The 72,089-nt window shown below is 44.6% G+C and overlaps 1 protein-coding gene and 1 pseudogene across 1 annotated transcript; one reads left to right on the top strand and one right to left on the bottom strand.

Moving 5' to 3' along the window:
• Positions 1 to 24,199: 24,199 nt before the first annotated feature.
• On the bottom strand, positions 24,200 to 26,547 carry LOC123444910. Its single transcript, XM_045121796.1, has one exon. It carries the CDS (start codon positions 26,063 to 26,065, stop codon positions 24,611 to 24,613), a length of 1,455 nt encoding a protein of 484 aa, XP_044977731.1. The 5' UTR covers positions 26,066 to 26,547; the 3' UTR covers positions 24,200 to 24,610.
• A 28,141-nt stretch (positions 26,548 to 54,688) lies between these two features.
• Positions 54,689 to 55,149, top strand: LOC123442007 (annotated as a pseudogene).
• The last annotated feature ends 16,940 nt before the right edge of the window (positions 55,150 to 72,089 follow it).

The raw sequence follows: 72,089 nt of genomic DNA, 5'->3' as shown, positions 1-72,089 counted from the left end.
TCACCAAAGCACCGGCACGATCTTCTTGTCACCGGCGCCACACCATGATCATCCATCAACGTGTTTCCATCGGGGTTGTCGTGCTACTTATGCTATTACTACTAAAGCTACATCCTAGCAAAATAGTAAACGCATCTGCAAGCACAAACGTTAGTATAAAGACAACCCTATGGCTCCTGCCGGTTGTCGTACCATCGACATGCAAGTCGATATTTCTATTACAACATGATCATCTCATACATCCAATATATCACATCACATCGTTGGCCATATCACATCACAATCATACCCTGCAAAAACAAGTTAGACGTCCTCTAATTTTGTTGTTGCATGTTTTACGTGGTGACCAAGGGTATCTAGTAGGATCGCATCTTACTTACGCAAACACCACAACGGAGATATATGAGTTGCTATTTAACCTCATCCAAGGACCTCCTCGGTCAAATCCGATTCAACTAAAGTTGGAGAAACCGTCACTTGCCAGTCATCTTTGAGCAAAGGGGGTTACTCGTAACGATGAAACCAGTCTCTCGTAAGCGTACGAGTAATGTCGGTCCAAGCCGCTTCAATCCAACAATACCGCGGAATCAAGAAAAGACTAAGGAGGGCAGCAAAACGCACATCACCGCCCACAAAAACTTTTGTGTTCTACTCGAGAAGACATCTACGCATGAACCTAGCTCATGATGCCACTGTTGGGGAACGTCGCATGGGAAACAAAAATTTTCCTACGCGCACGAAGACCTATCATGGTGATGTCCATCTACGAGAGGGGATGAGTGATCTACGTACCCTTGTAGATCGTACAGCAGAAGCGTTAGATAACGCGGTTGATGTAGTGGAACGTCCTCACGTCCCTCGATCCGCCCCGCGAACAATCCCGCGATCAGTCCCACGATCTAGTACCGAACGGACGGCACCTCCGCGTTCAGCACACGTACAGCTCGACGATGATCTCGGCCTTCTTGATCCAGCAAGAGAGACGGAGAGGTAGAAGAGTTCTCCGGCAGCGTGACGGCGCTCCGGAGGTTGGTGATGATCTTGTCTCAGCAGGGCTCCGCCCGAGCTCCGCAGAAACACGATCTAGAGGAAAAACTATGGAGGTATGTGGTCGGGCAGCCGTGAGAAAGTCGTCTCAAATCTGTCCTAAAAGCCCCATATATATAGGAGGAGGGAGGGGGACCTTGCCTTGGGGTCCAAGGGATCCCCAAGGGGTCGGCCGAGCCAGGGGGGAGGACTCTCCCCCCCCCCCCCCCAAACCGAGTCCTACTTGGTTTGGTGGGAGGGAGTCCTTCCCCCTTCCCACTTCTTCCTTTTTTTTTCTTTCCTTTGATTTTTTCTCTCTTGGCGCATAGGGGATTGGTGGGCTGTCCCACCAGCCCACTAAGGGCTGGTGTGACCCCCCCAAATGCCTATGGGCTTCCCCGGAGTGGGTTGCCCCCCTCCGGTGAACTCCCGGAACCCATTCGTCATTCCCGGTACATTCCCGGTAACTCCGAAAACCTTCCGGTAATCAAATGAGGTCATCCTATATATCAATCTTCGTTTCCGGACTATTCCGGAAACCCTCGTGACGTCCGTGATCTCATCCGGGACTCCGAACAACATTCGGTAACCAACCATATAACTCAAATACGCATAAAACAACGTCGAACCTTAAGTGTGCAGACCCTGCGGGTTCGAGAACTATGTAGACATGACCCGAGAGACTCCTCGGTCAATATCCAACAGAGGGACCTGGATGCCCATATTGGATCCTACATATTCTACGAAGATCTTATCGTTTGAACCTCAGTGCCAAGGATTCGTATAATCCCGTATGTCATTCCCTTTGTCCTTCGGTATGTTACTTGCCCGAGATTCGATCGTCAGTATCCGTATACCTATTTCAACCTCGTTTACCGGCAAGTCTCTTTACTCGTTCCGTAATACAAGATCCCGCAACTTACACTAAGTTACATTGCTTGCAAGGCTTGTGTGTGATGTTGTATTACCGAGTGGGCCCCGAGATACCTCTCCGTCACACGGAGTGACAAATCCCAGTCTTGATCCATACTAACTCAACTAATACCTTCGGAGATACCTGTAGAGCATCTTTATAGTCACCCAGTTACGTTGCGACGTTTGATACACACAAAGCATTCCTCCGGTGTCAGTGAGTTATATGATCTCATGGTCATAGGAATAAATACTTGACACGCAGAAAACAGTAGCAACAAAATGACACGATCAACATGCTACGTCTATTAGTTTGGGTCTAGTCCATCACGTGATTCTCCCAATGACGTGATCCAGTTATCAAGCAACAACACCTTGTTCATAATCAGAAGACACTGACTATCATCGATCAACTGGCTAGCCAACTAGAGGCATGCTAGGGACGGTGTTTTGTCTATGTATCCACACATGTAAATGAGTCTTCATTCAATACAATTATAGCATGGATAATAAACTATTATCTTGATACAGGAATTATAATAATAACTATACATTTATTATTGCCTCTAGGGCATAATTCCAACAGTCTCCCACTTGCACTAGAGTCAATAATCTAGCCCTCACATCACCATGTGAATTACATTGTAATAAATCTAACACCCATACAGTTCTGGTGTCGATCATGTTTTTGCCGTGGAAGAGGTTTAGTCAGCGGGTCTGCTACATTCAGATCCGTGTGCACCTTGCATATATTTACGTCCTCCTCCTCGACGTAGTCGCGGATGAGGTTGAAGCGTCGTTTGATGTGTCTGGTCTTCTTGTGAAACCTTGGTTCCTTTGCCAGGGCAATGGCACCAGTGTTGTCACAGAACAAGGTTATTGGATCCAGTGCACTTGGCACCACTCCAAGATCCGTCATGAACTGCTTCATCCAGACACCCTCCTTAGCCGCCTCCGAGGCAGCCATGTACTCCGCTTCACATGTAGAATCTGCTACGACGCTTTGCTTGGAACTGCACCAGCTTACTGCACCCCCATTAAGAATAAATACGTATCCGGTTTGCGACTTAGAGTCGTCCGGATCTGTGTCAAAGCTTGCATCGACGTAACCTTTTACGGCTAGCTCTTCGTCACCTCCATACACGAGAAACATCTCCTTAGTCCTTTTCAGGTACTTCAGGATATTCTTGACCGCTGTCTAGTGATCCACTCCTGGATTACTCTGGAACATGCCTGCCATACTTATGGCCAGGCTAACATCCGGTCTAGTGCACAGCATCGCATACATGATAGAACCTATGGCTGAAGCATAGGGGACGGAGCGCATATGCTCTCTATCTTCATCAGTTGCTGGGCACTAAGTCTTACTCAATCTCGTACCTTGTAACAGTGGCAAGAACCCTTTCTTGGACTGTTCCATTTTGAACCTCTTCAAAACTTTATCAAGGTATGTGCTTTGTGAAAGTCCTATCAGGCGTTTTGATCTATCCCTATAGATCTTAATGCCTAGAATGTAAGCAGCTTCTCCTAGGTCCTTCATAGAGAAACTTTTATTCAAGTAGCCTTTTATGCTCTCCAAAAGCTCTACGTTGTTTCCAATCAGTAATATGTCATCCACATATAATATTAGAAACGCCACAGAGCTCCCACTCACTTTCTTGTAAATACAAGATTCTCCAACCACTTGTATAAACCCAAATGCTTTGATCACCTCATCAAAGCGTTTGTTCCAACTCCGAGATGCTTGCACCAGTCTATAAATGGATCGCTGGAGCTTGCAGACCTTGTCAGCATTTTTAGGATCGACAAAACCTTCGGGTTGCATCATATACAACTCTTCCTTAAGGAAACCGTTAAGGAACGCCGTTTTGACATCCATCTGCCAGATTTCATAATCGAAAAATGCAGCTATTGCTAACATGATTCTGACGGACTTAAGCATCGCTACGGGAGAGAAAGTCTCATCATAGTCAATTCCTGGAACTTGTGAAAAACCCTTTGCCACAAGTCGAGCTTTATAAACGGTCACATTACCGGCAGCGATATTCTTTCTTCATATATAAGGTATGTATGCATATTCTTTCTTCATTTTGCAGGTGACAGAGAGAGCTATGTTTATGTAAAACAATGTTCATATCGAGGGTTTGATTAAACAAAACAGCAAGGTGTTAGTGCCCATAATCCTTCCTGCATTAGAATGAAATACAAAAGATCACTCCAATTAGACAGTTCAAAGCTTGAGCCTTAACATTCTCAAAAAATTATTGGACCATGTACTATTTGAGGTGTGCCTCAAGAAGTTTTAGGACAATGAATTTTAATAAGCTGCGATGCAATTAAAAACATGAGGCTACATGGAAGCACTTGGAGGAAATTGCCTTATCAAATCCACAAGTAGGGAGGCCAAAGGATCATCAGCAGAGTACTCCTACCAAACTTTCTGGATGACTTTTAAATGATCCTCTTTTTCTCAGGATTAAGCTAAATCACTGACATGAATATTTTAACATGTAGATACATCCTAGATATTAACCGTGAAGCTTTAGGGCTGCTCTTGTCCTCTGTTGGTTGGGAGATCATGAATTCAGTTTGAAGAAAATATAAGGTCTGTGTGCTCCAACATGTTAATATGCACAGAAAGTACATGAAACATACTTTTGTTGTTGTATCTAAATATAGTGTAATAAGTGCACACGTCTATCGCTGATCCTAGTCTCATATTTTATTCATGTGCTTGCCCAAACCTGGTTGAATTAGCATGCAAACATGGCATTTAGAACAGAGGTACACCACAAAGGATGCAAACTCCATGGTGCAAGCCTGTATTTTTCAGAGAAGTGTCTTATTTTATTTTATTTTTTTTGAGAAAAGAGAAGCGTCTTGTTCAGATAACATACAATCGAGCAAATTTCAAACCACACATAATAAGACTGATCCGGCTGCTTTCCTAGACTCCCGTCTGCAAGGATTTTGCAAACCGTGAAAAATAGGAAGCTTCAGTATCCTCCATTCCTCCAAATTGGATGGGAGCATGGAAGCTCAGTATCCTCCTAACTGGTCGATAACAGGTGACTCCCGCCTAATTCCCCTAGTTTTGTTCAAGGAAAGCCTAAGCTGTAGAAATTAATGGCTAGTGTGCATCACAATCTCACGACCTTGTTCCCGTAAAACATTCTTTTTACAAAATATATAGCTGTATTTTTTCTAAGGAAAGTACAAGGAGCAAAGGATACAAAATTGGGATATAACTTATCACATATACTAATTGAAGCTAGACTGCGTGGATGGAAAATGCAAATATAGATAATAAATACAAAAGGTAGTACTGAAGCCAACATATTTGTGCTACACTTCATCTAAGCTGAAGAAAGAAAGCATGAACCTAAAATGCCTGAGCTAACATAACAAGAGGGCAAGGATCCATCATCAGTTAATTTTTCGTACATAGCAAAATCCCTTATATTGGCATAGGTTACGCAAAAGTAACCCTAGCAAACCAATCAAATATTGTGTTAAAACACCACAAATCCTACTATTAGAAATTTCACATATTTTCCAGCATATAAATATTTTTGAACTCTCCATGAATATCCATGATACTGTGCAAATCATAATATTTGTATATGCAGGCACCCAGATGTTATGTACAAAGATGAATACATGTACATATAATATATGATGGATGACATCTGATGCATCACATATCAAGTAAAGAACTATCAAATCTGATTAAGATCTAAATATTGCCTAAACGATTCATGGTTTACCTCACTAAAGGCTGTTGGGTTTGGACAGTTCTGGTTTTCTGATAATTTTAACATACACTTAGCAGCTGTACGACCATCTCTGACAGCAACCGCCTTGAAGAATAGTTTTAAGTTATCACGGTCAGCTACTGAGAGCTCAGCAGTCATGCCAACATCTAGAAAAACAATATGGGGCTTAGATCTGAAAAACGTTTTCCCCTTATTCTTGCTCTCGTTTAAACGGAGAAGAATGTTTCTCGGGTGCATATCTGCATGAATAAAATTGTCCTCCTGTAGAAACAGGGAAGATGATAAAGAAGATTTCAGTGGTTGAATTATACTGGGTATATATCAGATAAACAATTAACAACAGATCATACTACTAAGGCTAACCATGATGCTATATGGCTATAGCAATCACTAGTAAATCACCAATCAGGGGAAAAGAGAAAAATAGTATAAACAAATAAAAGATGTGCATACCAGAAGCATCTTCAAGAATGCATATGTCCCAATGTGGGCAAGGTCCTTCTTCATCCGAGAATTTCCTTCAGTTTCATCCACAAAACGAGCAACACTTTCTCCATTCTCAGATGACTCGATGAGGACTGCTGGATGGACATGTGGGTACAATGGTTCTGGGAATGAAACATGTCTCCATCTACGAAAGTTGTGTCTGAAACGATGCAAATTAGAAGCTTCCCTAGAAAGGTCAACTTGAGACATCATGAAAACGACAAACTGGCGGACACTCTCATCCAGCTTTAGCCAGCTCAATCCAGGGACAACATTCGAAACTTCCGCCATAAAATTGATGAGTAAAAAGTCTTTCTTGATTGATTCCCCCACACGAGGATGCCTCACCTTCACTGCAACATGCTTTACAGTATATTGATCTCTTTTTTTTTGTCAAGTTCGAGTCAGGACGATCTTTTAATGTGGCCCGATGTATTTGTGCAATGCTTCCAGAAGCTACAAGATTCTCTTCAAAACTTTCAAATATTTTAGATAGCTTACGGGGTGGAGGCCCTGGGCGGGGGAAGCCTCTATCGAAGCAGCACCCAGTTGGGCCATCTCGGGACAAAGCAGAAGATGGGGAACGACATGACTGTGTAATACGAATTCGAGTCAGACACCGCCGCACCGGCCCCGGCTCCAGCGGCACCGTGCTGCCGCGCCCGAGCCCAGCGAGGGGCCTCCATCCTCCCAAGCGAGCACGCTCGCCGCCGCCAAGCCCTCGCGACCGCTGTCGCCCTGTCCAAGCCCCCGGCCATCGGTCGGCGTCCTCCTGCGCCTCCTCGACCCCGCCTCCTCACGCCCGCGCGCCGCCCCCTCGGCCTTGCGTCGCCAGCGACAAGGCCTCGCCTGGGCTCACCTCACCGGAGAGGGCCGCCTGGGGTGGAGGAGGCCGTCCATGCCGCCTCACCACTTCCTTGGCTCCTGCGGAGGCTCGCCGCCGGCAAGAGGCGCAGCAACGCCTGACCCATTCCTTGTTCCTGCGGCGTGGACGCCGACGGCAAGCGGCGGCACGACGGATGGCCGGAGACGGTTCCCGCGGTGGAGGATAGATGGATAAGACGCGGCGGTGAACTGGGGGTGGGTGGGGGTGTTTCTAAAACTGAAACGATTTTCTTCACTTAAATTAGAAGTGCGGATTGAATATATACAACGTCAGGTTTTTTTTTTGCAAAACATCCACGACGTACGTCAGAAGCGCTGCGCTCTTTATTATTACTATCAAAAGGCCCGTGTGTTGCAACAGAAGAAAAAATCATAATCTCCAATTGTGATAATCACATTATGTTCTTAAAATTTTAGAATATTTCTTGAAATGTACGAACATTATTTGAATTATGATGAAAATGGCAAAGTATTTTTTGTTAATTAATGATAGCATATGCATAAAAACATTATTTTTATCTTGCTGATATATGTGTTTGCATTTGTAATCTAAATGAAGTCTTAATTTGGTTGCAAACATATTAGACAGCTCCATCGAAAACAATCAATTTGTAAGTACATGCATACCAAATGTTTCAGGTTGCATATCAATATCGATATTCTTAAAAAAAATTTAGCAAAACAGTTTATATATATGAAAAATCAGAGCTCAGCCATTTGTTTACGTAAAGCTTGTATAAACAACATTGTATATTTTTTATACATTAGAAACTTTTTTTTGGTGTGACATCACAAACATTATTGAGTTTTGATGTCTAATTTCTTTAATACGCATTTTACATATTTTGTATGCATCATGAATATTTTCTATATACATGTTTTACATTATTTAAATACACGATTAACATTTTTGAAAAGTTCTATTTTTATGTCTACTTTGTTCCATGCACATTATATATTTTTGTATATGTTTTCTGATACACCGGAAACATTTTCCTATGCACGTTTAAAGATTTTTAAATACACAATCAATATTTTTCAAAATAAAAGAAAAATATATTATTTATTGTCCATATGGACTGTAATTTTTTTTGTATATATGGAAACTTATTTGTCTACAAATTTGACATTTATTTAGTCCATGATTAACATGTGTGTAAAGCTTGTTGAAATAAAGGCAAAAGAGAAAGAAATAGAAAAAGAAAAACAAAAAGGGTTGTAGTCCACGATGAGGATCGAACCTTGGTCTCCTCGATGGGACAGGGCGCACACAACCGATTGGGCTAGCATGTTCTTGTGATAAAATACGGAACCGCAGCCTTTAGAATCGGAAAGGAAGAGCCGAATCGAAGTCAAAAAACGAATCGTTTTTGTCACTTACGGATGTCATTGGTGGGTAATTTTAGCGAACTTTAGAGGTAAATTTAATAACGTGCCACAGAAGCAATATGTGCTTTATTAATAGGTAAAGATTTCTACAGGTTCCTTCCAAACTTTCTAAACATGCCCCCCCTCCCTCCCAATTTCAAGGGGTTGGGTCCATGCCTCTATTAATGACCAATTAGAAACCACCGTCACACCCTGTAATTTCTTCATTCCGTAACCTTCCTGTACATGTAGCATAGCTCTTGCGCCATCTCCATCTAAAAAGAGTGAATTCCAGGTTTTACTCCTTATTTTAACATTTTTGGCATACGATTGATCTCATTTATTTTTTCTTCTTACACATAACCGTATTTAGCAAATGTTTTGTGAGTAAGTGAGTTCTCTCGAAACAGGTTTGCGTCCTATTTTATAGATAAAGCATCGAATAAATATAAATGGCAGAATGATACATATTGGAGAGGTAGGCCTCTTACATAGCGGATCGTGAGATATCGGTACCATGCAGAACCTACTGTACCGAAGGAGAACAAGGGGAGATTAGAGTACAATCCCACGCCACGTCCTAGCACACCTAGACTCCACAACAGCATTCTTAGGAGGGAGAACGGCGTAAAGCGCCACCACTGCCGAGTCCGAAATGAACACAGGTTTTCACCCGGAGCACAAACACGAAGAAGATAACCACAACAACGTCTCCAGAAAGATAGCGGCTCACGGGGGCATTGTCGTCATTGAAGCCAAAGCGCGGAGCTTTCGCTCGGTAGCTCATCAGCGTCATACGGTAGACCGAGGACAGACATGACGAACTCCGACTCCCAGAATTGGAACCGACAAAGGCGTGCCTGACCCACCTGCCGCGAGACCTCTTGCCGCCCATACGACCAAGTGGAAAAGCCACCACCACCGCCATGTGGCCCATTGGAGAGCCAATCATGGGGACCATCACCCGGGGCCACCACCCGGCATCCCTGTCCCAAGACTCCGCCACACGGCACACCACCTGACAACTAGAGTAAAAGGTCGTCCGCCCACACCTAGCACGACATCAGTCCCCGGATCTGGGTCATCACCTCCATTGCAGGAGGCGCCGATGCATGCATCCCAGTCAGTCCCAATGGACGTGGGGATATGACCCTAGGATTGCCGACGGCCGTCGAGAAGCCGAGCTTGTACGACGCAAACTTCGAGACCACCGGTGCCGCACGGACCGACGAGTAGATGATGCCAGGACCACCACCAACAGCCCACCGCACCCGCAAGGACAACACTCACTAGCACATCTCGCGTGGAGCCCAAACATCACCTACCCGGAAAACACCCCGATCTGCCTCGGGCCGAGATCCGGCGCGCCCGAGCGCAAACCCTAGGTGAGGGGAGCCACTGTCATACGCGCAGCCGACCTGCCCCGCACGTCACCGGCTCCAACTCAAGAGAAGGAAGGCCGCCACGCCGCCGCCTCGCGCCACCAGCCAAACCACGACCGCTGTGTCGCTGAAGCCCGCACCAGCACGCACCTTCGTCCCCACCAACCGTTGCCACGAAGACTGCACTCAGCAGGAACCGCCGTCGCTGTCGCCAGCCAGTAGGACGACTACTGCCAGCACGTGCCGCCACCACCCGCCAGATCCACCATTGTTGTAACGTCGCTCCCACCACTGCTGAGGTAAGGGCGTCCGCGCGCATCCTAGGTCGTCCAGGACCCGTGCCGTCGGATGGGCAGACCGGAGCAGCCTTCGCCGTCTTCCACAAAGCGTGCACCTCCATGCGAGAGTCCATGTGCCAGATCCGGCCGAATCTGACCCAGACCCAACACGCCCGCCGTCCGGCGAAGTGGAGCCTCACGGAGCCGCCACGCGCCAAAAACCGACCGCCAGAGTGGATGCAACCCACCACGCTGATGCATCGACTGTTGCAGCGCCGCCACGCCCTACATAGCGACGCGCCTCTGCCTGTCGAGGTCGTCCACACGGAGGAGAGAGGAGGCACCATCGCCGCCCACGCCGGCAAGGGTTTGGCTGCCGGTGAGATTTGGCGGCGACGAGGGAGGAGGATCAGGAAGGGCGGGCCTGGGCCGCCGATGGCTAGGGTTGCCCCTCGTCGCACGCGAGGCGACGCGGGGGGTGGTCTCTCGCAACAATAATGAGCATGCCGGCGTTTTGTCAGTTTCTACTTCCTCCGTTTCAAAATAAGTGTCTCAAGCTTAGTACAGAGCTAGTACAAAGTTGAAACGGTTATTTTGAGACGGAGGGAGTACATTCTATCCCATTTAGACATCTAGCATATGCCGTCCCGGTGGTCACGTATGCGTAACTTGATTCATCCTAATTTTCCTCCTGGTGTTTTTCCCGCGCATCCTAACTGGTCAAATGGCTTAGTTGGACACCATTTCTTCTCAGGGTCGTCATGTATACGCTCTACTTGACCTTGATGGGTTTCATCTTCACGTCACACATATGGTTGTTTATTGCTTCCACCATATTTTTCTCCACCTGAGTTGCTCCGTGGCGCCGGATTGTACTAGACAAGGCTCCATCGGCGCCTTGTCCGGCAAAAGAACCACTAAAGAAGCTATCTGCAACCTAAAATACTTTACAAGTAGTAATAAAAAGGTAACACTTTTGATAAATGGGGTAATCTGGATGAAAATATGTTAACTCAGGTAATTAGCGCAGAAAAATATCGAAGTAGGGATATAAACTGAAATTCACTCTCTAAAAAGGAGTTGTGCCATCTTGTGTAGATAAGTTGCTTCCTGATGTTAATATCTGTTATCAAGTGGTTATCTTGATAAGCTATCAACAAAAATTGCAATCAATGTTAATATCTGTTATTAACTCTCTATGCATATCGATCTGTTACCAGGAGTAAACGGTTCGTATAGTCAGACAAGTATGTTCGAGCTGTTTTTTGTGTCAAATAACGAGGCTTGCTTGGATGCAACCCTTCACTATAAATGTATACATAGCAATATAGGCCTTTGACAAATATATCCATTTCCTTACAAACGATAGGTCTCGTCAGAATGTATACGCTGAGCGTCCACCAGCGAACGAGCACTCTAGCGCTAAAAAAAAGCATGCTACAACTAGTTCGACTAGAAAGAGTTCTTGGTGCGGAGCTCCTAATCGCCGCTCAATGCGGCAACCAGTCAGGGCTTCGCACAGGGCGACCCTGACTCGGCCGGCTCAGTAGGTGCACCACGACTGTAGTTTTTTCCTTTTCTGCACATTTGTTTTTTCTTTTTTTGGGTCGTTTTTCTTTTTGTTTTCACTTTTTTATCAAAACGTACAAACCTTGGATTTCTTAAAGTATTTTTCTAAAAAATGAACTATTTCTAAAATAGGGAACATTTTTTTGGATTATTTTTTCAAATTACAGAACATCTTTTTCAAATTACAAAACATTTTTAAAATTTCGGAACATCTTTCAAATTCTGAAACATATTTTCAAATTCTGGAATATTTTTTAAATACCGGAACATATTTTCAAAATCCGGAACATCTTTCAAATTCCGGAAGATATTTTCAAAATTACGGAGCATTTTTTCAAAATTCCATAGCATTTTTTCAAATTCCGGAGCATTTTTTCAAATTCTGGAACATTTTTACAAATTCCGAAACAGTTTTTCAAATTCTGGAAGATTTCTCAAATTCCGGAAGATTTTTTTTAATTTCCGGAACATTGTTTTAAATTAAGGAACATTTTTATAAATTACGGAACATTTTTTAAAAATCTTTAACATTTTTTCAAATTCCAAAACATTTTTCCAGATTCCAAAACATTTTTTCAAATTTCGGAACATTTTTTCAAATTATGGAACATTTTTAAAAATCCAGAACAAGTTTGAAACAGAAACAGAAAAAAAGAAACAAAAACAGAAAAAGAAAAAAAATAGAAAAATGGAAAAGAAAAAACGGTTCAGGGAACCTTCTAGAAGTTTCCCTAAACCGTAAAGACCGGTTAAAACCTCTAGAAGTTTTTCCAAAACCGGAAAAAAACGGTTGAAACCTCTAGAAGGTTCTCAAAACCGGGCACGGCACCCTCGTATCTAGGCCAACCCAATCCCCCGCCCGCTCTGTGCGAAGCCTCGACACCGCTTCGCATAGAGCGGCAAACAGGATTTTTCTTCTTGGTGTTCTCAAAAAAAAAGCAAGAGTTCTTGGTTTTACAACACCTTAAACCCTTAAGGGTAACACCGACGCAGATCCAAATATTTTTTAATACTTCAAACGCAAAACAACTTTTTTGAAAAAGTGAATATTTTATGAATCACAAACACTTTACAGATTTGTCAACAAATGTTATTTAAGCTGAAACCATGTTTGGAAAACAGGAACATTGGTTTGAAAACCATGAACAATTTTTGAAACATGATCTTTTCTCAAAACATGAATATTTTTGTAATTCTAAAAAAATTAGGTACATGATTATTTTTTGTTTATTTTTCAAATGTATAAATGTTTGGGTAAGTTCAAACAAGATTTAAAAAGACGAACAATTTGGTAAGTTTGCAACAATTGAAACCGGAACTTAATACGGACATTTTTTGAAATTTCTGTAAAAAAAACTGAAAATGGGAACATGATGTTAAACTGGTGAACCAAATTTGAAGACATGAACATTTTCTGCAATCACGAATATATTTTGAATAGTTGTAAAAAATTTGAATAAAGATATTGTGGATAATTTTCAAAAACACTATCAGTTTATGAAATTCCCAAACAAAATTTTTAAAATGCATATTTTCTAAAATTTGAGAACCCAAACATTTTTCAAAAAAGCAATCATTTTTTAAAAGATAAACTTGGAAAGTAAAAAGAATCTAAAAACGAAAAAGGATAGAAAAGATAACAATAAAAATATTCCTTTTTCAAAAACATTTGTTTTCATTTTTGTAAGTTAGCAGGAGAGCAGCTAAAATTACATTACAAAAAAAAAAGTCAATGGGTGAAACTGCTCAGTTTATAAGAAAACAGACGAAAACATGTACAAAGGACACACCACACCTTGCTAAACTAGGTCTAAAACACTACATGTCATACAAAAGCGCCAAGAAACCAAACAAACAGAAGAAACATCGGCGATACAAACAACATCATCGTACATCACCAACCGCGCTCGCGGCCCGATGACTTCGACTTCGCTCCAACGTCACACAGGTGTACCAAGTTGTCGCATCGATCATGACGAGTACAAAGTGTGAGATTAGGGACGCCATTTTTGAGAGGAGAGGAGGTATGATTGTATTAATCTTGCACATAGGGTCACTCGGACCATCTTCGGTCAATTGGACGTGCACCAACACTCGGACTAAAGAAAGATGTGGACGAGGAGGAGACTGCAACGGCAAGAGACTTAATATACCACATAAAACACAGTGAAGACCGGCGTTACCAGTAATGCTAGACTTAGAGCTGATGTTACTAGTAACTTACGTAGTTATTAGCATCAACTCGCCCTTGTTATGACACTCAATGGGCCTAGGCGCACTCTATGTAAGCCTCCCTTGAGCTTCATGGCAAGGCTTAAGCATTCTTTATGCTCACACCCCCATAAGTAACAAGAAGCCTCGGACTCAAGACGTAGGATCTTTAGTCTTTACCAATCCCGAATGGGGCCTGAACTCGTACATTCGAGTGTTGCCATTGCGCCATAGCTAGGCTCCGCCCTCCGTTTGTACCCCTGCTACTATTGTCAGGTTCATTCCCACGACACACGTCACCTCATGGCCTCTGCTAATTACAAGTCCAATTATAGCTTGACTTGTACGCATAATATTCTACACATATTTTCAAATATTTGTTGTGTTAAGATCATGTCGTATATGAAAGGACATAGAGCACGACTTGTAAGAGCGGGGGTATCTTCTAGAAGGATAGGGCCCAAACACCGGTATAGTGTGTGATGCTCTTGGGATGAGCCTGGTTGGTGGGCTGAGATGCGTGTGTAGCAGGCCCATGATGCATGTGGGCGAGAAACGCTGGTTAGCACACCCATAATTGCATAATACTCTCCGTGTTTTTATTTAGTCCGCATATTAGCTTTGACTTACGCTACTAGGGAAAAACATGTAGGTGGAGGTTTAGCACTAGCGAGGGGTATAAATCCGCTCTACTACTAAGTTGATACTAGTAGCGCGTGGTAGAAACCCATGCTACTACTAAGTGGTGTCAATTGTGCCCCCGGGGACATGCCGTAGTGGTAGCGTGGGGTCTGAACCCCGCGCTACTACTAAGTTGATAGTAGTAGCGCGGGGTATAAACCCACGAAACTACTAAGTGGTCTCCATCTTGCCCCCCCGGGACATGCCATAGTAGTAGCGCGAGATTTACCCGCGCTACTACTACTATATACAAAGTTTTTAATAGCCCGAAAATCTCCATCTCCTCCCCCAAATCCCGCCTCTCTGTTGTCATTGTCCCCCTCTCTCCATAGGCTCTCCCACGGGGGTCCTGCCCATGCTCGCATCCTCCTCCATGGTGCCAAAAGAGGTCGCCGCCTCGCATCGCCGACATCCAGGAGCTCGTCGATCTTTACCCGTGTCTTCATGCCATCATGCGGGAGCACCTCACCTTAGCGACCAATCACTATTGTAGAAAATCCTAGCTATGGCCTGGAAAAAAGTGGTCTTGCTGGCGTGGAACCCCGATGCCACCAATATGGCGTCACAGGTAGCAAATAGTGGTGGCTTTGGATCATACGCAAACAGTATGTGACACGTTGTTGTCGTCCATCTTTGTCAAACGCCAGCAATTTGTTTTATTGATAATAAAAAAATACTACTTTGAAAACTAGAGCTTAAACTTCACAAAAGGTAATGATCAACTAAACATACTTATAAACTTCAGAGTTTAAACTTAGTACTGATCACCTAAACATACTCAAAATTAAACTTCAGAGTTTGAAACTACTCTTCATCAAGGATTATGCTCAGCTGGCGAAGCTTCTTCCGATGGTTTCTCCTTCATTTTTGGATTGAGCAACGTCTGTCTTTAGGTTAGCGTCCTTTATCCCGAGTTCTTTTTTCTGCTGCTTGAGGATGTCCCTCTCATCCATCAACTGATCCCTCAACTCCGTGAGTTTGTTTGACTTAGTGAGGCCATCAGCACCATCTGTGAACAGATTAGCCCTTTCATTCTTCACTGCGGCATTGTCTTCTACGCGTTTTTTGATAAGCTACTCGAACCCCTCTAATCTGCATTGATTCCACTTCTCCGCGTCGCCCACCGATTCCTTGCTTGGTGAATTGTCCATATGTTTGTTTTGAATTAAAACTTGTAATGAAAGCTACAAAAGAAATATAACATAGCTAAGCACCATAGAATTGTTAGTAAGAACTAAGTTTCTACAAAAAAGAACTAAGTTTATACCACCAAAAAGAATTAAGTTTGTACAACAAAAAAGAACTAAATTAATACAAAAAAAAGTAAGGCCCGGTTTGATAAGAAAGTATTTTAAAGGTATTCTAAGCATACTATAGTTTTTCATATTACAATAATATTATTTCCAAAGGGTTGTTTGGTTGTGTCTAAAAACTGTGGTTTTGATACCAGAGTATTTGCCAAACCAAATTATTTTCTCTACATAATAAAAAGAAACTCGGACCTAAGTTTGATACTAGAGTATTTGGCAAACCTTGCAGAGTACTTTTCGGTTCTTCAATACTTTGCTACCAAACGTGTCCTAAATTTGTACAAAAAAGAACTAAGTTCCTGTAGAGAAAGTCATGTCATTTGATGCATAGGATAGGAATCTTTCTATTGAGGCCTCCTTTGGTTTAGAGGAATTTCACAGGAATTCTATAAAGTATGATTCTTCTAGGAATTTTTCCTTTAGAGCCCTGCATAGGGCGTGCAATCCATTGCCATGTTTTTCCCCTATGAAATGTACCTACTACCATCGGGCTACTAAGCCCTGTTCCCTAAGAAAAATGAGAGAGGGAGGGGGCGTCGGACTTACCGCGGAGGTGCTCGGGGGGCGTCAGGCGGAGGAGGGGATGGCGGCGGCGGCGTCGCCGGACGGAGGCGGCGGCGATAATGTCTGGCGGTGCGGCAGAGACGTCGGGCGCCGCCGCGGCGGGGATCGAAAGGAGGACGGGGTGCAGTTGAGATCGAGAGGAGGACGAAAGGACGATAAGTTTTCTACTGCATCGGTCGGGAGCCTAGTGCTGGTGTGGGCCTAATGGGCCTAACGTGCCATGTCGGGCCTAATTTGGCAATGCCACCAGTAAGCAAATAGCTATGATGTGCGAATTTGGCCGATATCGATGGTATTTGAAAATATTACTGCTGGTGTTGGTGAGAAATGTCGCACCACAAACAAAAGTTGTGGCTAGTTATTTCTCCACTAATGAACCCCGCAGCTCCCTCCATCTCCTTCCTATCTCCCTCGTTTATCTTTCTCTCTCTCTCCCTCGTTTCTTTTTCTCTCTCTCCCTCTTGTTTGACTCACCCTCCCATGCTCATGCTAGTGCAGGTCGTCGCCATGGACGACCAGGAGCTATTTATCTTGGCCGCTAAAAGGAGCTCCACACCGCCGCCTTTCTCTCCCTTAGATCCTCTCCAGTAGTCGCTGCGGGATTTGGTCTGTCGCTACCCGTCTGCGCCTCTGACGACCCTGCCATCGCTGGCCAGGTCGAATTATTAGCGCCATTGACAACACATATAGGATTAAGAATTTTTATTGTTAAAATTCATAATAGTAGCGCGGGTCACATACACGCGCTACAGATAATTAGTAGTAGCGCGGGTGGTGCCCACGATATTACTACCAAGCATAGTAGTAGAGTGGAGTGGCACACACTATTATTATAAGTTAGTTGTAGCACCATAGCAGTAGCGCGGGATCCCGCACTACTGCTACAGTAAAAACCCGTGGTACTACTAGGTTTTTCCGTAGTATAGTGGTAAGTCAAACTTTATAAAATTTGACCAAGTTTATAAAAAACGATATGAACATTTACAGTAACAAATTTATATGATGTAAAAAATATATGCACTCATGAATTCAATCATATTGATTTGGTATTGTATATTTTAATATATATTTTTACAAACTTGTTGAAAGTATTTAAGGCATGATTGTATAAAAACGTAATATACACAATAAATAAAAGCCTATAGAGTAATTGGTATCAAAGCCGAGTTGCTAGGAATAGAAACATAGATGGACTCACAGGTGATCGATCGTGCTTGGTGACAGAAACGCTGCTATTAACGAGCCCATGGTACGATGTGTGAGGATTAGATTTGTTGGATTTAGTTCCACATTCATTATGAAAGAAAATATAGCACGACTTATAAGAATAGGGTGGGGCCAAGGACTCTTATAAGTTGTGAAATCACCGGTTGTGACTGGTTGGTGAGCCACCACGTTCGTGTAGCAAGCTCATGGCGCATGTGAGTCGAAAATGATGGTTATCAAAATCGGGATTGCACAAGGCATTATATAGTGCAAAACATTTTAGGAAGGTGCATACAAAATTAAACCAATATTTTTTAAGCATTGGTGCTTATTTATAGAGAGTAGACATTTAATTAGACTTTTTTTATAGAAATAAACACTGATGCTTTAGAAAAATCAAGTTTGTTTACTTAAACATATCCCTAATAAGCACCTAGCATTATCCCTTATAAGCATTGGTTTGCAGCCAGTCTGGCGGTTGGAAGCTGAAAATTGAGAGAGAAGACTAAGGAACAAGTACAGCTAATAGCTAAGAAGATGGCTCGCGCTCTACTCCTTTAAGAAATTGGCAAAACGCAAAAACAAAACTAAGATCTCTAGAATAGGGTTGTGTGTGCAAGAGAATCTACAACTAATACCAGATGTACAGCCAAAGTGCAGACTACAAGCAACACTAAGGTTATGATGAATGCGTGGAGCAATCATGACTTTTGGTTCACGTAAGTCCAAAATCGTTCATGCTGAATTGGCTGCTGTCTTGTTGATTCATGCACACATTAGAGCCTACAACCTACACGCGGGTATCGCAAACTATCCACAAACTCTTGGACGAACGCGTTAAACCAGCCTCAAACTTTTGAGTTATCCGACGTTTCTCATATCGAATCCAAATGTAAGGCTATTATGAAGCGGTCCGGGCGCGCCTTGACACGTTCATCACGTCGGTTTGGCCCAGCCTGGTCCACATGTACCATATAAATTTTTTCATCCGGATAATCTGAAACATCGGTCAGTCCGAACTCCATCTCACTTCCCTCTTTGTCCACTTCACATCCGTTACTCTCCGATCCAATTTAATGACCGACGACAGAAGCAACACTCGCTCTCGTGGAGAATCCGACGACTCGAGCATCAATATGAAGGAGGTCGCCCTCCACATCGATTGAGGCGGTCGTTGCTCGAGCAAGGAGGCCTCGACAACGGTGGATCTTCTTCCTTCGCGCATGCCACCCATCGACGCAACGCAACGGCAGGACGCCCAGCTTCGGACTCTCCGCTCCCGTCCTTCACGTACGTTGCCCACCACCATCCTTTGCTCTCGAAGTGGTACCTGGTCATCGTTGGGTCCTCGCGCCGGTGCCATCGCGCAAGAGGACGCGTGATTCCAAGGCACGAGCAGCCCCCGCGAAGGGCAGCGGGCAAGGGAGAGGGTGGCGACGGGGGAGGCACTAACCTCGCACCGGTCCATCCCGACGTTGCACTCCTCACGTCGGTCCTCAACCACTCTCTCACTACGACGAAGACGGACGCACAGATTCTCCGCGCAAGAATGTCAAGGCACTTTGACACCATTGAATTGTCGGAGCACAAAGTAAACAAGGACGCGGCGACAAAGACGGCCCGTCATGCGAAGGAACAGGACCGCCTGCTTCGCAGGCCGTTGGGCCAAACGCCAAAGGTGCAGATCGGACCTGGATTGAAAGTTTAGATATCTGATCTTATCTGAGCCTGGTTTCACATTGAATTTTGTGTAATTTTCGTACGAAAAAGAAGTAGAGATATCCATAAAAGTGACCCACTAATCCCGATCCCCTTCGACCTCTTTCAGTCCACTGTATATTCATTCTATCACTCAGCAGTGGTCACAGACGTTGGGATAAACTGTGGGAGCGTTAGCTGGTCTCTGGTCCTTACTGCGGCCCGTAGATATATTCTCATGGATTGGCCGACAAGGAGCTCTACTGGCGCCGAACCTGCTGAAAAATGCAAGTGATGTGCACCCGAGACGCAAGAATACACTAAACACAAGCGTCCGATCTGCATCACCATGCACTGTCATCTACGTACTACAACATGATCTACCGTACCGGTCCCCGTTGAGTTAAATAAAATACTCCACCGGTCACCGGAATTCGGTGCCGACTCCGTCCTGACGTCCCATTCTCCTCAACACACCACCACACGCAGAACAGAGATGCTCCACAAATCACAGCGCACCAAGAGAAATAGACAAGGGAGAAGTCAGAAGCAAAGCCCACAATCATCACCGTGCGGGCAGAATGATTGCCTTCAGCGCGTTGCGCGCGCATCGCACACCCGCAAGCTCTCTCCCGTCGATATATCTATCTATATCTATTTTCGGACGGTCAACTGCATCCGCATGGCAACGCAAAGCAAGCCGGAGCCCTACCTGACGGTGGCGCAGAGTTGAATACTGACTCTGGCTGCGACCGCGCGAAGAAGACGGCCACGAAACGCGGTGGGAGCGGCGGAAGTGGCGGGCGCACTATTCTACCAAGCGCGGGAAACAGGCGGTGGTGCGCATTGACCGCCCGGCTGAGGTGGCCCCGACGACGACGGCCATGGCCTCCCGCACAAAGCTACGGCTGTCCAAGAAAGAAAACTCAAGTGTGTTTGCATCCTTTTGTCCGTTTTTTCTTCAAATGAGGATACATCTCTCTACAATGAATGCAGTCATTTTATTAATTATTTATAAAATTTTATAAAGTAATATATCAATTAGCTTTTCTTCAAATGAGGATACATCCCCACGTGCGCATCTCGACTATGCCCCAGCCCAGCCATATACCGGGATTGCATCACAATCCTGTCCAGGCGCACTCTTAGAAGCCGTCATCACCGCCTTTCACTAGTCCATCTTTAGAGGAGGTACTAATGCACCAACCTCAACACGCCTACAATGGACGCCTCCACGGTGCCAGACAACACCATTATCCTGCACGTATCCATCTGTTTGCGCCCATTGCCGAAACTCCACGGCGCTATGCCGCCGGGTCCGCCGTCGGTGTTGCGATAGATGGAATAACGCTCCTCCTCTAGTCTCCTTCAGCGAGCATTGCTTCAAAACGATGCCCTAAGGAGGGCGAACGACACCAAAGACGTCGTCATCGTCCGGTCCAGGAGATCCATATCGAGGGTTTACCCCGGAGCATCTCAAGACTGATGACCCAAACTACAACGACGATGCCTCCACAAGGAAACGACATCGAAGACGCCGTCATCGTCTGCCATGTCCGAAATCGACACGATTTTAATCGGGAGTCGCACCACAGTCCATACACCACCAGTATCGCTAGTCCGTTCCACCTGAGCAAACTCCAAAGACGATGCCCTTAAGAGGGATTACGATACAAAAAGCATCGTCATCGCTCGATCCTAATGAGACCTAGGGTTTTCTCCGGAGTTTTCCGCGGTGTCAATGACCCACACCAGGATTGCCCCAGCGTGATCAAGAACAACACGTCGTGATCCGCCCAGTTGCCGGCGAGCCGCACCCACCACCGCGTCGTCCGCAACTCGATGACCAAGGGACAGCCACCGAACGTCATGAATCTGGCCGAGGCCAGTGACCCCCGCCAACGATCCCGTGCCACCACAACCCTCGTTGTCGTAGCTAGCATGTTCCACCAGAAATTTCGCGTAGCCGGCCGTGTCGCTGCCGAGCCGCCGCGTGCGAACACCTCGTTTCTCACAAGCATGTTGTGTCCCACGCCGCATATCACCAGGGGAGGAGGGAAAATGACCACGCCGCCGCCGACGCCAACGGGGCTTGGCCCGACGATGCCCTCCGGCGTCGAGGAGCAAGGAAGGTGGGGGGGGGGGGGGGGAGGCCTCGCAGGCGGTGGCTAGGGTTTCCGTGGCCGTCCACGGGAGCGGACGAGGGGGTCATGAGATTGGTTTAGCGATTTGTCTGTCTGGCTCACGGTAGATTATATCAGAAGTAAGTGGCCATTAGGATTGACTAGAACTCACAAGAGATCGTGCATGTTCTTGGCTGACCTCACAGCGTAGCGCCAGGAAGGCTCTCTTGCTTCCTTTGACTGACAACTTTTCTTTTTTGCTACGGGGTGTGGCGTGGGCACTAAACTAGGGCCGGAAAGCGTTAGATTGGTTCCGGGCCATGTGAATTGCACCACTTAATCGCTGAGTAGGTTCTTTAAGATAGCACTAGAAAAATGATTAGGCTTTGCTTCCTGGTCGATCGTTGAGCTAACCAATTTGTTTATGGCCTAGCTACCGAACTCCGCATCAACGGCGACTAAGCTAAGATAAGCGCCGTGTGGATTCACACTGTCTGGTGCCATGCCTGTAAATGTGGATTCGGCAACTTGGTCAAAGGGATCCTGGTTTCTCAATCTCACGTTTTTAAGATTCGAATTGAATGAATCTCACTTAGATGGGGAATACTTGGTGATCCTGGTTGCGGTGTTTTGACTTTCCTTATCCATAGAAAGTCATTTAGCTGGGGTTAAGAGCATCTACAACCGGACTACTTAAATGACCCCTCATACGTCGCGTCCGGTCAGTGACAAACAGAGAGAGAAGAGAAAAAATAAACCAAACGAACCCCTCGTATCGTTTTTATATGTCCGGACTGCCCACGAACCATCGTATCCGTCTCAAATATGGAGAGGATATGAGGGCTTACGGACGCGTCCAGATGCGTTCGGTCAGTCCCTCATATAGGATGCGACCTCTCCCCGGATCGTCGTTTTCTTTTCTTTATTCATTATTTTCGTTCTCTCTCTTTTTCTTCATCAATCACGTGTAAGTGACCAGACATATGAAAAGGAAAATGAAGAGTGTGGCTGTACGGACGGATAAATAAGGGACACACCTGATCACTGACTCGACGCGTCCGCGGGCGTTTGAGGGACACACCTGATCACTGCTCTAAGTTCCCTGGTTTTACAATATGCGTGAGTCCATTCGGTGAAGAATAAACCAGGCAAGGAAAGATCGTAGCCGTCGCCCGTCGGGAAGCCGATCAAGGCGAGTTTGAAAATTAATGGTTCGATATGCTGGGGGACAAGCTCACGGGAAAAATTAGTTATGCGGCGGTTTAGATGAATGATCGGGGTGGGCCACACATCGATGGGCGGCGATGAAGGGAGGGTGGGCCGATGTTCCCAGACGCCATTGTCGTCAGAAATAGGCGGTTCGGCTTAGGTTGGATTAGAGAAGAAGGGGAATGGTGTCTCGGTTCGAGCTGGAAGACGATTGCAGATTCATTGGATTTTTTTTGAAACGAAGGCAAAAGCATCATCTCGTTTAATAAGAAAGGGAAGAACAAGGTTATTAATGGTGGTTACACGACTACACAGGTCGAAAGGAGGGAATCGCTTTTCCGGCAGAATGTTACCCAATAATCTAGCCCGGGCCACAACCCAAGTTTTTGATACGAAAACGTTTTGACATGACTAATGCCTAGCTATTCCCATGAAAATTTGACCAGCTACGTAAGTCGCATAAAAAATATTTTGGATAACTCAGAGTTTTGGGCTATACTAGATTAAAAATCCAACACTTCAAACACACACAATGCTACACCTAGGACGACTTTTTAATAAATCAACTTAGGCCCTGTTTGGAACCATAATAGATTATGATAATCTGAATTATGAAGATAGATTATATAATCTGGTTTATAAAAGTAATCTAGATGGACATGTTTGGAGGCCAGATTATACAAACTGTAATTCAGGTCTTACATTGCATAATGACATGTCTGCCCTCTGTTTTTTTAAAAAGAGGAGGGTGGCGGTGGTAGGAATGTAATTATCTCCAACTTTACAAGGGTAATGGATCATTAGCAATCCATAATCTGATTTTAGCTGGTGTAGAGTAGATTATGAGTTTTTAATAATCTATCCATCTAGTTTTTATAATCTACATCATAATCTATCCTATTTGAAGACGGAATAGATTATAAAAACTGGATTATATAATCTGGATGGTTTCAAACGGGGCTTAGGTGCTTCGTTGACATTTTTTGGTTAGCTGAAAGCCAAGGGAGAGAACCCACAGTTGAAGTCAAGGACAGAGTGATTGGTTAGTGGAAGGGCTCCATAAGTTAATTGCGTAGGTAGCCCGTAGGTGTAGCATTTTTCTTCAAACACTGGTCTTACTTCCTTTTTCAGCTTTCTTTCTTCTCTAGTAGCCGTTTCTTCTCCCACAAAATCGACTTGTCGAAATTACAAATTCAGTCAAGTTACATATAAACTATCGTGTAGGAATTTTACTTGTGGCGCACTCATAGACCATTCGCCGCGTGAAGTCATGCTCATACATGGTACAAGTCTGATACTACTTCCTCTTTCCAACTACAAGTATTTTAACGTAGAGGGAGATTAGTTTTTTTCAACTACAAATACTCCGATATTTAGGTACCGAAGGAGTAGTCAACGGCGGTAGCTGAGCGCCTAAGACTTCGCCACCATCGAGTAAAGGACAGGAGAGAACCGTGCCGGTAAGGATTTCCCGTGCGTGCGTGCGTGCGTGCTTGAACAATCCCCCCCACAAACTTCAAAGAATCAATCGTGTATTCATTCATTGTACATACAAATCTGACAAACTTATACGGCGGACGCTCGCTGTCACCGGAGTGAGACCGGCCGGCCTCAGGCCATTGACAGTGAAGTGACCAACCACCGGACCTTGGCTTTTTTTCTCCCTCCAAATTTCAAACTAGAGAAGAACGATTACTGCTGCTACAGTCCACTATGGCTGCTGCTAACGCGTGGCCACTAACCCCTGACGATCTCATCTAACAACCACCCCTCCAAAAAATTCAACCCTTTCAAATCAATGCTTTGACAAACGAACCAAAGAAGGAAGAAGAAAAGAAAAGAAAAAAGGAATGGGCTTTGGACAAGGTGTGTTGGCCATGGCGCCGTCGTTGAACGGCTCATCCATGGACGGGCGGCGGCGATCAGCTAGCTGATGCGGACGGAGCCGCGCCGCCGCTCCTCATACCAGCAGACGCAGCTGAGCGCGACGAGCACCTCCACGATGGCCGCCTCCGCCTTGTCCTTGTCCGCCCACCGCAGCGTCTGCAGCGCGTACACGCGCGTGCCGCCGTCGAACCGCCGCGTCCGGTCCATGTTCCGCTCCGCCTGCCACTGCACGGTGTCGCGCGCCATCGGGCCCAGCCACGCCATGATCCGCTCCACCGCCTCCTTCCACCCCTCCGCCAGCCCGGCGTCCAGCGGCCCCGGGTCCCGCCACCAGTCGCGCAGCTTCGACCGCACCGCCGCGCGGAGCTTCCCCGGCAGCATCTCGTACATCTCCGCCCGCTCCGCGTTCGCCTCCTCCTGCCGCCCCTCCGCCTCCATCTGCAGCAGCTCCTCCGCCGACACGATCACGTTCGCGTACTGCTGGTCCAGCCCGGCGCCGCCCACCGTGCTTGCCGGCGCGTCCAGGACCTTGCGCCAGTCCACGCCGCCCTTCTGCCCCCTCTGGCCGATGATCGGGCACGAGCTGCTCAGCTGCTGCATCGGCGGGTGGACACGGGACGGCGCCCCCGCCCCCTCCCGCTCCCGCCGCGTGATCGGCCCCGACGACGCCTTCGCCTTCCCCGTCCGCGGGCTCATCAGCAGCTTGGACAGCCTGGTGTGGACGCTTTCCGCGGAGGTGGACGGCATCGGCGGCGGAAGCCCCGGCACGAACTGGCCGAAGACGGCGCAGATGCGGACGAACACGGCGCAGGCGGCGCGCGCCATGAGGCCCACGGCCTTCTCGTAGCTCTGGCTCCACAGGGACTCCTCCTTGAGCCGCCGCACCTTGAGCAGCTGCGTCTTGATCTCCTGCTTGAGCGACTCGGCGCCCATCGAGTCGCCGGCCAGCGGCGGGTCGGCGAGCTTCGCCGGTATCGGCCCGCTGAGGCGGCTCCAGCCGCGGACGGTGAGCTTCCGCTCGGCGGACTCGAGCTCATCCAGCGCCTCCATCTCGGAGCACAGCTTGGACGTGGCCGCCACGAGGCGCTCCATCTTCTTGGCCTTGACCTTGAGCCCCTTGGCGGCGAGCAGGTCGAGGCGCGCGTCGTGCGCGCCGGCCTTGATGCTGGCGTACACGCCGGCGAAGTCGATGCCGCAGCGCAGGCCGAGGCGCGCGACGGCGGCTGCGGCGGCGTCGAGCGACAGCACCAGCTCGGCGCAGGCGAGCCTGAGCAGGAACGCCTGGTCGGTGGAGTTGAGGTAGGCCACCCCGGGCGAGCGCATGGCGTCGGAGCGCAGCCGGGACACCTCCTGCTCCGAGAGCGAGCGGTGCAGCGACAGCAGCTTGGACATGGCCGCCCCGGCCTCGAACGCCAGTATGCCGAGCGCCGCCTGCGGCACCGCCGGCAGCCGGAAGTCCACGGGCAGCCACGAGGCCGCCTTGTGCGCAACCATCGATCGCTCCCACCGAAGCAATGAATCAACAGCCCGACCTGTTGGCTGTGGGCACCTTTCTGGCTTTGCTGTCAATACGGGCAGACAATCAAGCCATGTAATGGAATGGAATGATTCGCCGAGCTGGGCGTCCTCGGCGATGGCGCCGGCCTTCCTCTAGTACCACTACCACTACCAGCCCGTCGACGCGGTTGCTGGTACGGGCTAGGCTGGGATGGTTGGTGTGGGCGTCACAACTCACGAACTTTCTTATATATCGCCGGTGGTCGCTCCCCGTTTTGCTAGCTATAGCCGCTCGGAAGTTAAGCGTTGGCGCGGGCAATTAGATGTGGGGGATGGCGATGGTGCGAGGGTTAAGTAGCGTGCGTGGCGGGAGGAGGAGGACACGGTCGCGGCGCGCGTGGGAATGCCTTGCCGAAATGGTAGGCGCTGCCCACACGACGGAGCGAGCGAACGAACGTCCGTTGCGGCGTCTGATTTCGGACTCGGGGTGGCCCCCCGGGACTAGGCTAGTTTATCATTTTTGGTTCCGGGGTGGGGGCACGTCGCCCCCGGTTATTCTATGCCGAAACCCCTCGCTCTGGCCTGGTCCGAGGTTACGGCCGGGCAAAAACCATTAACGGACTCGATCGGGATCCACTGGTTGTGCTATACTAATCTTCTTCGTCGCAGAGGAAGTTATTTGGGGCATATATTATTATCTTGGGGTGCCCGGGCCGGGAATTGATCTTTTCCTGCGAAATTACCGAGACGTTTTCCAACTAGGATCGTTTCTACATTTTCTAGTATAGTACTCGTATGCCATCTTGGGGTTCTCTTCCGATATAAGAAACCCGATTCAGCCGTCCCGCCGGCCGGACGCGTGTTGATCATGTGCCCGTCGTCGATGAAGCAAAGGTTCATGGACGTGGCTGGCTGTGATAGTTGACAATATCGCCCATATCCAACATGCAAAGAGATGTCCATGACTAGCATGCCTCGCTCGCGCACATGGCTGCGTGAGCATTCGGTTGCGTATGCGCGAGGCGCCTACGCGTGCATATGCATGCATGTGTGTGGTGTTGCTTACGGACTAAGATACTGTTGTAAGATGGAGTAGTACAGCTCAATCAAGTCCAAGGAATTGGACAACGGAATCCCCGTACTCGACCAGTACTGTTGTAGCCCGTCCCTAAATAACCGTCGAGCTCTAGCACAAAATTACTCTAAATTTAAGGCATTTCTTTTAAAACGGAAGAAGTATGTGTTTACTCCTTTCTTTTCAGATCACTGTACATGTTTACTCCAGCAGTGTACTAGCTTAAGGAGTAATGTACTGTGTATAGATATGCTATAGGATACTGCAAGTGTGTACTTTACAGTTTGTGAGGAAAAGTAATTAGTATTTTATTTTCACCTAAAGGAATTAGTATTATGATGTACACATCCAGTCACATCTAACTAGCCGGCCTGCTCCATATTTCAAATCAGTTGTACCTTCACGTAGTTAGTTGAATTTAGAGGTAATATCACCGGCGGTGCTTAAACTTGTCACTCTTGTTCACTTTGGTGCCTAAACTTGAAAAATACATCGAACTGGTTCTAAAACTTGGCACAGGCGTTCAAATACAATGGTAATTCTATCTATATGACGTATAATACACTGACTGACATGGCATTTTGATTAGCATGCATACATGGCGTGAGAGGCACTTCTAACAAAGAGTTTGCTTTATATATGTCTCTATGACCAGCGGACCCACATGTCAGCACAAAGGAAAAACCCGAGTTAAAATTTGTTGTACAAATGATTTGAACTAGCTTTCAGGGGATAGCGGACAACGTGTGCTAGCAGCTCCTCCAATTAAGATTAGGTGTACAAAGTGTGTAAATGTCATATCTATATAAACAAACCGACGTGTATATTTTTTAGGGATACCTGTATGGTTTCAATGGGTTCGAATCAGTGCGGTTAATGTTAGTTTTTTTCTTAAATTTGCAAAAATTACGTAAAGTATAATGATAGTAATAAATATAAAGTTGAAATACTAGTGTGCTATAAATATTATACATGTAAAATATAACTTATTTAGCAAAATGTTCAAGTATTAATAATTATTTATTGTTACTTATTTTTAGACAAATCGTACAAATTAAATTTTATTTATTGTAATAAAAATGTTTCTATAGTTTATAATATCATAAAGAAAAATCACAATTTGGAATTATATTTTTAATTATACAAAAAATTATATATTTATATGCACATTTTGTAATTCCTATTTAAGAATTTTTTGCATAACAAAAAATATTCATAACAATGCAAAATTTAAAATTATTTTATTATTATAAATATTTACATCTGAACATATTTCAGTTACGTAAAAGTTATGAATATGTGTCACGAGTGAAAGTTATTAGAAGCAAATATGAATAAAAATGTGAATATTTATAAAAATTACTTGTACAATTTATAAATAAGTTATGCTATTTGTCAATATAATATCTTTGATACACAAATATTTAACTTTTTTATATTACCGTGATCATATTGACAAAGTTTTTACTAGTTTCTAATAATACTAACATGTCTTCCTCGACAACATTAAGAGTCTTTATCAACGCCGAGTATGACAAAATTTGGAGGCATAGTTGCTAGCTAATTATGCTTATTTTTCAAGGCAAGAAGGCTGCGATTTTTATTGTTTAGTTTTCCTTTGTGCTGACATATGTGGACCCGTTGTCATGGTGACATTTATAAAGAAAGTCATCTGTTCTAAGCGGGTCCCATGCCACGTGAGCATGTTGGTCAAAATATAGTGCCACATCAACACATTATACGTCTATGGATGAGATTATCACCGCATATGCACCCTTGTGTCAAGTTCTAGAACCAGTTGGACGTATTTTTTAAGTTCAGGCACTAAAGGAACACCGATGACAAGTTTAAGCACTAGTAGTGATATTACCTCTTGAATTTATACTTAACTGAATTATTTAGTGGGATGGGAAATGCACCCTTAACGTTAATATAATCTATTAGTATTTTTAATAAAAAAGACTGTAAAGAAGATCCTACAGTGTAATTGTTGCAACAAACCTAGATTGTAAGTGTCACGCCTTGAACCTGGTTGAAAAGGCATCAACCCATTTCCATCACTAGGTTATGCCTTTGTCTGCAATCTAGTACATCCTCCGTTCACAAATATAAGATTTTTTAGACATTTCAATATGAACAACATAGAGATCAAAATTAGTGAACAAACATACTAAAATGTGCCTATATACAATTCGGAAAAGTTAGAACATCTTATATTTATGAATGAAAGGAGCGCTTTTTTCTGTTCCAAAATAACTGAACTTGCTTAAATTTGTTGAGATTAGTCTCATGAGAGGTATTTGATAATGTAGATCGTAACATATATTTCTATACATGTTATGAAATTTAAGCAAGTTTGACTTTGGACAAAGCTAAATCTTTAATTATTTTGGAACGGATGGGGTAATGATTTTCATTTAAAGAGGCAGTTTTGTTTTCTTTGAAAAAACAGCCGACTTAGGGCATCTTGAAGATCTCAAAAGTCATATTTTTGGAGAAATTTTCTGCGCTTAACTGATTAACCAATAGTTAGCATATCCTAAAATGGCTGACCCCTGAAAAGTATAGTATTTGATCCCCAAAAGTCCCCTCTCTACGTGCTTTTCCCCGAGAAGGGCGACTCTTAGCAAATATAGGCAGACCGCGCTGCCCTTCTCGTCACCGAGCCTCGCCACGCTACCCTTGTCGTCGTTGGAGAGCCTATGGCATCAAAATCAGCGTGCACCGTCCATCGACAGCCCCCCACCTTCTCCTCGACATCGACGTCGAAACTGGATGGGTTCTTCCCGCGGTCACAAAGATTCAATATGTCATCAATGAACTCTCATGTGGCCAAAATAATAGTTGAATGGGATTGGGGAACGACATGAGCACCATGTGTGAGCCCCTGGGCCTTTTTCACCATTGTCGTCTCCGAGGTCCCCGCCGCTCTTGTTGGCTCGGCCATGAGCTCCACATCGTGACGTGTGCAGTTCAAATCACATTGCAACAATGCCTCCATCAGACATGTCCGCATATCATACATCACTGGCCGCGAAGCTTGTCCAAATTCAAGGAGGCCACTCGTCCTCCTTTGTGCTTGCAAAATTCTGGATGTTTGAATTCCGCACACGAATGCAAGCTGGCATAAAACTAGGAATCTCAATCGAGACTTTGTCGCCTGTACTGGTCGTGGAAACAAGGCATAAAACGAATGCAAGTTGGTATAAGAATCCCATTGCTCACAACATTACACATGACGAGAGGATTCTCTTGCAGACATGGATATGGGTTGTTCTCGTAAAACTTCATGTAAATTACCTGATGATCGACTACTTATATCGTTCAGTGTGAGAGAGGTTGGATAATGTGTTGATAGACGCACGACGAGAAGCAAGTCCAAATCAACGAGAATCAAGCCCAAATCAACGAGATGCAAGCCTAGATAAGAAAACTAAAGAAGTTATGCCTTGCATTTTTAGTTGTAGTGATAATTTGGTTCATACTCCTTAGATCAGCAACAACTTCTTCTTGTGGGAGTCATTGTATTGACGATTTTCTTAGTTTAAATAATTATCTTTGAATATCTTCTTAGTAATATGCAATTTTGGATCAGTAGCAACAATTCATATCATGCAACACTATATTTGAAATTTATCCTATATTTGGTTTCAAATTATATATGTCGTGAAAATACATGTTCAAATTAAGTTTGTATGCAATAAAGATTGCATTGATTTTTTGAGGTGGGGGGGGGGGGGGTCCTGGCGGATTAAGTTTTAGTATATATGTTGTAAAAAACGCTCTTATATTATATGACAGAGTGAATAGATGATAAAAGATTGACCGTTTAAAAATAGGGAAAAGTTTACGTTCAGCCGACGGATCGTACGCGAGCGATCCGCCGGATCCCCTATACGACGCGTGTTTCTTTTCCTGTAACTTTACCTGTGTTACAAAATTTTTCTCCGCAACAATACACACGTTATAAAACATAAAAAACGAATAAACGCCGAAACATGCGCAAAGAAAAAAACTGCAACAAAGCGATTGTTTCAGAAACTCGAGCGTTGTTTCAGGAATTACCGGGTGCCCAGCCGAAGCGCGCGCGAAGAAAAAAAACTGCAACAAAGCGATTGTTTCAGAAACTCGAGCGTTGTTTCAGGAATTACCGGGTACCCAACCGAAACGCGCGCGAAGAAAAAAAACTGCAACAAAGCGATTGTTTCAGAAACTCGAGCATCGTTTCAGAAATTAGGCCAAAGTCCCGCGTGTGGATCAGATGGATGAGATCGGCTGTATGCATCCAATCAAACGGCTGTGGAGATGACGGATCATTGAAAAATATTCTACCGGTGGACGTGTAGCGTTGCCCTTAAAAATAACCTTTTTTATGGATTGTAGGAAACTTATTACATGTAACCACTCAATGGGCATAGCCCTGCTACTAAGCATCAAAATTGCTAAGATGGTTGCGGCATTGTGGTCAATTGGCCGCAATCACGGGCCAATTAGACTCCATAGGACGCGTTAGTTCAACTGGGAGACAGCTAGCCCATAGTTTGCTACCGGTTTCTTCAGCCACAAAAGTCAAAATTCGACTTATCAACATCACAAGTTCAAGCAGCTAGCCCATAATTTACCTTCCAAGTCGTCGACGGTGTCGCTAGCTCGACCCTGCCTCAATTTCTCACTCACGCTGACACTACCATGCTAGTAACCTCTTGTGACATGTACTGATCAACGATAATGAATGCTGGCTGGAAGTTTCATCCAAGTGTCCCGTTTCCTAACAAGATTGGACGATTCATCCCTCAAAATTAAAAATAAATGGACGATTGATGCAACCAGCGTTAAGTTCCCCCACTCAGGAGCCACGGATGTTCTGGTCTTGCGGGCATACACATGTCGTTACATATGTTGGGCCGGAGTGCCGGACTGTAGAATTGTTCAACAAATCGAGATGATTTGTTTTTTTTAAAGAAGGTAACCCAACCATGTTCATTTATTAAAACTATAACGATGGTTTGGTGATAAACTGATAAGCCATAACAATGGTGTTGAGTGACGCCCGGTGGATTATTGAGAAACACTTAAGTCAGTGCGGATTGCATTATTAACTTTAACTCGAGTCGCGGTTTGATCCACACAAGAATGTGCACCCCCTGTTTACGCATATCTTTTACCGAAATGGAGAATAAATCAATGCTGATTTGAATGCATACACTTTATCATTATATTGGGTGTGTTGTGACACAAAAGATTTCTTGTATTTGATTGCAGGGTTGTTTGAGAGAGTCCATGTTCATCCTACTTTTCTAATAGATCGATAAACCTTAGGTCATCTACTTGAGGGGAAATTGCTACTATCATACAAAACTCCGAGCTTAGAGGCCCAACAGAGTCTACACAAATAAAATTGTGTAGTAGACAATGATGAACTCTTCTATTGCTTTTTTGGTGGATGCCCCCTTTTGTCTTGGGTTGAATGAGTGGGTGGAGCTGTGTCATCCTCCTCGTAATCCTCCTCATGAACCGCTTCCTCTTCTCCAGCATCTTGCTCCTCGTCCTCTTCATCCTCATTTTCCTCGGCCTCCTCAATATGGCGAGACGACGAGGCGGCATGGCTAGTAGAAGCTGAAGTGGCATGGCTCGACAAAGCGACGATACATGTTGATGGCCTAGGACATGCACACCAGCCAAGCTAGCGCACCCAAGCATGCTCACTAGTTTTCGACAAAGTTGATGAACTTCTGCAGTATTAAATAAACAAAAACATGATATGGATCAAGGTTATGGTTATGGCTTGACATGATATGGATGAAGGTTCTGGTTACATGAAACTTACTTTCGTTGCTTCCCTTAGCGAGTTGTCAGATTCTGTGGTTCTTGGGTCGTGCACAAGTGCATTCGAGGCATCGAAATTGTTTATGTTCAGATCGGAAGTGTGCAAAAGTCAGCATCATGAATAAATTAGTTGCGACGACTATAGTAGATTCTCCTCCAAATGTCAGCTCCAAAAACTTGAACACGAATTACCACTCTCTCCATAATGTGTGCACACTCCCCAAATTCACCTTGGGTCTCTCTAATGTTCGCTTTATAGGCTTCGTCCTCGGAGTCGTCCTCCTGTAGTGATGTGTTATCCGTTGTTGTCCACTGTGGCCTCAGGCATAAACGGTACCTTATACCATCATTAAACCACTTCAGATGTCTCTTGTACACATCCCATTCGACCATTGCCTTCCTCATGTATTTGCGAAACCTCCTCTCATCCCACATTGTCACATACTATGCATGCTCTTTTGCCCAGTTTGGTATCGACTAACAGTTCTTCCTACTATTCCTGCAAGGCATAAGAAACAATAAAACATACAAAATAAAAGAAGAACATACGAAACCATAGATATTAGTGATCTCGTTAGTAAAATTCGAAGCCACTAGTGAACTATTCACCGGTGGGGTGTGTTGCAATTTACCAAACAGCAAGGCCACACGTCGTGGTACGTGCCACTTGTTAGCATGCACGAATATCAATGGAACATTATCCCACTTGATAAGCTTGTCCTGAGTGCACATATAGTTCAGTTTGAAAACCCGATATGTCTTGCCATACGACCACTAGTTAACCTCTAGACAGATTGGTAAGCAGCCAAGAAGGTGGCCACAAGAAAACACTACTAAGATGCTATGTGAGGTTGTGCAACTCGTTTGTGAAGACCTTGTAGAATGCATTGGACTTTCCTATGAAGACTTTAACCTTGTCCCTAGAGTACAAGATCGTGGGGTATCGAGAACTATCGCCTTCTTCGCCATAGTCCATCCATGGATCCGTTCATCTTTTTCAAGGCGACCCACCGGCAACCGCTCCACACCCAAATCAAGAGGGCTCACGCACATCCGTACATGCCGGTCGTGTCTCCAGTCCTACAAGTTGCATTGTCTAGCTTCAAATGTCAATTGATGATTATATGTCACAATTGAGAAAAGTATACATACATGCATAAAAGACCATTTCGGATGCATCTTACCAAATGGTATAAGTACGTGAGGCCGGCTGGCCCCCATTTGTACCCCGCGTCCAAGTCGGCCAGGAAGTCCACGTACATCCATAGGGCAGCGTCCCCTATACAGTGTAGAAACACTCCCTTTGTGAGGAGATACCACAAGTAGGCCCTCTCCCAACAGTGGCTCTTCTCCACTCACACAGTGAGAGCACGACCCTGGAGCCGTAGGGCCATGATCATGGCAAAGTGTTTGAGGGTTACCGTCGTCTCACCACAAGGGGGGGGGGGTGGAAAGAGTGTGTCTCGGGCCGCCAACGGTCCATCATGATTGTGAGAGCTGAATGGGCGAGCGTAGGCGACACTCGCTTGAACTAAAGCACAAACGGGAGCAGCCCCGGTCACAAGACGTACGTCTCAAAGCGGACATCATATGACATCTAGCAAGCCTTCCTGTGATCACTCATATGCACTGGTGGTAGCTTGTGCCAAAGTTTAGATGATAATAGTTACTAACTTACTTTTGCAAAGCCATTCTTTGGAAGATTATTTTGTCATAATTATTACCACTCCATTCTCCATAAAACATGCCCTCCTAAAATAATATTTCCAAAGACAATGACACTTGTCGAAGGTAGGGTCAAGCATGTTGTATTAAGTGCCGATGTTTGGATCAAGAGCCCCCTTAAAACAATTTCCAATTGTTGTTAAATTTTTGACAAGAAAATTCATTTCTCAACATTTCATTCTATATGTGCATATAATCTACTAAGATACTACTAACTAAGGAAAACTTCAAACTACAATATGAATCACTTACCAACATCCATCATATCTATCAACATACATCATTCATTTACCAACATCTCTCATATTCTCTAACATTCATTCATATTTTAACAATCGTATTCACCAACATTCATGCATATGAATCATTTGCCAACATCTATCATATTCGCTAACATTCATTCATATGAATCATTTACCAACATCAATCATATTTATTCAACATCTATCATATTCAACCAACATCGACCGTATTTACCAAACATCAATGAACGATTCTAAATAAAGTCATAATATGAACGAGGGTTCATCTTCAAACTAGACAGAATCCACAAAACTTCAAACTTGAATATGAACTAGGGTTCATCTTCAACACATACACATCATATTGAATCATTCTAAATAAAGCTATAATCAACGAACTTCTAACTACAATATGAATTAGGGTTCATCTTGTGCCAAAAAATGCATCAAAGTCAACATTTTTTGACTAAAACTAATTGAAGGAATCAAAGGAGCTCAGTTTTCCCGTCGCGGAGGATTGAAGGGGGGAGTGAAGAGGAGGGGGAGCCGCCGCTCTTCCGTTCTCCTCGAGCGGTAGGAGGAAGAAAATGGTTGGCTTGGTGGGATGCCAGCCGGCCCGAGGTGGCTTTTACCTATTCGAACCCTACCGTCAAACTACCGATGACTTATTTCTTGGCTTCTAATCAGACCCGTTGGTGTTGGCGGTAGGGTTGATGAAAGAGCCCACGGCCCGTTGAGGGCAGCTCACGTGAATAAGTTGTCTATCATCGAAGGCTTCGGCAGTAGGCTATTATACCCTATCATCATAGAAGGTGACGGTAGAAAAGGGGGCTAGATCGTGAAAATATTAATCAAACACGGATAATATCTTGCCGAACTTTTCGAAATAGGTCAAAACACCGGATTTTCCCGCCATGGGTGGATAGGAGCCCAAATTTGGTTACCCCGTTTGCAGACGCTCTTCACAGTATATCGCATGCTTGAAAAAGGAAACAACATGCATGCGCTCTCATTACACATGTGTAGCATCGATGCATGCATCTGCATCACTAGTGGGGACGGGGCCTTTAGCCCCGACCCGTAAGGGGCTTTAGTCCCGGTTCACCAACCGGGACTAAAGGGGCGGGTCTAAAGGCCTAACCTTTAGTCCCGGCCCAGTTACAAGCCGGGTCTAAAGGTGCTCCACGTGGGCGCTTCGTAGCGCCCCAGGGGCAGGACCTTTAGTCCCGGTTCGTTACACGGGCCGGGACTAAAGAGTTTCAGATTTTGCTTATTTTCGGGGTTTTTTTAATGAAATTATTTTTGGGTTTTAGGGTTTAGGTGTTCGGGAGATTAACGTGATGCCTCGTTTGGTGTTAGGGAATTAGTTTTCATATAATTTAAATAGAAATAATTATGCATATATATATATAAGGTTAACTTATCTTACAAGCGAGCATATATATACAATTATATGGAGATCTGAATTATCGGGACTAGAGCCCGCCTATTCAATTACATGGACGAACGTCAGTAATGGCCCCTAGCTACACTAAATCGTCCTTTGTCATCTATAGCTTGCGTCCTCAGAAAGGTCGCAAGCTCCTCTGCAACAGCAATCGCGCGTTGCTCTGGTAGGACCTTCGTCGTCATGGTCGTGTGCTATATAAGAAGAGGAGATGAATATGAATATCAATCATGATAACAAAGAATGACGGGTAAAAATAGAGGTGTGAATGTTCATTGCTTACGTCGAATCTGTGATCCTTGTGCTCAGAGGTAAACGTGTGAATGGTCTCGCAAACATAGTATCCGCATATATGCGTTCCCCGTGGGTGCTGGTCGCACTTTACGAGAATAGAATATATATAATCAAAATAATAATCTAGCATCATAAATGTATTGAAAATAGAAGTATATCATACTACTACTTACCTAAGCCACTCTAAAGGTCAACTTCTCATGCCCGATACCGGGAGTCACGCACTTGAACCGCTTCCAAACCCTGCCCGACAAGGATAATGATGTGCTAAGTTTTTCATGAATTGATATATCAGAAAATCATCGAAAGAGACCGATAGAGCGCAAGAATGATTGAAATTACCCTTGGAGCATGTCCTGCAGGCGTTGGAACTGTTTCAAGGGTCTCGATAATGGGTCGAAGGCCTCAACTCTTCCCTTATCAATTTGAATGTACAACAGAACACAATGGAAGCTGCACATGTATATATATATATATGTGTGTGTGTGTCAGTAACTTATCAATTACACTTATAAGTGAATGGACACAACAGAGTAAAGACCCTCACCTGAAGTTGTATGGAAACAATATGTGGTCACAGAAATTTTGATCTGTTAGAAACCTTAGAAGGTTTTCCTCCATCTCCTTGGGATAATTAGTTAGCGTCGCTATATGTATTTTATCTGGGTCAATAAACCCAATATTTAGGATGCTCTTACTTTTACAATCCAGAATCTTCATTATGCATAATAGAGTACAAGTTATATATAGCCAATGAATTGAAATAACTAAACAAGTTATATGTAGACAACGAATTGAAAAACTTACAGACAATAGCAACTCATAAGCGATTTGTCGAGGGCGTCGCCATTGTACATCTGGAAGAGTTCATCAAAGTCGGTATGGATTTGTTCGGGGCGGCCGTAGTACTCCTGTGGGACACTCAGCACGATCATCGTTCTCCCATTCTTTGGTTCACTTAAGTACCATTGATGCAAGTAACGCATATTTGTTGGGAGATCATCTTTGCTGACCAAAGGCTCATCCATGACAAACTGTGGCTTAGGGGCTACCACAGCCTTGGGTATCCTGTCGTCTTGGGAAGCCAACAAATCTTCAACCGAGACACCACATGCAGCCGCCAACTCCTTTGCTCTTTCAAAAGCTAGCCCCTGCACCGGAGGGGGAACATTCTCGGTTAACACCTTGAGGGGTGGGATCGACTGTTTGGCCTGTTTTCCAAGCTGAGGAATGTCTGATTTTTTCTTGCTTGTAGTTGAACTTGATTTGCTCCCACTTGCACTTGCACGTGATCTGCTCTTTTTCACTTCCTTCTGCAATGTGCGTGTATAGTCATCAGGCTTATGGTGTAAGTCATACTGTGATGGAAGGGTCGTGAAGTATTTTGCAAATGCTATTTGCTTCTCGGTGTATTCCGGGCGGGGCTCGGGCTCCTTCTTTTTCATCTGCACATCATGATGTTCCTTTGCTATCCTGGCGTTTTCCTCGGGGGTACGATCATAAGGTCTGATAGGAAGATTAGCATGACGTACCTTTGGGAGGGGCGACCGTTTGTGCTTTGGGGTGCTCTGTGGCTTAGGAATCGTCGGCGGAGCGTTCTTGGTGGCACGCTCCCGCTTAGTATCCGGAGCGGGCGGCGGCGGAGACGGACGACCCAAGTCCGGCGGCGGTGATCGAGATGGACTCGTGTTGTGCTGGCCGGCGTCATGTGGAGGGCTTGGAGGTAATGTAGGTGTAGGTGACCTACGGCGACTCGGAGGCGGTGTTGTCCTTGGGGCCGAGCCTGGAAGCTTGATGTAGTTGTTGTCCCATAGGATGACTCCACCCAGTACTTCTCCGAGTGTCCTCTCATCTTCGGGTCCAGCTATGTCGAGCTCCATATCACGAAACCCCGTCAGGATTTCATCCACCCCGACTTTAGCAAAGCCAGCTGGAATCTCAAGGCCATGCCAGCGTGCATCAGGGCCAGAAGGTAAAGCTTGTCCGACGGCCACCTTCATGGATATGTTCTTGAATTTCTGATGGAGTTCACATGATGTTGACTCCTTGATTCCATCCACGGGGTAGCCGGGACCGCCCTCTATCATTCTTTGTGCATCGTCGGGCGGGGCCTCAGATTCAGCCACGCTGCTTTTCCGCTTAGATGGGGCGCCGGTAATATCAAGTGTAGGATCTTCCTGGCGCGCTACTCCTCTAAGCTCATCAATCTGCTTCTGTTGCTCGTTAATCCTGGCAAGCAACTGGTTGAACTTGTCATTCTCCTCATCCTGTTGTCGCTTCTTTGCTCTCTCTCGGCTTCTGTAAGTGTCTTGGTCTCTAGCAAACCCAAGCCACCACGGGTAAGAAGGACCGAAGCCTCGCGTTCGTCCTCCATGTTTGTCATTGCCGAGGACCAGTGTGAGCAAATCTTTATCTCTATCTGCAGTGAACTTTCTTTTTCCCTCCTTAATTTCTTTCACTATCCTTTTCCAATTCTCCATGGGTATCCTAAGACCGTCATTGCAGATGAGGTCCCCTGTTTTTTCGTCGTACGACCCACCATGCGCAAGGAACCAATTTCTTGCTCTCAATTCCCACTCATCACGGAGTGGTTCAGGTACGATGCCTTTATCTAGCAGATCTTGCTCTTTCTTATCCCACTTTGGGATGGCAGTCTCATAGCCCCCTGGCCCCAGCTTGTGGTGATATTTCTTCTTGTCGGCATTTATCTTGTTCTTTTCTGATAATGCCTGGGCATCTTCTGACTCCTTGTACTCCTGAAATTCCTTCCAGTGATTCGCGTGCTTGGCTAGATACCCCTCGAATACTGGCACTTTCTTTGTCTTCAGATAGTTTTTCCATAGCTTCTTCCAGCTACGGAACAGTTCGGCCATCTTCTTTAGAGTCCACTGCTTGACTTTGGCCCTCAGTTTGTCTGCGGCGTCTTCATTCTCACATTCTGGCAGGTTGAAATGTGACATGAGATCATTCCAAAGATTATCTTTGTACCTTTCGGCGACATAGTCACTATCGGCTGCCCCTTTGAGCTTGTTCCACTCCCGAACGCTGATCGGGACGTGATCCCTAACGAGAACTCCGCATTGCTTCTTGAATGTGTCAGCAGCATTCTTAGAAAGCTTGGGTTCGCCCGTAGGCATTATCACCTCAAAGGTGTAATGCGTCCGTGCATCCAACTTTCTAGTCGGGCCTCGTTTCGTAGATTTGCTCGATGTGGAGGCCTAAGAGGGAGAAACATTCGTCAAATGAATGTATATGTATACAATATAGAGCTATCTCCAATATTTTTCACATATTACAAGTGATTGTCGAACTTCATATGTATACCTCGCCGGACTTTATTATTTCTTCACCGGCTTCTCCATCAGTGGAGTTATCACCTTCTCCGTCATTGGACCTATATCCTGTCCCATCGGCTTCATCTTCGTGTCGCTCGACCTCCATTCCATATCCAGAGTCGTTTAGATATGACGACGGAGATTCAGCTGGTTCAACGTCGGGGCCGTCTTTGATTATATCTTCGAGAAGTTCTTCCTCTTCGAGGTTCCTGATATGTGGATCCATAGTTCTGCAAAAAACGGACATTTGATTAACTAATAAACTAACAAACTATGTAAGAGGGGTTGGAAACTTCGAAGTGTCGTTTTATATAGGAGAACCTAAACTCTAAAATATCAGCCGGGCGGAGCCCAGTCCCGGACACTTAAGCATATACAATAGCAAAATTAAACTAGTTATATTAATTTTCTTGCTAAAAATAAACTATTAACACTTAAGCATATACAATAGCAAAATTAAACTATTAACACTTAAGTATATACAATAGCAAAATTAAGCAATAATCTAAGAAACACTATTAACACTTAAGCATATACACTATACAATAGCAAAATTAAATGACAAAAAAAAATATTTCTTCTTCTTGTAACTCTAAACTAATTTTCTTCTTCTATTTCTCCTCTTCTTCTACTTCTTCTTCTACTTCTACTTCTCCTCTTCTTCTACTACTTCTCCTCTCCTCTTCTTCTATTTTTCCTCTTCTTCTCCTCTCCTCCTCTTCTTATTCTCCTTTTTCTTCTTTTCTTCTCCTCCTCTTCTTATTTTCCTTTTTCCTAATTCTACATATTACTAACCCTAATAATCTAGCACAAACCTAATAACAATAGGAATTAAATGACAAAAAAATCTTTTTCTTCCTTTCTTCTCATTTTTCTTCCTTTCTTCTCCTTTTTCTTCCTTTCTTCCCTTTTTCTTCTTTTCTTCTCCTTTTTCTTCTTTTCTTCTCCTTCCCTTTTTCTTCCTTTTTCTTCTCCTTTTTCTTCCTTTCTTCTCCTTTTTGTTCCTTTCTTCTCCTTTTTCTTCCTTTCTTCTCCTTTTTCTTCTTTTCTTCTCCTTTTTCTTCCTTTCTTCTCCTTTTTCTTCTTTTCTTCTCCTTTTTCTTCTTTGCTTGTGCTGGCCGGAGTGTTGGGGAGGAGGGGGCGTAGGGCTTACCGACCGGAGGTGTCGACGGCGCGCGGCGAGGAGGACGGCGGCGGCGAGCAGGACGACGGCGACGGAGAGGAGGACGGCAGGCGGCGGCGAGCAGGACGGCAGGCAGCCTGACGGCGTCGTCGAGTTCGTCGCTGTGCCGCGCCGGGCAGGAGAACGAGAGGAAGAAGAAGAGAAATGGACGATTTGGGATCGAAATTTTCTAACTCCCGCTTATACAGGTGGATCTTTAGTCCCGGTTCGGGGCTCGACCCGGGACTAAAGACCCCTTTAGTCCTGGGTGTAGCCACGACCCGGGACGAAAGGCCCTTTTTCGGCAGACCAAAAGGCGGGAAGCACGGGCCTTTAGTCCCGGGGCGTGGCTCGAACCGGGACTAAAGACACCCCTTTAGTCCCGGGTGGAGCCACGACCCGGGACTAAAGGCCCTTTTTCAGCAGACCAGAAGGCGGGAAGCAGGGTCTTTAGTCCCGGGGCGTGGCAAGAACCGGGACTAAAGTGTTGTCTATATAAACCCTCGCCCCTGCCCACCATATCCTCTGTTTTTTGGTTGTTGAAGTGTGACCATGCCATGCTCTTGCCACTCTAGTTCATGCACATGACGTGTTCGATGAAATGCCCGAGCCACTCTACTTAAGCTTTCTCCTCTCCAAGCTCCATTTTCCTTAATATTTGTCTAGGTTTGGCCGTGCACCAACTGCACAAGTGTTTTAAAAGGTTAGCTACTTCATCCTTTCATTTGTCACTGCTAGTGTAGCTCATTTCAAATGCTCAAATTAACTTCTTAGAGTCTGCACATGCGTAGGGTGTCGTCCCGTGCCCGTCCTCACCATTGTCGATCGCCCCGTGCCGATCTCGTCGCGAGCACCACCGTGGTGAGCCTCTTGTTCTTATCTTCTTTTTAAAAGAAAAAAAATCTTACTTGTATGATTTAGATACATATTTGTATAAATTACTCGCTTTCATTATTTTTTGTTATTATATAGTGCGATGGTTTTGGTATCCGCCTCCGTCGGCACTCGTCCTGTCTATGATTCGGATGTGCTATATATTATCTTTTATAACTATTTGTTTTATTTAGTGTTTATGACAATTATGACGACCAATGTGACATATATTTTTTTAATCTAGGAGGTATGTGAACCGGAAATTCCAACCCACATAAAAATTCTTGTCGAGAAGTTAAATTTGGTTGAAAAAGAAAACAAATACTTGAAGAAAACATTGAAAATAATTGAGGATAAGAATATGGAACTGGAGTTGCATGTCGCCGATGTCATCGATGATCGCAAGATGAAGATCGATGCGATGCGGTTGAAGATGGATGCAATGCGCTTGAAGATGGATGAAATGCGCTTGAAGATTAGGAATATTAGAAAATATGCCATTGATAAAGAGGCTTGGTATCATTATGATGTTGGGTCAATTGTTACCTTAGTTGCGATTTTTATCGCGTTTGTTGTTGCATTTAAATGTTTTACATAGTTGTATGTTGTTTTATGAGAGAACTTTATGTATTTATTTTTTGCAATAATAACATTTGATCACTACTGTTCTTTGGCTTTAATGTGATGATGAACTTGTATTAATTTGGTCATATGTTCTGCAATGGTTTTTTGAGCTAGTTGACCCTGAAATTGAAAAGCACTACAAATGAACTCTGAAAATGTTGAAAGTTGGCATGCTATCATCATTTCACCCACGTAGCATGTGTTAAAAAGTTGAGAGGGCTACGACAAAAACTGGATGCACTTCGTGTACAAAACGGACAATCTCTCTCGAAGTATCTGGGTTTCGAACGAGAACTCATCTCTTACAAAGGGATTTCATTTTTTTGAACTTATTTGAACTCTATACTTTTTGTGTGTTCAAAATGCACCATTCAAAGACACATCACAAAATTTCAACAATTTCTGACTTCATTTGGTATATTTCGTGCATTTACTTATTTTTTTTGAGCTAGTTGACCCTGAAATTGAAAAGCACTACAAATGAACTTTGAAAATGTTGAAAGTTGGCATGATATCATCATTTCACCCACATAGCATGTGTTAAAAAATTGAGAGGGCTACGACAAAAACTGGATGCACTTCGTGTACAAAACAGACAATCTCTCTCGAAGTATCAGGGTTTCGAACGAGAACTCATCTCTTACAAAGGGATTTCATTTTTTTGAACTTATTTGAACTCCATACTTTTTGTGTATTCAAAATGCACCATTCAAAGGCACATCACAAAATTTCAAAAATTTCTGGCTTCATTTGGTATATTTCGTGCATTTACTTATTTTTTTGAGCTAGTTGACCCTGAAATTGAAAAGCACTACAAATGAACTCTAAAAATGTTGAAAGTTGGCATGCTATCATAATTTCACCCACATAGCATGTGTTAAAAAGTTGAGAGGGCATCAAAGCGGACACCACTATTTTGGTTGGTGCTCTTTTCATCTTGGGCAACCGTGTAAAATGTATTCTCATTTATCTCATACCCTTGGAAAGTACATATAGTCGAAGATGGTGGCCTGGCCAAACAGTACAGCTCATCTCCAACGGTGTCGTCATTCATGAGATGTGTCTGCAACCAACTGCTGAAAGTCTTCTCGTGTTCCCTTTTAATCCAAGAGTCAGCCTTCCCTGGGTTTTCGGAGCGTAGAATATTCTTGTGTCTCACGATATACGGAGCCACCACGGTGGAATTGTGTAGAACTGTGTAGTGTGCTTGAGAGAAAGAATGCCCGTCCATACATACTTTTGCTTTCTGTCCTAGTGTGCCTTTTCCTATCAGCCTACCCTCATACCGAGATTCAGGAACACCAATCGGCTTAAGGTCAGGAAGAAAGTACACACAAAACTCAATGACCTCCTCTATTCCATAGCCCTTGGAGATGCTTCCTTCTGGCCTAGCACGGTTACGAACATATTTCTTTAAGACTCCAATGAACCTCTCGAAGGGGAACATATTGTGTAGAAACACAGGACCGAGAATTCTAATCTCTTCGACTAGGTGAACTAGGAGGTGTGTCATTATGTTGAAGAAGGATGGCGGGAACAACAACTCAAAGCTGACCAGACATTGGACCACATCAATCTGTAACCCTGATAGACTTTCTCGATCGATTACCTTCTGAGAAATTGCATTGAGGAATGCACATACCTTCACAATTGCCAGGCGAACATTTTCCGGTAGAATTCCCCTCAATGCAACCGGAAGCAATTGCGTCATAAGCACGTGGCAGTCATGAGACTTTAGGTTTTGGAATTTTTTGTCTTTCATATTTACGATTCCCTTTATATTCGACGAGAAGCCAGTCGGGACCTTGATACTGAAAAGGACTTCAAAGAAGATTTCCTTCTCTTCCTTAGTAAGAGCGTAGCTGGCACGCCCTTGAAACTGCCCTGGATGCATGCCATCTCTTCCTTTATGACGTTCCTGGTCCTCCCGTGCTTCCGGTGTATCTTTTGACTTCCCATACAAGCCCAGGAAGCCTAGAATATTCACGCAGAGATTCTTCGTCAGGTGCATCACGTCGATTGCCGAGCGGACCTCATGGACTTCCCAGTAAGGTAGCTCCCAAAATATAGATTTCTTCTTCCACATGGGTACGCGCTTATCAGGACCGTTAGGAACAGGTTGGCTGCCAGGACCCTTTCCAAAGATTACTTTTAAATCTTTGACCATATCAAATACTTCAGCACCAGTACGGATGACAGGCTTCCCCCGGGGTTCTGCCTTACCATTGAAATGCTTGCCTTTTTTCTTTAAGGGATGCTTGGGCGGAAGAAAACGACGATTGTACGGATACACATTCTTCCTACATTTGTCCAGATATATACTTTCTGTCTGATCCAAACAGTGTGTGCATGCATTGTATCCCTTGTTTGACTGTCCTGAGATGTTACTAAGAGCAGGCCAATCATTGATGGTTACGAAAAGCAACGCTCGAAGGTCAAATTCCTCTTGTTTGTGCTTGTCCCACACACGTACACCTCGTTCGGCCCACAGCTGTAAAAGTTCATCAACTAATGGCCTTAGGTACACATCAATATCGTTGTCGGGTTGCTTTGGACCTTGGATAAGCACTGACATCATAATGAACTTCCGCTTCATGCACAACCAAGGAGGAAGGTTGTAGATACATAGAGTAACGGGCCAGGTGCTGTGACTGCAACTCTGCTCCCCAAAAGGATTCATGCCATCTGTACTCAGACCTAACCATAAGTTCCTTGCGTCAGCTGCAAACCTCGGGAACTCTCTCTCAATTTTTCTCCACTGCCGACCATCAGCGGTGTGCCTCAACTTATCGTCTTTCATACGATTTTCCATGTGACATCGCAACAACTTCGCATGATCTTTATTTCTAAACAGACGTTTCAACCGTGGTATTATAGGAGCATACCACATCACCTTGGCAGGAACCCTCTTCCTGGGTGGCTCGCCCTCAATATCACCAGGGTCATCTTTTCTGATCTTATATCGCAATGCAGTGCATACCAGACATTTATCCATATTCTCGTACTTCTCACCGCGGTAGAGGATGCAGTCATTAGGGCATGCATGTATCTTCTGCACGTCTAATCCTAGAGGGCACACAAGCTTCTTTGCTTCGTACGTGCTGGCGGACAATTCGTTCTTTCTTGGAAGCATCTTCTTCATCAGTACCAACAACTTTTCGAATGACGAGTCGGTCACACCGGTCTCTGCCTTCCACTTCAGCAATTCCAGTGTGCTACCCAGCTTCTTCTGGCCATCTTCACAAGTTGGGTACAACAATTTGTTGTGGTCCTGTAACATCAGCTCGAACTGCAACCTCTCCGTGTCGCAACCTCGCCGTGCATCAGAAATGACCCGACCAAGATCATCAGCGGGCTCATCTGGTTCCCGTTCTTCATCCTGATCTTCTTCTTCATTGTCTTCCATTGCGGTATCAGCATACTCAGGGAACATAGATCGGTAGTTGTCATCATCATTCTCTTCTTCTTCATCGCCGTCTTCCATCATAACCCCTCTTTCTCCGTGCTTGGTCTAAACATTATAGACCGACATAAAACCGGACCGAAGCAGGTGGCTCTGAATGACTCTTGAGGAAGTGTAATCATTCTCATTCCGACATTCAACACATGGACAAAACATATATGCACCACCATGCTTGTTCGCATCGGCTGCATCTCGAAAAGAATGCACGCCTTCTCTGTAAGCTGCTGTGCGTCGATCACCGTACATCCATGAATGGCTCATCTGTGTTATACGACAGTATATCAAATACAATCACGATCCTAAAAATTAGTACCGCACGGTCTAAACGAGGAAATATAGTTGCTAACCTTTTAGAATAAGTAGAAATAAAGAGGAAGAGGTTTAAGCGTGGCTCACGCATCTCATATCATAGTTGTGTTCGGTGAACTGAAGCGGCATCGCTCTAACACACATTTCAACAAACACCTCTAGTGCATAAAAAAAGTGAAGAGCTAGCACCCACCCACAATCCTCCATCCAAGAAAAATGCAAGGAAGAGGGGAGAGGGGGTTGTGCTATATATAGGCAGAGGACTTTAGTCCCGGTTTGAGACACAAACCGGGACTAAAGGTGACGCACATGCGGGCTGCCCACCGCGTAGCCCTTTAGTCCCGGTTTGGGACACGAACCGGGACTAAAGGCTCCTTACGGGCTGGGACTAAAGCCTTGAGGAAGGCATTGAGAATTGGGACGACGTGGCCGGGCCTTTAGTCCCGACCCAAAGGCAGGCCGGGGCTAAAGGGTCCAGACCGAAGCCCCGTTTTCCACTAGTGAATGGCGGAGTGCATGGATAGAAGAACAAAGTGAGTAAACAGGACAAATGTCACATCGGTTAAAGCGGCTAAAATTTCCTCGTATCCACACTCAGGGGTCCTCGGTTCCTCGATTTGACCCGACTTTGTGTAGCAAGCTAGGCAAGGTGGCGTGGAGTGAGAGAGGGAGGAAGGAGAAGACCGATGACAAGTGGGGAAGCTGCTGGTGCCATCTGCCATGCCCATGCGTGCTGCTGACTGGTGAGCCTGACGTGCATTGCATGGCTGATTGCGACGGCGACGGCTCCCGGCGACCAGTCGTACGGCCCGGTCTCCCGCCCGAACCCAGACTCCGCGTGGGGCCCCCTCCCGCCGGTCGTTGACGCCATTAAAGCCAAGCCGCTGTCTCTTGTGGCTTGGGCGTTCGTGCTACTTTCGCGGGACAAAATTATCAACTGGTAGATTTGCCGTATCTCTTCGACAAATACGTACAGCAAGTGTACAGAGTAAACGAAAAATGTGAGCTTTATACTTGTATGTTAGTTGTACGAAATTGCTCGCGTTCGCGTACGTACTAGTACGTGTGAACACTGCCACACTTCAGGTCAGGCCAACGTATTTTAATCGCTCTGCGTGTAGCATGTGCACATTTTTGCAATCCTTGGCACATTTAAATAGTGTTGCCGACGTGTGGGAACACCCTGATGGCCTGATCTGCACATTTTTTAATGTGTTCGTGTTACGTACTGTAATACCCAACTCCTCCCTGTGCTAATCGTCCAAACAAGAAAGGGCACGTTAGCCGTTTAATAGTCGTGGGCAACTTTGTAGCGATGCTTTTTGGGGTCAAATTGCGAGGGAAAACCTCACTGTATTTTTTTATAAATTAAAAAGGTGCATACAAAAAGGCTCGAGCTAATCTAGAAACAAAACATTAAAGTATTAAATATGATTGTCTGTCCATGGAGTTCATGCCTAAACATTTCAGCAAAACTGTTGAGAATGATTAAAATCAGACAATCACTTTCATTGATGATACTCGAGGATTATATATAGGGTCAACCGACGTCAATGCCACGAAGGGACGCATCCCATCGTGAGAACGTGGGAGTGCTTTGAACGGTTGCCAGGGACAAACCGCACCCTAATTACAAGGGAGGATTATTCCTAAATAATGGGATTAATTAAATCCTAATACTCACTCTAATCCTCGCTTGTCCTTAAGTCAGGTCATCTTTGAAATATTCTCCTCCAAAGCCCTGTGGGAAAAATTGAGAAGAAAACATACAATATGCCATGAAAAACTCCTTCTAAAACCCAGTGGGAAAATAAGGTGAAAATGACATATATCGTCCATGCTTGCATTGATATTGCCTCATTAATAACCGTTCGTGAGAAATCATGTGTAAAACTGACAAAGGAATAGAGTGCAATACAAAAGATCTCATGATCTTAACATATTATATCCTAGGAGATTTCTCCCCCTGAATTTTGCAAGTCTCGAAGTCGTCTCATACCAATTCTATTTACATACTTATGGAATAAAGAACTTGGTAAAGACTTAGTAAATAGATGAGCGAGATTATCGCATGACTTCGTTTGCAAAATACTTATCTCCCCCTTCTCTTGCGGGATAAAATAATTTAGAAGAAATATGCTTTGTAATATTGCTCTTAATATAACCCGTTTTGCATTCGTGCAATGCAAGCAACATTATCTTCGTAGATAATAGTGAGTGATTTTACCAAACCGATCCCACTTGAACTTTGGACAAAGTTCATCATTGTGCAAAGCCATACACATTCACGTGATGCTTCGAACAAAGCAATTATCTCAGAATGATTGGTGGACGTTGCCACTAAGGTTTGCTTTGTTGACTTCCAAGAGAAGGCCGTACCTCCATGTAAGAAGACAAAACCAGTATGCGATCTAGCATCATGGGGATCTGACAAGTATCCAGCATCGCAATACCCCACCATGGTTCTCTCTTGATTTTTCTGATAGAATAAACCAAGATCTTTGGTGCCTTGAAGATATCTGAAAATATTCTTCACACCAACCCAATGCCTTTTTGTTGGTGTTGCGCTGTATCTAGCCAGTAAATTAACTGCAAATGCTATATCAGGTCTAGTGCAGTTTGCTAGATACATTAATGCACCAATGGCACTGAGATATGGAAACTCTGGTCCCAATATCTCTTCATCATCACCCTTAGGTCTAAATGGGTCCTTGTCTCTGTCAAGCGACCTGACTACCATAGGTGTTTTTGACGGGTATGCTTTATCCATATTGAACTTTTCCAGTATCTTTTGGATGTAAGCAGACTGATGAACAAGTATTCCCGAAGAAAAATGTTCAAGTTGCAAACCAAGACAAAATTTGGTTTTACCCAAATCTTTCATCTCAAATTCCGTCTTGAGATGATTACTTGCCTCATGTATTTCACGTGTAGTCCCAATGATGTTCAAGTCATCGACATACACAGAAATTATACAAAATCCATCAATGGATTTCTTGATGAACACACATGGGAAATCATTGTTGTTTGAGTAACCCTTCTCGAGAAGAAACTCACTTAGTTGGTTATACCACATTCTACCCGGCTGTTTCAAGCCGTATAACGACTTCAGTAGCTTTACGCAATACATGTTGCGGTTAGCTTTCGGATCCGGAATCTTCAGTCCCTCGGGAACTTTCATATAGATATACGTATTAAGTGACCCATATAAATATGCAGTCACAACATCCATCAATTGGATATACAAATTCATTTGCACTGCCAGTGATATCAAGTAGCGGTACGTGATTCCACTCATCACAGGAGAATATGTTTCATCATAATCGATGCCAGGTCTCTGTGTAAACCCTTGTGCTACAAGCCTCGCTTTATATCTCACCACCTCATTGTTTTCGTTCCTTTTACGAACAAAAACCCATTTTGCCCCACGGGGAAAACATTAGGAGGAGTAGGTATTACTGCAGTAAATACCCCTCTCTTGGCAAGCGAGCGCAATTCGTCCTCTATTGCAACCTTCCAATTGGACCAGTCTAAGCGTTTCATACACTCTGCCATGGACTTAGGTTCACGATCCAATGCCAGGTCATCTGCAACCTTTGAGGCGAAAAATATGTCGACAATTGTAGTCTTTCTGTTGAATGATTCTCCTGATTCAACATAGTTGATGGAAATCTCATCAATACCTTCTGACTCATTGTGATTTTCCACAACAATCGAGTCAAGGTGTATCGATGTCCCAGCACCAATATTTGTGTGCACAGTTGTGCTGGGTTCTAGATGCATAACATCCTTTAGGTGTGTTTCAACACTAGGTTAAATATCAACTCGTGGTTGAACTGCATTTACAATTGAAGGGATCCTCATTTCCCGCGGATGCTTCTGAGAAGCCCTGTCCTTTTTATCCAGTTTTCTCCCCCTCTTGGGGGGTTGAGTGGTCTTATGAGATATCTCAACTCTCTCTGGAACATTCATAGCGGGAACATGGGATTTAGTGACACCTTTATAATCAGTAAATGCATCTGGCAGATTATTTGCAATATTTTGCAAATTAATAATCTTCTGAACTTCCAGTTCAGATTCATTCGTACGTGGATCTAATGACTGAATGCCTTTAACATTCCAATCTATTTCCCGGCATTCTTTGTGGTTCTTTTCTCCCCCTAATGCCCGAAAATTGTCCTCATCGAAGATACAATTAGCGTACCGTGCTGTAAATAGGTCCCCTGTTAGAGGCTCCAGGTACTTTATAATCGACGGAGAATTGTACCCCACATAGATCCCCATTTTTCTATGTGGACCCATCGATGTATGCTGAGGTGGTGATATCGGTACGTACACAGCGCAACCGAATCTTCGAAGATGGGAAATACTTGGTTGATTTCCACGTACTAACTGTAGCGGGGAGGCTGTGTGATATGCAGTTGGTCGAATTTGTATCAACTCTGTGGCATGCAATACCGCATGTCCCCAACAAGAAGTTGGAAGATTACAATTCTGTAGGAGTGGTCTTGCTATCAACTTGATCCTCTTGATAAGTGATTTCGCAAGACCATTTTGTGTGTGTACATATGGTACAGAATGCTCCATAGTTATGCCCAAGGCTAGGCAGTAATCATTGAATGCTCCTGAACTAAATTCAGCAGCATTATCCATTCTGATGGATTTTAACCTGTGTTCAGGATGATTTGCCCTCAGTTTAATGATTTGATCAATCAGCTTTGCAAAAGCATGGTTCCTTGTTGATAATAGACACACATTAGACCATCTTGTTGATGCATCAACGAGTATCATAAAATATCTGAATGGTCCCGATAACGGTTGAATTGGACCACATATATCTCCTTGAATGTGTTCAAGAAAATTAAGTGGTTTATTCTTGATCTTCAGATATGAAGGTCTTGTGATTAATTTCCCAGTTGCAAATGCAGTGCATACGAAATCCGAGGATTTGGGGAAATTAGCAACCGTTATATTGTGTCCAATTGAACCGTCAATAATTTTTCTCATCATCCCCACACCAGGATGACCCAGGCGATCATGCCATATCTTGAACTTGTCAAGATTCTGAAAAATTATTTTGTATGCCAAATGTTGCTCTGGCTTGATGTACGTGTAATACAATCCAGAAGATAGAGCAGTCAGTCTCTCAAGGGTTTCCTTGTCGGATCCCTTCTGCTGAGTTATGAGTAGGCTTTCAACCGCATTGTCTTCATGAGTTTCAATGTGGTAGCCACTCATACAGATATCCTTAAAACTCAACAGGGTACAAGTTGAATCCGGATACAAAAAAGCCTCCTGGATTTCAAGTTTTGTACCATTCGGGAGGGTAAACGTGGCTTGACCAGAACCAACAATTACCGTGTCATGACCACCAATTGTCATAACACTTCCCTTACTCTTTTTGAGACTTTGGAAGTATTTAACCTCCCGTAAAATTGTGTTAGAGGCACCACTGTCCACTAAACAAATTTCCTCCTCCATTGGACTGTTTCTCGAGGTTTTCTATAGAGTAAAAGAATAAAATTCATTATTTATCCAATCTTATATAGAATTGACACATACATTACATACTATGAATGGGTGTTTAAAAATTATAATACATTATGTTTAAGGGCATAATTATTACAATACCATATGTCTGAGGATATAATTATTTTACAACACACAATATAACAAAGGACATCATCACAACACTTATGACATTATTGGAAGATCAAAGCATATCTCCATATATGTCATTAGTAGAAGTGAAATCCACCAACATGTCATCAACATTAAGTGGCGGTCCTTCCTTTTGCTGAGCCTGATCTTGGTTCTCCATGTTGTCATGAACTGCGTTCAGATGAACGTCTTGAGAACTTTCAATCATTGGACCAGTGAAATGAGCTTTGTACTGGTTCCCTTGAGCCTTCTTGCCCTTGCCAATCGATTGCTGATACAGCGTCACCAAATGCTTAGAAGTTGTACACTTCCTTGCATGATGAGTAGTACAACCACATCTGTAGCAAGCTTGAGAGCTGCTACCCTTATCATTTTTCTTAAAATGATTCTTACTCTTTTGTACTCCATTGCTATTCTGATTCTCATTGCGTCTCCACTTTCCTTTAAACTTCCTATGGTTCCTTTTGGGACCACGGGACTTCTGAGTATTCTGAGAATTAAAATGTGCTTCAGACATCGGCAGTGTTCCCGTTGGACGGGACATATTATTCTTATCGAGAATTTCACTATGCTTTTCTGCCTGAAGGAGTGCATATATCAACTCAGAATGCTTCTTGTATTTCTGTTGACGATGTTGTTCAGCCAGAATCCTCATATTAGGATGGAAAGTGGAGAGTGTCTTTTCAATGAGATCAGCATCCGAAACTGCACTATTGCAGAATCTCAACTTAGAGTTGATTTGATGCACGGCAGAATTGTACGCTGCAACGGACTTAAAATCCTGGAAACGGATAAGTGCCCATTTTCTTTGCGCTTCAGGCAACATCACCGACCTTTGTTGACCATAACACTCCTTTAAGGAGTTCCACAATGATAGAGGATTTTCCTCCATCATATACTCTTCTTTCAGAGCAGGATCAAGGTGGTGTTGAATGAAGTGCAAAGAAGCATACTTTGCCGTATCTACGATAGCAGGAGTACCTTGAGTAGGTGTGGTTATAGTGCTGATCAAATTCCTGGCCGCCAAGTTAATCTTGACATCCATGGCCCAGGTCAGATAATTTCTTCCATCAATGGCAAGCTCAGCAAATTCCTTCTTGGATATGTCAGCCATATCCTGCATGAAAAATATCATGCGCATTAATTTACACTCATGTAAATTAATTGTGTGTAAAATAAAATACTTGATTAAATATAAAGGTCTAGGAAAAGCCTAAATGACCCAAAATATGACTTCTACAAAAGATAATCACCATGAAATGGCGTAGATCTTTGTTTTGTAGAACACATAGAGGTAATCACCACGAAGTGGCGTAGACATTCGTATGGCGATCTTCATGCCATAATATGTGTGCTTTCATTTTTGCTTTGAGGTAAGCACTACCAAGTAGTGCAGACCTTAATATCATGGTACTTTGTACAACCTTGTGTTATTTAAAACACTTTGAAGATAATCCCATGTGGCGTAGACTTCACAGTCGTGAACAAAGCGTACATTGCATTAGATGCAATCCATAAGATATGTGCAAAAACTGAAAGTAGTCATATAATTTTCAAGCATGATCAACATGTAGCAATTAAAAATTGCATCCATACACATGTTGTCATTTCAATAAACAGATATTTACATAGTACCATGTTAGAAAATACTAACAAACGCATATGTACAAAAACTGAAAAAACTAGAAGCTAACCAGAAAAGAAAAAGAAACAAATGGCAATAGGTCAAAATAGAGCAGCCTACTACCATGGCCAAGCCACTTTTTATTATTATTGCATGCCCAACTAGCCAAGGCCTAGTGGGATGGCTCATGTCTGGCAAGCCTGTACGCAGCGCACTAGTGGGATGGGTCATGTCTGCCAAGGACGGTGGCTCATGCACGTGGTGGACATGCACAAGCATGTATGTACTGGTGGGTGGTGGATGGATAATAGTCAATGGGCATCGTTCCCATCTTCCTCACATCCACCAACCACCATTTGCAACCAGAGCTTCAGCCATTACCACCACCACCATTATTCTCCACCACCGGGAACTGCCTCAACGACACGAGGTCGACGGCCCCGGCGCAGCGTCCTCTTCCTCCTCTGAAGAAGACCCTCCAGGCAGGTGCGTCCCGGCAGCACCTCCATTGGAGTGGCCATTGGGCAGCCCAAGGTTCACCGGGCTCCATCGTCCCGGCCGACGGCCGGCGTGCTGCAGCACGGCGCGTGGCACTATGTGCCAGCGGCGGGGCGTCGAGGGACCGTTGGAGGTGCTCGCCATGTTGTCGAAGATGTCCCCACGCGCAACAGTCGGCGCGGGGAGGCGTATCCTCAGGCTCGCGCTCGACGAAGAGGCTCCGGCGGCCACGTTCATGGCGCATGCACCAACCGGCGGGGGCAGGTGCATCCCCAGCCCAAAGCTTGCCGCAGAAGCCCCAACGACCGTTGTCTCGTGCGCCGAAGTCGGTGATGGAAGGCGCGGCGAGTCCGGCTGTGCGGGCTCCGCGGGCAGAGCCGGTGGCGCAGGCTCGACCTCGTAGTCCAGTGGTGGAGACCGTGACGGAGTCACGCATGGCCCCCATCTGTGCACTGGGCATGGATGTCGTGGTGGAGGCGGCGCAAGTTCCGGCTCAACGTACATTGCTTCGTCCACAGGCTCCATTACTTCGTCCGCGTACAAGTTCGGAGCAGCCGGTCCGGCAAGGATCCAGGCCGGGAGCGGCGCCGGCGCCGACATGGCCGGTTCACGCGAAGCACCGGAAGGCCCACGACCGTGGCGACCATGGGCGCCATGCCTAAGACGTTGTGCACGGCGGCGGAAACCGTTCCGGCGGCCACCGAACCGGCGAAGATCGCGGGCGTGGCGGTTGTGGCGGCGAAGTCCACCAACACCATGGCGACGGCGATGGCTCTGTCGACGTCGACCGCCGTCACGAACGAGGTGCAGGAAGAAGGATAGGAGACCACGAGGCATCCTCTTACCTTCTCCTTTCCTCCCTTCTTTCTTCTTTTCCGGCGACTCTCGCCGGAGTTGTTTTGCCTTTCCTCTGCTCTCGGTAGAGTTACGTGCTGATAACGTGTTTAGAATGATTAAAATCACACAATCACTTTCATTGATGATACTGGAGGATTATATACAGGGTCAACCGACGCTAATGCCATGAAGGGACGCATCCCATCGTGGGGACGTGGGAATGCTTCGAACGGTTGCCAGGGACAAACTGCACGCTAATTACACGGGAGGATTATTCCTAAATAATGGGATTAATTAAATCCTAACAAAAACATCATCACTCAAGACTGAAATAGGTGTCTTAATTGTTCACGAGTGGATCAAAAAAATTGGGATGAGAATTTGATTATACACTTTTTCTACCATCATGGTGCAGAGGAGATTTTGAAGATGCGTCAGGGACAAACCGCACGCTAATTACACGGGAGGATTATTCCTAAATAATGGGATTAATTAAATCCTAACAAAAACATCATCACTCAAGACTGAAATGGGTGTCTTAATTGTTCACGAGTGGATCAAAAAAATTGGGATGAGAATTTGATTATACACTTTTTCTACCATCATGGTGCAGAGGAGATTTTGAAGATGCGTCCGCGCGGATAGCGATTTTACTGTCTAGCACTATGAAAAGAATGGTATGTCCACAGTTAAAAGTGCCTACAATATTGCACCCAATCTTAAGTAGAGTAAGGAGGATTTGGGGCAGACTAGAGCTACACCAAATGGGTAAGGAGACATTGGGATATTATTTGAAAGGCCAATGTCCCCCGGAATATAAGCATTTTCGCTTGGCACGACGCAACAAATAGTTTGGTGGTTCAAGTTAATAGAGTTAAACAACACCAGTCTGTGTCAGGTATGTGCTGTATTTGTGGTGTGGAAGATAAAAGTATTTTTCATGCTTAGGTGACTAGACCTAAGGCTCGTGCGATATGTATGGCTTTGACGGGAGTTTAGAACCCTCGTGGGGAAGATGCTTTAAATTTTACAAGGCCGGATTGGTTGCTTGTTTTGTTGGATCGGCATGAACAATTTGTTTCCTTTCTCGAGAGCAAGATATTTGATTGTTGGCAAAGGTAAGGAATCAATTATGGCATGTGCAATTTTTGTGGGTAATTATTGGTCGTTATTATAGTCTCACAATTTTAATGTTGTGGTTGTTCCTAATGAAAAAGGGAAAGGAAAGGTGGATGGGTTTAAAAGTGAGACTCGTCTGGTTGACTATGTGGGGTGACAGCCACCCTACTTATTACATCGAGATTAACATTGAAGCTAACTATTAGGAAAAGCCTATAGGTGAAGGACTAACAATAGCTCGGGTTAGGGAGATGCATTACTGCAACATTACACTAGCGCGGGCAACACACACGAGCTATTGGTACAACTTTATCAGTACCGCGTGGGTGGTAAACACCGCTACTGCTAAGATGGCTTCATCGTACCCACGAGGCTACGTATAGTAACATCGAACCTTAGTTCGGCGCGCTACTGCTAATTCTATAGCATTAGCACGGTTTGCCGCACCACGCTACTGCTAGTATATCCTTACGATCTTACCTGCCCGTGTTGCTCACTCTTCCCTCCATACTTTGTGTGTTTCTTGCACATCGTGTCATCTCCCGGGTCGTTATCGTCATTGCCGCACCGCCGTCATCTCCCCTTCATTGTTGTAAGCCTCCCCCTCACCCTCCTCTCTCCTCCATCCTCGCCCTCCTCCCCCTCTGTCCACTGATACGTCTCAAACGTATCTATAATTTTTTATGGTTTCACGCTGTTATCTTGTCTTCTTTGGTTGTCTCATGTACGGACTAACTTATTAATTCAGTGCCAAGTGCCAGTTCCTGTTTTTTCCGTGCTTTTGACTCTTTTCAGATCTGATTTTGGAACAGAGTCCAAACGGAAGAAAAACCCCGAAATGATTTTTTGGGCCAAGCCAGGTGGGCTCTAGGGAGCCCACAAGCCCCCACTCCGCCACCAGGGGGGAGGCGGCGGTGGGCAGGCTTGTGGCCTCCCTGGCCGCCCCCTGACCTAGGTCTTTTGCCTATAAATTCCCAAATATTCCGCAAAAAATCAGGGGAGCATCGAAAATACTTTTCCGCCGCCGCAAGCTTCCGTTTCCGCGAGATCTCATCTGGAGACCCTTCCCGGCACCCTGTCGGAGGGGACTTTGGAGTTGGAGGGCTTCTTCATCATCATCATCGCCCCTCCAATGACTCGTGAGTAGTTCATTTCAGACCTACAGGTCCGTAGTTAGTAGCTAGATGGCTTCTTCTCTCTCTTGGATCTTCAATACAAAGTTCTCCATGATCTTCATGGAGATCTATCCGATGTAATCTTCTTTGGCGGTGTGTTTGTGGAGATCCGATGAATTGTGGATTTGTGATCAGATTATCTAAGATATATATTTGAGTCTTTGTTGATTTCTTATATGCATGATTTGATATCCTTGTAAGTCTCTCCGAGTCTTGGGTTTTGTTTGGCCAACTAGATCTTTGATTCTTGCAATGGGAGAAGTGGTTGGTTTTGGGTTCTACCATGTGGTGACCTTTCCGAGTGACAGTAGGGGCAGCAAGGCACACATCAAGTAGTTGTCATCAAGGGTAACAAGATGGGGTTTTTATCATTGGTTTGAGACTATCCCTCTACATCATGTCATCTTGCTTAAGGCGTTACTCTGTTCTTATGGACTTAATACACTAGATGCATGCTGGATAGCGGTCGACGTGTGGAGTAATAGTAGTAGATGCAGACAGTATCGGTCTACTTGTTTTGGACGTGATGCCTATAGAAATAATCATTGCATAGACATCGTCATGACTTTGGCGGTTCTATCAATTGCTCGACAGTAATTTGTTCACCCACCGTCTACTTGCTTTCATGAGAGAAGCCACTAGTAAACACTACGGCCCCGGGGTCTATTCACGTCCATCGTTTACACCTCTGCTTTTACTTTGCTTTGTTACTTTGTTGCTTTCAGTTCTCACTTGGCAAACAATCTATAAGGGATTTACAACCCCTTCATAGCGTTGGGAGCAAGTTTTTGTGTTTGTGTAGGATCTTGAGATACTCCTCCACTGGATTAATACCTTGGTTCTCAAACTGACGGAAATACTAACCACCGCTACGCTACATCACCCTTTCCGCTTCGAGGGAACACCAACGCAAGGCTCCAAGGCCACGGGGGAAATCCTTTGCATACTTGCCTAGGAAGTCCCTTAAGGCGTAGCCGCAACAGAAAGATCAAGCCAAGTATTCTCCCGTCGACGTGCGTATTTCTGGCGCCGTTGGAAGGTCTTTTGTTGCAGTAGCAGAATTATTTCTGGCGCCGTTGCCGAGGATACACAGCAAACATCATCCACTCCCTGCTCCCTCCTCCGGCCGCCGCCCCTTCTCCCTCCTCCGGCCACCGACCCTCTTCCCTCCTTCATTCACCGCCCTCCTCCTCCACCAGCTGCCGCCCCCTCCTCCTTCCCAAGTTTTATAATTTCTTCATTTTCTAGGTCTAGATGGTGATGATGTTCAAATAGTATTTAAAAAAATGTGAATTTGCAGTAGATGTAGTAGTATGAAAAATGTTGCTCCATTGCTGAAGATGTAGTAGTAGTAGATAGGTAGCTGTAAAAATGTGGAAATAATTTTTTTAAATGAAAATGTGAAGGGAGTTTTCTTTGAAATGCAAGTGAAACTAGTCTTTTTTAAATGCAAATGTTAATTTGCAGAAACACCTCCGAGTGCCTATATTTTGCTAGAATGTTGATTCATTTCCGTTCTGATAAATTTCAGACGCTCGATATGTCCTATTTTAGCAATGTTCAGCATGACTTCTACTATAAAGTAGGAAATATCAAGTACGTGTGATTTGCCAGAACCGGAATTAGATGAGATTCCGGAAAAACATAGGCCATTTTTTATGACATTACTCCATAAATGTAATATTAATTGACTTATGAGCTGGGTTGAGTTTTAGTCTGTCGGAGCTCCTCGTGTGACTTTCGGTATGTTCTTCATGGACGAATCCCAATTGTTATCATTGGGGTCATTTCCATCTTCTTCTTCTCGTGATATATACCTTCGTATAATGCGCGAGAGAGGAAGAGGAAGCAACCAACACCGACGGTCGAAATATTAGAGGATGAATCCCGACTTTTGTCATGGGGATCTTGCTCATGACGATGACCATGATAATAATATCAAAATTTGGGTGCATGCGGATCACTTGATTCTAGTTCTACCTTGAGGTGAGTTTGTCAACAAATTTGTTAGGTAATTTATATTGATTATTGAAAAGTATTTGGTACTCATCCTGACTAAACTTATTTATTTTTAAGTATCACCTTATTTCTCTGCTCCAAAAAATATACGGTACATTGTAGATCGGACCTACTACAGTTATGACTCCAAGCTTACTTGGTTGAAGAAAAACTATCTGATCTCTGTTGATCATTATAAGAACAATTACATGATTGGAAACAGTTATCATGCATATGTGCCACTAGTGCACAAGTTGAACCATTATAATATCACTTCACACTACTTTATATAAAAAAATTACTATTGTGTCACTAGTACATATTTTTCATACATTCTTTTTAAGCAAAACTAGTTTGCTAGCTACGTTATTATTACTTATGTTCTTCAACAGATACTCCCGCGGGAGACCGTGCCTAAAATGATGTTTATCAAATGTGATTTGCATATGGTTAGCTTACGGTCAATCCTGTTAAATACACGATATATCGAAGTGAAGAAACTCTGAAAATCAAAGGATGGAGAAATGCAATAAAAGACTCTACGCTACCACTTGGAGACGAAAAATTGCGCATCCCACAAGTTGGAGATAGGTTGATATGTATTCTTCAATGCGGAGATGGAGGAGTTCACCTTTTTTATGCTATTTTACCTAGGAGAGAGCAGTAGTTAGTGTTGGTAACTTGTGATACCTTTATAGCTTGTTATTTAACTTATGATAACTTGGTCACTTTCTAGTTTAATTTGTTGGTAGAACGATGAAGAGTTGTTTAACTAGTATGATACCAACTAGAATGATGAGCAGTTGTTTTTCTGTTTTATGACATTTTAACTTGGCATGATTAAGATGATGATGAGTTGTTATATGACCATGGATCTAATTAACAAAATGTAAGTGCATGTCATAAAAAATTATACCGCTCGATTCGTATTTGAACATAGTTTTCAACGATAATATTTTTTGTGACATGCATTAACATTTTCCTTAGTTAAATCTAGTTCAAAGTTTGACACAAAATGCAAAAGGGATCAATAAATCAGGACGGAGGTAGTAGATTGGATGGCGTTCTTTCTAATACTTTTCAGCCCTACATGACGTGTGATTTGTAATAACACTTTGATTAATTAATGTATGCGTTGTTTTTAATAAAAAGGAACTTATTCATGCAACATTCCCTACCAAAATATCTGCTACATTATTAGCATTACATCGCACCCATTCAACATGACTTTGCCTTTTCAACCTTTAGATCATGATGTAAGTACTCACCTAGATACGGATTTACAAACATTAATTTCAGTTAGAATATAAGTATAATTCATGTTAACTCAAATAATACATACATAAACATATGTGCATACGCACACATGTATGTACAATATACACCTACATGCATACCACAGACTGTAACATTGTTTTACTTTTATTTCAAAATGAGAGCAATCCCTTTGTGGATCGAGTGGTGCACGTAATCATAGTAAGTAATTTTATGTTGGTTTATTTATGTTTAGACAACAATTTAGGCTTTCATGCTATCATATACCCTTCATGTGGATGATAAAAGAGTGAACTAATAATATGTTCTTGAAAAGAGGACAACACCGGTCTCCGTATTGAGCAATGCACACAATCACATATTGTTTATTATTTAAAATCTAGCAGCTAATCAACATCGACCCTAAAAAATTAAAAAAGAAAATCCGACATGCCTCGTGATAGTAACTCCACCACACAACCACTAACCCTATGATAAAACACAAACTTAAAATGGAAAATACTGTTGGAATTATGCCCTAGAGGCAATAATAAATGTATAGTTATTATTATAATTCCTGTATCAAGATAATAGTTTATTATCCATGCTATAATTGTATTGAATGAAGACTCATTTACATGTGTGGATACATAGACAAAACACCGTCCCTAGCATGCCTCTAGTTGGCTAGCCAGTTGATCGATGATAGTCAGTGTCTTCTCATTATGAACAAAGTGTTTTGCTTGATAACTGGATCACGTCATTGGGAGAATCACGTGATGGACTAGACCCAAACTAATAGACGTAGCATGTTGATCGTGTCATTTTGTTGCTACTGTTTTCTGCGTGTCAAGTATTTATTCCTATGACCATGAGATCATATAACTCACTGACACCGGAGGAATGCTTTGTGTGTATCAAACGTCGCAACGTAACTGGGTGACTATAAAGATGCTCTACAGGTATCTCTGAAGGTGTTAGTTGAGTTAGTATGGATCAAGACTGGGATTTGTCACTCCGTGTGACGGAGAGGTATCTCGGGGCCCACTCGGTAATACAACATCACACACAAAGCCTTGCAAGCAATGTAACTTAGTGTAAGTTGCGGGATCTTGTATTACGGAACGAGTAAAGAGACTTGCTGGTAAACGAGATTGAAATAGGTATGCGGATACTGACGATCGAATCTCGGGCAAGTAACATACCGAAGGACAAAGGGAATGACATACGGGATTATACGAATCCTTGGCACTGAGGTTCAAACGATAAGATCTTCGTAGAATATGTAGGATCCAATATGGGCATCCAGCTCCCGCTATTGGATATTGACCGAGGAGTCTCTCGGGTCATGTCTACATAGTTCTCGAACCCGCAGGGTCTGCACACTTAAGGTTCGACGTTGTTTTATGCGTATTTGAGTTATATGGTTGGTTACCGAATGTTGTTCGGAGTCCCGGATGAGATCACGGACATCACGAGGGTTTCTGGAATGGTCCGGAAACGAATATTGATATATAGGATGACCTCATTTGATTACCGGAAGGTTTTCGGAGTTAGCGGGAATGTACCGGGAATGACGAATGGGTTCCGGGAGTTCACCGGGGGGGCAACCCACCCCGGGGAAGCCCATAGGCTTTGGGGAGACACACCAGCACTTAGTGGGCTGGTGGGACAGCCCCAAGGGGGCCTATGCACCAAGAGAAGGAAATCAAAGGAAAAAAAAAAGAGGGAAGAAGTGGGAAGGGAGGGGGACTCCTCCCACCAAACCAAGTCCAACTCGGTTTGGGGGGGGGGAGTCCTCCCCCCTTTGGCTCGGCCGACCCCTTGAGGGTCCCTTGGACCCCAAGGCAAGGTCCCCCTCCCTCCTCCTATATATATGGGGCTTTTAGGGCAGATTTGAGACGACTTTCTCACGGCTGCCCGACCACAGACCTCCATAGTTTTTCCTCTAGATCGCGTTTCTGCGGAGCTTGGGCGGAGCCCTGCTGAGACAAGGTCATCACCAACCTCCGGAGCGCCGTCACGTTGCCGGAGAACTCTTCTACCTCTCCGTCTCTCTTGCTGGATCAAGAAGGCCGAGATCATCGTCGAGCTGTACGTGTGCTGAACGCGGAGGTGCCGTCCGTTCGGTACTAGATCGTGGGACTGATCGCAGGATTGTTCGCGGGGCGGATCGAGGGACGCGAGGACGTTCCACTACATCAACCGCGTTCTCTAACGCTTCTGCTGTACGATCTACAAGGGTACGTAGATCACTCATCCCCTCTCGTAGATGGACATCACCATGATAGGTCTTCGTGCGCGTAGGAAATTTTTTGTTTCCCATGCGACGTTCCCCAACAGTGGCATCATGAGCTAGGTTCATGCGTAGATGTCTTCTCGAGTAGAACACAAAAGGTTTTGTGGGCGGTGATGTGCGTTTTGCTGCCCTCCTTAGTCTTTTCTTGATTCCGCGGTATTGTTGGATTGAAGCGGCTTGGACCGACATTACTCGTACGCTTACGAGAGACTGGTTTCATCGTTACGAGTAACCCCCTTTGCTCAAAGATGACTGGCAAGTGACGGTTTATCCAACTTTAGTTGAATCGGATTTGACCGAGGAGGTCCTTGGATGAGGTTAAATAGCAACTCATATATCTCCATTGTGGTGTTTGCGTAAGTAAGATGCGATCCTACTAGATACCCTTGGTCACCACGTAAAACATGCAACAACAAAATTAGAGGACGTCTAACTTGTTTTTGCAGGGTATGATTGTGATGTGATATGGCCAACAATGTGATGTGATATATTGGATGTATGAGATGATCATGTTGTAATAGAAATATCGACTTGCACGTCGATGGTATTTGTGATGTGATATATTTGTGTTGAACTACAACATGCAAGGGATGAACAAGTCTCCCGGCGAGTTGTTTGCGATGCTGAAAGTCGCAGAGTCTGAACTCCGTAAAGAGCATCAAGTGTTGATGGTGAGCAAGACCACTAGTTTCAAGAGAAACGGCAAAGGAAAGAAGGGCAATTCGAAGAAGAGTGGCAAGCCTGTTGCCAATCCGCCGAAGAAGCCCAAAGCTGGACCTAAGCCTGAAACAGAGTGCTTCTATTGCAAGGGTATGGGTCACTGGAAGCGCAATTGCCCCAAGTATCTGGCAGATAAGAAGGCGGGCAAAGAAAAATCAGGTATATTTGATATACATGTTATTGATGTGTACTTAACCGGCTCTCGTAGTAGTGCCTGGGTATTTGATACCGGTTCTGTTGCTCACATTTGCAACTCGAAGCAGGAACTGCGGAATAGACGAAGGCTGGCGAAAGACGAAGTGACGATGCGCGTAGGAAACGGTTCCAAGGTTGATGCAATCGCCGTCGGCACAGTGTCACTTCAGCTACCATCGGGATTAGTGATGAACTTAAATCATTGTTATTTAGTGCCTGCGTTGAGCATGAACATTATATCTGGATCTTGTTTATTGCGAGACGGTTCCTCTTTTAAGTCTGAGAATAATGGTTGTTCTATTTCTATGAGTAACATCTTTTATGGTCATGCACCGAATGTGAGAGGATTGTTCATATTGAATCTTGATAGCGATACACATATACATAACATTGAGACCAAAAGAGTTAGAGTAAACAATGATAGCGCCATATTTTTGTGGCACTGCCGCTTGGGTCATATTGGTGTAAAGCGCATGAAGAAACTCCATGCTGATGGACTTTTGGAGTCACTTGACTCTGATTCACTTGACACGTGCGAACCATTCCTCATGGGCAAGATGACTAAGACTCCGTTCTCCGGAACAATGGAGCGTGCAAGTGACTTGTTGGAAATCATACATACCGATGTGTGTGGTCCAATGAGCGTGGAGGCACGTGGCGGATATCGTTATTTTCTCACCTTCACTGACGATTTAAGTAGATATGGTTATGTCTACTTGATGAAGCACAAGTCTGAAACATTTGAAAAGTTCAAGCAATTTCAGAGTGAAGTGGAAAATCATCGTAACAAGAAGATCAAGTTCCTGCGGTCTGATCGTGGGGGTGAATATCTGAGTTTCGAGTTTGGTGCTCACTTAAGACAATGTGGAATTGTTTCGCAGTTAACACCGCCTGGAACACCACAGCGTAATGGTGTGTCCGAACGTCGTAATCGTACTTTGTTAGAGATGGTGCGATCTATGATGTCTCTTACTGATTTGCCGTTATCATTTTGGGGTTATGCATTAGAAACAACTGCATTCACTTTAAATAGGGCACCATCAAAATCCGTTGAGACGACACCATACGAACTGTGGTATGGCAAAAGACCAAAGTTGTCGTTTCTTAAAGTTTGGGGATGTGATGCTTATGTCAAAAAGCTTCAGCCTGAAAAGCTGGAACCCAAAGCGGAAAAATGCGTCTTCATAGGTTACCCAAAAGAGACAGTTGGGTACACCTTCTATCTCAAATCCGAGGGCAAAGTGTTTGTTGCTAAGAACGGAACTTTTCTCGAGAAGGAGTTTCTCTCGAGAGAATTAAGTGGGAGGAAGATAGAACTTGACGAGGTTGTCGAACCTCTCATCCCTCTGGATGGTGGCGCAGGGCAAGGGGAAACCTCTGTCATTGCGACGCCGGTTGAGGAGGAAGTTAATGATGATGATCATGAAACTCCAGTTCAAGTTTCTGTTGAACCACGCAGGTCGACGAGATCACGCGCTGCTCCAGAGTGGTACGGTAATCCCGTCTTATCAATCATGTTGTTAGACAACAATGAACCTGCAAATTATGAAGAAGCAATGGTGGGCCCAGATTCCAACAAATGGCTAGAAGCCATGAAATCCGAGATAGGATCCATGTATGAGAACAAAGTGTGGACTTTGGAGATACTACCTGAGGGCCGCAAGGCTATTCAGAACAAATGGATCTTTCAGAAGAAGACGGACGCTGACGGTAATGTGACCGTTTATAAAGCTCGACTTGTGGCAAAGGGTTTTTCACAAGTTCCAGGAGTTGACTACGATGAGACCTTCTCACCCGTAGCGATGCTTAAATCCGTCAGAATCATGTTAGCAATAGCTGCATTTTTCGATTATGAAATCTGGCAGATGGATGTCAAAACGGCGTTCCTTAACGGTTTCCTTAAGGAAGAGTTGTATATGATGCAACCCGAAGGTTTTGTCGATCCTAAAAATGCTGACAAGGTGTGCAAGCTCCAGCGATCCATTTATGGACTGGTGCAAGCATCTCGGAGTTGGAACAAACGCTTTGATGAGGTGATCAAAGCATTTGGGTTTATACAAGTGGTTGGAGAATCTTGTATTTACAAGAAAGTGAGTGGGAGCTCTGTGGCGTATCTAATATTATATGTGGATGACATATTACTGATTGGAAACAACGTAGAGCTTTTGGAGAGCATAAAAGGTTACTTTAATAAAAGTTTCTCTATGAAGGACCTAGGAGAAGCTGCTTACATTCTAGGCATTAAGATCTATAGGGATAGATCAAAACGCGTGATAGGACTTTCACAAAGCACATACCTTGATAAAGTTTTGAAGAGGTTCAAAATGGAACAGTCCAAGAAAGGGTTCTTGCCAGTGTTACAAGGTACGAGATTGAGTAAGACTCAGTGCCCAGCAACTGATGAAGATAGAGAGCATATGCGCTCCGTCCCCTATGCTTCAGCCATAGGTTCTATCATGTATGCGATGCTGTGCACTAGACCGGATGTTAGCCTGGCCATAAGTATGGCAGGTAGGTTCCAGAGTAATCCAGGAGTGGATCACTGGACAGCGGTCAAGAATATCCTGAAGTACCTGAAAAGGACTAAGGAGATGTTTCTCGTGTATGGAGGTGACGAAGAGCTCGCCGTAAAAGGTTACGTCGATGCAAGCTTTGACACAGATCCGGACGACTCTAAGTCACAAACCGGATACGTATTTATTCTTAATGGGGGTGCAGTAAGCTGGTGCAGTTCCAAGCAAAGCGTCGTAGCAGATTCTACATGTGAAGCGGAGTACATGGCTGCCTCGGAGGCGACTAAGGAGGGTGTCTGGATGAAGCAGTTCATGACGGATCTTGGAGTGGTGCCAAGTGCACTGGATCCAATAACCTTGTTCTGTGACAACACTGGTTCCATTGCCTTAGCAAAGGAACCAAGGTTTCACAAGAAGACCAGACACATCAAACGACGCTTCAACCTCATCCGCGACTACGTCGAGGAGGAGGACGTAAATATATGCAAAGTGCACACGGATCTGAATGTAGCAGACCCGCTGACTAAACCTCTTCCACGGCCAAAACATGATCGACACCAGAACTGTATGGGTGTTGGATTTATTACAATGTAATTCACATGGTGATGTGAGGGCTAGATTATTGACTCTAGTGCAAGTGGGAGACTGTTGGAATTATGCCCTAGAGGCAATAATAAATGTATAGTTATTATTATAATTCCTGTATCAAGATAATAGTTTATTATCCATGCTATAATTGTATTGAATGAAGACTCATTTACATGTGTGGATACATAGACAAAACACCGTCCCTAGCATGCCTCTAGTTGGCTAGCCAGTTGATCGATGATAGTCAGTGTCTTCTCATTATGAACAAAGTGTTGTTGCTTGATAACTGGATCACGTCATTGGGAGAATCACGTGATGGACTAGACCCAAACTAATAGACGTAGCATGTTGATCGTGTCATTTTGTTGCTACTGTTTTCTGCGTGTCAAGTATTTATTCCTATGACCATGAGATCATATAACTCACTGACACCGGAGGAATGCTTTGTGTGTATCAAACGTCGCAACGTAACTGGGTGACTATAAAGATGCTCTACAGGTATCTCCGAAGGTGTTAGTTGAGTTAGTATGGATCAAGACTGGGATTTGTCACTCCGTGTGACGGAGAGGTATCTCGGGGCCCACTCGGTAATACAACATCACACACAAAGCCTTGCAAGCAATGTAACTTAGTGTAAGTTGCGGGATCTTGTATTACGGAACGAGTAAAGAGACTTGCCGGTAAACGAGATTGAAATAGGTATGCGGATACTGACGATCGAATCTCGGGCAAGTAACATACCGAAGGACAAAGGGAATGACATACGGGATTATACGAATCCTTGGCACTGAGGTTCAAACGATAATATCTTCGTAGAATATGTAGGATCCAATATGGGCATCCAGGTCCCGCTATTGGATATTGACCGAGGAGTCTCTCGGGTCATGTCTACATAGTTCTCGAACCCGCAGGGTCTGCACACTTAAGGTTCGACGTTGTTTTATGCGTATTTGAGTTATATGGTTGGTTACCGAATGTTGTTCGGAGTCCCGGATGAGATCACGGACGTCACGAGGGTTTCCGGAATGGTCCGGAAACGAAGATTGATATATAGGATGACCTCATTTGATTACCGGAAGGTTTTCAGAGTTACCGGGAATGTACCGGGAATGACGAATGGGTTCCGGGAGTTCACCGGGGGGGCAACCCACCCCGGGGAAGCCCATAGGCTTTGGGGAGACACACCAGCCCTTAGTGGGCTGGTGGGACAGCCCCAAGGGGGCCTATGCGCCAAGAGAAGGAAATCAAAGGAAAAGAAAAAAAAAGAGGGAGGAAGTGGGAAGGGAGGGGGACTCCTCCCACCAAACCAAGTCCAACTCGGTTTGGGGGGGGAGTCCTCCCCCCCTTGGCTCGGCCGACCCCTTGAGGGTCCCTTGTACCCCAAGGCAAGGTCCCCCTCCCTCCTCCTATATATATGGGGCTTTTAGGGCAGATTTGAGACGACTTTCTCACGGCTGCCCGACCACATACCTCCATACTTTTTCCTCTAGATCGCGTTTCTGTGGAGCTCGGGCGGAGCCCTGCTGAGACGAGGTCATCACCAACCTCCGGAGCGCCGTCACGCTGCCGGAGAACTCTTCTACCTCTCCGTCTCTCTTGCTGGATCAAGAAGGCCGAGATCATCGTCGAGCTGTACGTGTGCTGAACGCGGAGGTGCCGTCCGTTCGGTACTAGATCGTAGGACTGATCGCGGGATTGTTCGCGGGGCGGATCGAGGGACGTGAGGACGTTCCACTATATCAACCGAGTTCTCTAACGCTTCTGCTGTACGATCTACAAGGGTACGTAGATCACTCATCCCCTCTCGTAGATGGACATCACCATGATAGGTCTTCGTGCGCGTAGGAAAATTTTTGTTTCCCATGCGACGTTCCCCAACAAATACAGACCTCCTAGGCTACGTCCTCAAGAAGTTATCGCCCCACATACAAGGTGTTGATGGCGAGTCCAACCAAAGGTTGATCTCGGGATTCTCATCTCCAAAGTCAAACTTCGATCCACCACCTTCAAGAAAGAAACGATGTAGGCGCATGTCGATATAGTCTTATCAGAGATCTTGTGTTTCCATCAAAGTGTGCAAACTCAAATCAAAGCTAGTGACATGTGTTGATGGTCCCTTTAAGTTGTTAGAGAAATAAAAGGTAATGCATATAAAGTTGAGCTGCCTATAGATTTCGAGGTTAGTCTCACTTTTAACAGTGCAGATTTGAAGCCTATTTGGGCGAGGAAGACGAGCTTATGTCGAGGACGACTTCATTTGAAAAAGGGGGGATGATGAGGACATCAATACCATTAATACACTCACAACACTTGTCGTTATACATAGTGGACCAACTACAACTGTCTCTACCATCACCCCTGTTCGGTTGTCGACGCCTCGATAATCGAATACCTCTCAAGAAGACACCAAAAGACAAAGACGTTTTGTACCGTCTTGCCTCCCATCACTACCGCACCACTTTTGATCGAGCAACAAGAGGCACAACATGACACAAACATAGTGGTAGTGACTAAGGCTATGTTTGGTTGAGCTGCAGATTCTAAAAAAGTTGTTGTAGAAAAGCTGTTGTGGAAAAGCTGAAAGCTGAAAAGTTGGGGTACCCCCAGCTTTGAAATTTACACTAGGAAGAAGTTACAGATTCTCAAAAGCTGCTTTAAACATTTACCCCTTTGGTTAGTTTTTACCTTTTCAAAGCAGAAGTTGGTAAAAAAAAGTTGAACCAAACACAACCTAATAAAGGAGAGCAGTGATTCAGTGCCCAGGCTCATCTGCACCTGGGATAAAGAAAAATTGAAAACAAATACTAGAAAATTCAAAATTCAAAAAATCCTTCTTTTTTGCGTGGTAGATAATTTGGTGTGTAAGGTGCGCTCCAAATTTCGAATCATTTGGACATCTGAGTAGTTGTCTGCAAAAAAGATAAATTTGGGGTCTCTAAAAAAGTTTACAGTTCATGTATTGTTGTGATCAAATTTGTTTTTTTGCTGAATGTTGTTCATATGTTCAAATGTTCTGAAATTTGAAATGCACCTCAAGCACCAAATTGTCTACCATGTAAAACAGATGGGTTTTTTTTTTTAAGTTTTTCTGTATTTTTTGTGGATTTTTTCTTGATAGGTTGCAGATGAGCTGGGCCCATAAATGGATATTCACTAATAAATATTTTTTAGTTCAATAAAGCTATTGTTATCTCTACTAGTATATAGTATGGTAGTATGGAGTAATTATTTAATAAGGGTGATACGACGTAAGGGAAGTGACTAAACTCTCTTAAATTCAGGCTACTGCATGGAGAAAACCTCATTTCTTATTCCTCAAGATATGGAGGGCCACAGGTTCGCCATTAAGATTTGTGCACGATTCTACAATTTTATGAACTCTGGGAAGAAAATATTTATTTATTTTCTACTTCCTTCGTTTCATAATATAATAGCGTTTTTAACACTAGTGCGGTGTCAAAAACGTTTTTATATTATGGAACCGAGGAAGTAGTATAGACTAACAAATGCTTGCAGTATGGTGAGGATATTTTTATTGGTATGAAAATTTGAGTGTGAAACTAGATTTTCTTTGTCCATTGAGGTCATACAATGATTGTTTGCACTCTATGAACAAAATGTGACAACACAATGAGGTTTTTTTGGATCTATGTAAACGAATATGTAAAGTCCACTAAGAAACAACCTTTTCACATTACTACTGTATTTTTTTTGTCGTACATGACACTTTGAGAGTTCGATAAACTCGATCGTCTCGTGTGAAGGTTCAGTGACAAAAACCACTGGATTTCCAGAGCATGCGACACAACAGCTCCGGAAAGGCCACCCGTTCCCACAAGTGAGACAGCCACACTGGCTGGATCAAAGCGATGATCCATTGTCAAATCCGTTGATCCGGCGGTCTTCACACCCGAGGATAAAATAGGAGCACGATGACACACAGCAAGAACGTAGTACATGCGTGGAACCAACACTTTCGGTTTGCGCGTATGGAACAACAAAAGCTGCCTTTGGACTCCTCGATCGTCTCCCCGTTGAAGCAACGAGGACACGCAATGACCCGGCGGGTGGTTAGTCCGGCAGTAGTAAACGGCGTCGCGATCGGCGCGTTCGTCGGATCCGGGGCGGAGTTTCTCGGCACCTAGCTGCGGCGTCCTCGGTGAAAGGTCTCCTGGTTTTGGAGCTTGCGATGATCCGTGTCAGTGGCACTGCAAGTCGAAAACGGGTCCTCGTTCAGACCGCGAAAGGGATGCGAGGCGAGCGGGCGCAGGGTATAGGTAATCTGGGATTGTAGGCGCGCATCACGGGGGACCGAACGAAGGCAGTCCAACGAGTGATGATGATGGGACCAACCAAGGAAGCCGCGTGAGTGAGCAGGAGGCTCGTGACGGGCAGAGGCGGCGCCAGCTCCGGCTGCGTCGCTCGCGACGTCAAGGCGTCAAGCATACGAGGACGATGGATGCCTCTCATTGGGGCCAGTTTTTGCGCTGGATCGACGCGCAATGACGAGAAACTCTCATTGTTTTCAACGCCTTTACACTGAAACCGTTCCCCCGTACCCGGCGTGATGGGAGATGACAATGTTTGTGAAGTGTCCACGTGATGGCATGACGACGGCTCTTCGATAAATGAATTCTAAGCCGACCACCAAATCGTCCGCATCCATAATTTTCATCTCACAAGGCACCTTATCGATTCACGGATAGGTTAGGACGTGTGTTTGCTCGCAAATCAGAAGCAAATTGGAGAGGGGGAGGGGCTTTGCGGTAGTTTGGACCATTATCACCAAGGACTTCGACACCACCCGACCCACTCAAATCTCATTGCCGAACCTCTTTTATTTCACTCAGTCCTTGTTTTCCTTATTTTGCATCTGCATCTTCCTTGTCTGACACCGCCTTGTACCTCTTCGGCCGCCCTCTTCGATCGCCGTCGAAGCGGCCCAAGCATCATAGGACGTCCGCAACCCCATCAACGCACTTGCTTCCCTTGCACGACATCGTCGTTCATGTAGGATCCCTCTGCAACCAGGTACCCACCTGTTGACGACGTTCATGGTGGAAACCACGTCCAACCAGTGTTTGGTCAAATGTCATCGAATTTTTTGTTAAACTTTTTGTTGTTTTCTAGAGTAAACACAATAGTTGAGTACTAGGTGATGAAGA

Source organism: Hordeum vulgare, chromosome 3H, assembly GCF_904849725.1.
Source record: "Hordeum vulgare subsp. vulgare chromosome 3H, MorexV3_pseudomolecules_assembly, whole genome shotgun sequence".
NCBI lineage: Eukaryota > Viridiplantae > Streptophyta > Magnoliopsida > Poales > Poaceae > Hordeum > Hordeum vulgare.
The sequence above is the reverse complement of the archived record's forward strand: the minus strand, read 5'-3'. Positions and strand labels throughout refer to the sequence as shown.

Coding starts and splice junctions, on each gene's coding strand:
- LOC123444910 (XM_045121796.1), bottom strand. CDS start 26,065: ATGGTTGCGCACAAGGCGGCCTCGTGGCTGCCCGTGGACTTCCGGCTG.